Raw genomic sequence first — 69920 nt, forward strand, 5'->3', positions numbered from 1 at the left:
AAATGGGAACTGAGTTTTTAAAGCAGTACTATTTATTTTGACTAGTACAGTAACTCAATATTCTGAGCAGAGAGAAGGTTTAATAATTTTAAAAATTCTAATTCTGCTGGGATGTTGAGTGGCAAGAAGCAGCCACTAGTATAGATTTTGGCATTGCAACAAGATGGACCTGGCTTCTCAAGTAGGCCATGGAGTTATAACATAAACTATTTTACAGTACATATTAGTTAACAAGATGCAATTCCAGGACTGAGGAAAGGGTCCAAGAACTGAAACAGAATTATAACACATACTGGAGTACAATCTCATTTCTAAGTCTCTCGGTATGGCACAGACCATATGCTGGCTTCAAATTGGGAGATCCTTCTGCATCCATTTCTGGAGTGCCGGGATGAGATGACAGCTGTTGGCCAGTGTAGTCAAACTTCATTTTAGATGCAAACTATAGGTTGTTTCTCCTTCCAAAACTGCCCAGGCTGCCTCTTCACTCACTCTACGGATGTTACATTACATTGTTTTTTTTTTTTTAATGCCATTAATCTCATTTAGTTTCACTACTTAGGCTACTGTCAAAATTCATGGGGAATAGGATTAAAGACCCCTACCACTATATGAACATGTTGAAGCCCTGAACATGGTGGCATAGCGGTATATACAAATATACCTATATGTATACACCCTTACATTTTAAATTATCTCTGCATTATCTGTAATAACTAATACAGTGTAAATTTTATGTCAATATTTGTTTTAATGAATTGTTTGGGAGGGCTGATCAAGAAAACATGTCAGTACTTTTCTAATTAATTTCCATCCTCGGCTTGTCAAATCCACTGATTTGTAACACACACACACACACACACACAGAGTGTATGCTGATGGGGTTCAACAGGCCAGTTTCTTCAGTAAACTTTCACCTGGATGAGTTTTAAGTTTTCTAACTTTAGGTTCAATTTGCAGACGGTGGTAGTAAGCGGCTCTCGGCCCAGGTTAGGTAGAGGACACCTATGCCAACCCTGACACAGGCCTTTCAGAGCATGTCTGTCCTGTTTTCCTTAAAATTTTGCTTAGTAAATAGTATGCCGTTCTTAATACACGGGTGAGGCTTTCCTGTCTGGAACCTTGGGATCTAAGTCTGAGAGTCTGAGGAAAACTGAGAAACAAATGCACAGCTTTTTACGGAGTAAGTGGGTGGCCCTGAAAAGGGCCTTTATGCAGCAAAAAACAAAGTGCAAAGGCTTAACCGCCGAAGCCGTAGAGGGTGCGGCCCTGGCGCTTGAGCGCGTAGACCACGTCCATGGCGGTGACGGTCTTGCGCTTGGCGTGCTCCGTGTAGGTGACGGCGTCGCGGATCACGTTCTCCAGGAACACCTTCAGCACGCCGCGGGTCTCCTCGTAGATGAGGCCGGAGATGCGCTTCACTCCCCCGCGCCGGGCCAGGCGGCGGATGGCGGGCTTGGTGATGCCCTGGATGTTATCGCGCAGGACTTTGCGGTGGCGCTTGGCGCCGCCTTTGCCCAGACCCTTACCGCCTTTACCGCGACCAGACATAGCTGACTATTGGAGGAGCTTCCAGTGACAAGCTGGTAGTCTCACAGTATGCGGCACAATTATAGGCTCATCGCGGACCTGGTTGAGAACTTCAAGTGGGCGGGTCTCAAAGGGCTCTCTGTGACTTTTTTGCTCCGCCCGTTTCAGGGCGGTGACTAAGCAGTATAAGCAGCACGTACAGATATCATGGAGTCTTGGTTTCCCAGATTTGAATATACTGCTTTTAGTATATTTTATATTGTTCTGTAAGGATTTTAGCAAGTAGTTTCGTTTTTATAGCCCAGTTCCTGGAGGATTAAAACAAATACCACTCTCAAATATTTAGGTTTAAAGTATATTCTTAAAGAAGTCATCAGGTGCCAAAAGAGCATGATTCTTGTTTCTTAAAAAGTAAAAATTCTGCTTCTAAGTACTACCCTACCTTGCTCAAAAGGGTTAAGGTCAGTTGATTTTCTTGCCTTGTCAGTGGTCAGCTGTAATGTTGAGTCCCACTGAAATGTAAAGATTAAGAGTTCATGTCTTAAGTCAGCTCCAAAGGCTAAGCAATTAGCACAAAATACTATATTGATTTTTAGTAGTTTTGTGCTCCAAATAAAATGAGCCCATTCTGATTTTTATTTCTTTATTGATTATATTTTTGTGTGTTTGCTTAGAGGGGATTTTATACATAAGTTATTGGCTACCTTTATGTTTTATTTTATCATGCTGTGAATGAATTTTTCTTTTTATCCTTTTAGACATTAAATGAGAAGACAGAGAGGGAGTCCACTTATAAAATGTAATATGTGGACATAATTTCTTACAAAGTACCAAAAGCTTACAAAGTTTCTGTCTTCCAAAGGAAATTGGCTTTAAATGTGAAGCATCTTGGATGACCAACATGAAAAAATATATTCTCTCAACTCTGCAGTTTATAGGTTAATCATTTGTAAAATGGACTTAGTGCATTCTATAATATTATTAAGAGGATTAAATAACTAAGAATTGAGACCAGTGTTGCATACATATAATAAACCTTGTTTGGATGGCCATGACCATTTCAGTAATCCTGAATAAATCTGATTCTTGTCTTAAAAAAAAAAAGTAAAAATTCAAATGTGGAAGATACCTTAAAAAATAAAAGTAAATGAGTTTTGTTAATAGTAATTGCAGCAGAGAGAGTCGGCACAAATAGATTTTGTTAAAATAGCCCTACATAGCTCAAGCCCCTTTGCCTTATCATATAGCTGCACTTGGCTATTTCCGGCGTGTAATCCCTTCATTGCTGCTTTGGATCGCCATACTTTTAATTAGAGCAGTAAAACTGCTTGATGCTTGTATTCTATTTTGCCACACCTACACAGTGTATGCTCTCATTCGAAGGAATGAATTCATAGATATGTGAACTGGTAATTTTCTTGTTTCCCCTTTACACCTATTAAACTCTTCTGATAATGCTGCCCATATTTTGTGAGAGCCGGACTGGGTGATACATTAAAAGAGATTGTTTCAGAGAAGTACTACATATGCCAACATGACACAAGCTAGAGCCATCATTAGAAGAGGGAGCACATTTGAGAAAATGCCTCCATAAGGTCAACCTGTAGACAAATCTGTAGGGGATTTCTTAATTGATGCTTGATGAGGGAAGAGCCCAGCCCATTGTGGGTGGCACCATTCCTGGCTGGTGGGCCTGTGTTCTACAGGAAAACAGGCTGGGCAGGCCAAGGTAGAGCAAGCCTGGAAGCAGCGCCCCTCCGCGGCCTTTGCATCAGCTCCAGCCTCCAGCTTCCTCTGATTGAGTTCCTGTCCTTACTTCCTTCAGTGAGGAACATTGATGCAGAACTGTAAGCCAAATAAACCCTTTCCTACCTGAGTTGCTTGCGATAGTGGTGTTTTATCACAGCAATAGAAACCCCAAATACTATTTTAATACTCTAACTAGAAGTATTTCACTATCAGGCTATTATTTCCAACATCAGCATCAACAAATGTGTGTTAGGATCACTCTTAGTTACAGCATGTAAGAAAGTATAACAAGAGATCTTGTTTTGTATTTCATGGGTGAAGACTTCTTAAGAATGCTTGGTCCTTTTCCCAAGGTAAACTAACAATCACAATGCTGCTGTTTCCAATCATGCTGCAGTGTAGCTGTTTATGAATTTCCATTCACTTTTTTTGCATGTTTAATTTTACTAAGACACCGAATACTCAGGAAGTTGCCTCTCCTCGTCAACACTGCAAGGCCCACCGCTAACTTCTGTCTATCCCCCTTTTTTTTCATTTTCTATTTCTATTCCTCCTCCTCGGGGACTTCTTCTTCCTCTTCCTCCTCCCCCTCTTCCTCTTCTTTCTTTTTTTCAGAAAGACTCTTGCTATGTAACCCTAGATGGAAATTGCAATTCTCTGGCCCCATCTCCTCAGAGCTAAGGGGCAGGCTTATGCCACTGTGTATGATTTTACTGTTAAAACTTTTAATCTAAAGTGTGGATCTTAAACCTGACTTCTACATTTGCCTTTAAGAGCTTTAAACCTTCATATAAATCTCCATAACAAAACTGTTGTCAAGAGTACTAGCTGTAAATATTATCCTGAGCCTAATATCACTCTCTTTGTGGTACCTGGAGGGTAGAAACCACATTTACTGTAGTTCTTAAAACAACCAATATCTAATGTATACTCATGTATTGTATATATCTCAAGGTATAATTTCACAGTTAGAACCTCCATCTGAGCTGGAGGATGTATTTGGCAAAAATATTTTTTATATAACATACAACTTATATATTACAGGGCTACAAGTTACCATAAAAAAATAAAGACCAAATAAATGACAAAAAAAGTGTTTTTATTCCAAGTTTAGTGCAGAGAGACAATTGTGGAAGAGTAAGTTGTAGGAGAACACTAAAGAAAGATAAACATTACTTTAGCAAAACTTGAAATTCACTTTGTTTTTGTTTTTTCCTGTTCTAGGGAGAGAATAGACCATACTATTAGACCATACTACATTCTATATTATATTAGACCATACTACATTCCCTTACTAACAACAACAAAACCTTAAAAGATTTTTAAGGACATGGTGATAATTTATAAACTGAGCAGAGTCTATGCAATTAAGTGATGGATGCCAAGTTAAGATATAATTTTAGAAGGTAGTTTGGGTTACTTAAAAACTTTATTTAAAAAAAAAACCATAATAGCTCAGAAAAATCGAAACCAAGCATTGGAATATATTCAAAGGATAATCGTAACAGACAGATGGTGTTGATTCCAATGTCAAATGGAGAAAATGATTTGTCTCAGATGTATAGTATGCACTAGTGACAGAATCTGAACCTAAGGGAGCTTCCCACACGAGTGGCTGCTGTAGGCTAGATCACCACTGAGGACTCGTAATGAAGTTTCATGACTTTATTATTTACCTACTTATTTATTTGGTATTGCTTTATTTGTTTATTTACTCCTTTATTAATTAGGTATTATGAAATTCTAATTAAATCCTCAAATAAATGAAGACTGAATGTAAAATCCATTTTTTTAAATGCATGGTGGTAGTAAGGGCAATGAGGCAAGAACCAGGCAGGCTACTTGAAGGCTGCTCATCTGATTCTTCCAGAAAAATGGCAGTTTGCTGCCCTTCAGCAAACTGTACCTAAAACACTACTTTCTTACAGAGGGGAATAATATATTAAAACAGTTAAGTGGGGGACATGAAAGCCAGCACAGCAAAATCCAAACTTTTAAATAATGGGCATTCAAGGGCCACCGTCACCATAAAACACTGTATGTGGATGCCGTAGCCGCCAGGAAGAGCTACCGCAGCCTCTAGGAGATGTAATACCTGGATGTACACCTTCTCGTTTTGTTTGGTATGGTTAGTTTCATAGGTAAGCTAAGCAAGTGCAGTGCCCTTTGACCTCCACCCCAGTCTCTTCTAAACTCGAGACAAGGTCTTACTAAACTAGCCAGGCTCATCTTGTAACCAAAGGAAGCTTCAAAATGGAGGTGTATCAGGGAGTGCAAATGCGATTTCAAAGACTATTTTGTAAACCAGGTTTTTATATAACTGTTGTCTTTGCTGTTATCCCTGGAAAATATATCCACACAAATCACCCATTCAAATCAAATCTAGGTAATTTCCTGTCTACTCACATACCCAACTATAGGCAGTGTTACATGTAGAAAAGCGATGTAGAAGTGAGAAGTTGTCATCTGCAGTTTAAATATCAGATACAAAGCCCCAAAATTTCTATTGCTAGAAAAAATGTTCTTTTACTCAACACATTACTCCAAATTGCCTACTTTACAGCATTTATTAAAAAGTAGAAAACAGAAGACCTAAGTTAGAGAAAATAAAGACAGGAGATCTGTATGACACAAAGACTGACAGCAGTATTCAGCCATTTATTACAAACAATACCTCTATTTTTCTTCAGCTTAAAGGCAGTTGGGTAGAGGGATAAAACATGTCAAAGCTAGTAAAAAAACACTAGAGGTAGCACCGCTTAGCAGGGTGTTAGTAAACTGGCATTTTCTTGCACTTAGAATTTTCCAAGATAGAAATAGAACAGCAGCTTTTACAGAAATTGTAGGTGGCTCTGAAAAGAGCCTTTGGGTTCAAGCCTGCACTTCCTAGCCTTTACGCCCTCTCCCCGCGGATGCGGCGGGCCAGCTGGATGTCCTTGGGCATGATGGTGACACGCTTGGCGTGGATGGCGCACAGGTTGGTGTCCTCAAACAGACCCACCAGGTAGGCCTCGCTCGCCTCCTGCAGGGCCATGACGGCCGAGCTCTGGAAGCGCAGGTCGGTCTTGAAGTCCTGCGCGATCTCGCGCACCAAGCGCTGGAACGGCAGCTTGCGGATCAGCAGCTCGGTTGACTTCTGGTAGCGCCGGATCTCGCGCAGCGCCACGGTGCCGGGCCGGTAGCGGTGGGGCTTCTTCACGCCGCCCGTGGCCGGGGCGCTCTTGCGGGCGGCCTTGGTGGCCAGCTGCTTGCGCGGGGCCTTGCCGCCGGTGGACTTGCGGGCTGTCTGCTTGGTGCGAGCCATGCCGCTAACAAAGGGACAAAGACTGAGACACTACCGTGCACTGCAAAGCACCGTCCATCTTTTATACAATCAGACTATCCGCTATTGGACCAGAGAACATTCAAAGGGCCCGCGCTTTGTTGGGATTGGTCCGCTTCTGCCTCTAATCCTGGTTAAAATGCAGCCAGACCATGCAACCTCTGCCTCTCCACCTTCCACTTTTATTTTAAACCATAGTCTGTATAACTCCTATGGACAGAAATTTTACGTAAGAATCTATACATCAGATTGTCTCAGGCTTAAGAAAACTGTTCAGGTAATCAAACAAATTTTCATCTAAGCAGCTTTCGTGGGGTTGTTAAGAATCAGTATAAATCAGTTTCACACTTCGCAAAACAAATTTTTGAAACAGGATATTGACTCACAGCTCATGTTAATGAAAATAGACGGAACCACGGAATTGGTCTGACTTAACAATTAGTATTGTGCTTTAGACAATTGAGACAGTTGGAGGACAAACATGGGATATCACTCTTACAACCTAATCATGTATATATATATAGATGGGAATACATTTCAAATTAGATCTTAAACCTTTATGGGGGGGGCACCAACATATAATATCTATTCAGATGGAAAAATTCTTTGTAACGATTCTATGGTAGAGTAAAATACTGACTACAGTGAAAGAAACTAAAAGGTGTCAGCTCATTTTTTGGAAAAATGTGGGTGGCTCTGAAAAGAGCCTTTGTTTTGGATAACTTCCCAGGGGACAGAAAGAAAACCGAGCTTATTTTCCCTTGGCCTTGTGGTGGCTCTCGGTCTTCTTGGGCAGCAGCACGGCCTGGATGTTGGGCAGGACACCGCCCTGCGCGATGGTGACGCGGCCCAGCAGCTTGTTGAGCTCCTCGTCGTTGCGGATGGCCAGCTGCAGGTGGCGCGGGATGATGCGCGTCTTCTTGTTGTCGCGGGCCGCGTTGCCCGCCAGCTCCAGGATCTCGGCCGTCAGGTACTCCAGCACGGCCGCCAGGTACACCGGGGCGCCGGCGCCCACGCGCTCCGAGTAGTTGCCCTTGCGGAGCAGCCGGTGCACGCGGCCCACGGGGAACTGCAGGCCGGCGCGGGACGAGCGGGTCTTGGCCTTGGCGCGAGCCTTGCCGCCTTGCTTGCCGCGTCCAGACATTACTACTGCTATCACTAAGGATAACAAGCAAAACAGAAGGACTAGAGTAGGACCTGAAACAGAACAGCAAAAATTTATACTAACGTGAGGTATTCTATTTGCCTGTCTCCCATTGGCTGCTATATTTTACCCAATAGGAAGCAAGTATTTTAGTTCCTCATTTGCATAACTTGCTCCATTTCCCCCCCCCCCCATCCCTTTTCGTTTTTAAATTGTACTTTAAAAAGCAAAAAAAAGTATGGGTTCTCGGATTTAAGCTTTGATTTCCATGACTATTAGTAACTTTTTTGACTATCCCTTTCAGCTTTTACTTAAATACGAGTAACTAAGTTACCGATTATTTTTTTCATCAAGGTCTTGGTAATCTTAAAAACTCTGAAATGCAGAGTAGGAGTGTTTCTGAGTTCTTGGGCCAATGTCCTCTTTTTAGGGATGAGAATTGTGATTTTTTTTTTTTGTGACAGGGAAAGACTGTGCAGTGCTCCCAACATTTTGTATTCCTGCTAAAACCATTTCAGGTTTAACTAGTACTTGATCTTGATGGAGAATCTCATAGAATATTACCAAACACTGTTTTACGAACTAGAGGTCAAGGTTCCCCTGCTAACTTAGCTTCTGTTAAACTGCTTGTTATAAACAATGCAAACAGTCCTCCCTCTAGCAGCAGAGTGAGATACAGAGTGTGGTCCTCAATACCAACAATAAATACATTCAGTTGTCTATACTGTGTCTAAATGGCCATCTTTTTTGGGCTTCTCGTAGGTACATATTTTGTGGATCTATGCCAGGCATTCTTTTACCTCAACAATCTCAAAGAAAGTAAAAGCATGCAAATTAATCTTTATCATGTATCTTTATCTTTATTATTCTTTATCCTTAAACTGCATGGAAATTGGAAACTGTGAAAAGGAGAGCACGTCCTGTCACTGACCCAGGAGAACCTGCAGTACATGAAACCAACGAGATCCAGAAGCGTGTGCACTGAAAGGCATTGCTGTCTTGATGACTGTATACAACATAGATGAAACATCTATGTTCAAGGAGAAAATATCATCTTTTTGGTCCGGGACCAGCCTGAGAGAATGAGAACAAGGACTCGCCTGCTCCTGGAAACCTAGCCCATCTCCTATCCAGCCGTTTCGATCATGATCTTGGTATTTTTTTCCCCACTTGATATAACAAAGCATTTTAACCATTTCCTAAATCCCCTGCTACCTTCCCTTCTACTCCTTGTGCCTAGCCAGATAATAAGTTTAAGGCCAGCCACAGGTCTCACCACTCAGTCTGATTATGTCCGAGTACGCCGTAGAGGTATAGAAGAATGCAAAGAACCACACTGATACATGAGCAGTGTGGAGTGTAAACCATTCTTTTTGTTGTTGTTGTTGTTTTGTTTTGTTTTGTTTTGTTTTCTTGAGACGCGCTTCTCTGTGTAGCCCTGGCTGTCCTGGAATTCACTCTGTAGACTAGGCTGGCCTCTAACTCAGAAATCTGCCTGCCTCTGCCTCCCAAATGCTGGGATTAAAGGCATGTGCCACCACCCACCGCCTGGCTACTGTAAACCATTCTTAATCTACACCAAAATCCGGTTTAACCATGGTGGCTCTGTGGTGCTTTCTATCATAGAACTTAGTGATATAAGTCAAAGAAAAGATTATTACATAGGTGCTCAGGTGTATCAAACAAATAACAGATAATAATGTTTAGTGTTAACATCAGTCTTCTCTGTCATAAACAGCCCCTGATTCAGTTTATAGAAGGAATCTGTCAAAATTGGACTCTTTTAGGAGGCTGTGTCTTTAGGCGACCAAGGGGAATTTAAAAAAAAAAAAAAAATCCCTTGTCTTGCACTGCTATTTTCGGAATGATTTAAAAAGCCTGGATTATTTTGATCAGTAGAGGGGAAAAAGAGAAGATATGAGTCAAGAAATCATGATGGAAGACATGTCATAAAATTACCTTGTTTTCAAATATCAGTGAGTACACTGTGTAGCCATTTATAGTTTCCCAGTGGAAAAGATTTAGAAGATTAAGAGTATACGCCTTCTGGAAAGCAGGATGGTACTGTTGGTGAATGAATATGGTCATTCTGGAAGGACCTAGGGAACAAATATGGAAAATATTCTATGCTTATCACTCAGTCTATAAATCCCACCTCTTAATAATCCCCTTAAGATGTTATCATAACTGATGAGAAGTATCACACTATTTTCATGATCTAAAAGATTGTCAGGAATTGAAATTACTTGTAAGTCTCAATACTTTAAATTAATGGTCCGGTGGAAGTTCCAATTTGAAGGAAGTTACAATAAAAATCCTGACAACAGGATTCACCCCCATATAATTTAAGTCAAGAACAATGCAAAGCAAAACAAAAACCAAGACAAAAAAACAAACATAAAAGAAACAAGGAAGAACCCAAAAGAGGAGCAAAAGTAACAACAAAGGAGCCACCCCTGCTGGGGATGTAAAAGTGTGGGAAGCAAGGCTTGACAAACATGTTGCAATCCGAGGTTCCACACTACTGCAAGTTCAGGGAGGCCTGGGAGACTCCTATAATCTCAGCACTTGAAATGTAAAAGCAAAAAGATCTAAAACTTCATGTCCATCTCAACCACATAGAGACTTCAATGTCTTTATTTATTTAAAAATGTGTTGAAAGATGCTAAGGCAGACTTGAAACGCCTCCATCTTCCTCCTTACAATTAAGCCAGAACACGGCAGTCTTGTCTCTTCCATGTTTTTGGCCCCTCAGATCGTAGACAGTCTGGACTTTCTGCCACCTGTTTCTTTGAAGACCCTCCTTGTTTTTCCAATATTTGTCATTGTTTTGTCCTATATGGCATGATGAAGTAAAACATCAAGCACTCATGTCTTTGTGTGTGAAAGAAACAGAAAATAAAAAGGAAAAGTACGTGTGCAGCAGAGAAGAAAAAATCACTAACTTGGGAGATTCAGTTCAAAAACAGTAAGAATCTTCCTCTAAAGGGACATCCCCAAGGTAAGTAAGCTTTCATAACTGCATCCTGAGTTCTTGCTGTTAAGGTGGGGGTGTGCATTCTCTCCCCCCCCACACACACACACACAAATACACACAAATGTTTTGAAGACAAGAATTTCAACCATGGTATTTTTGTGTGTACTGACTTCTCTGTCTGTCTACCTTCTCTGTCTCTGTGTTATCTGTCTCTCTACCCCCTAATCTGTGTGTGTGTGTGTCTGTGTGTCTGTGTGTTGTGTGTTTTCTAGTTCAAGTTTCTCTGTGTAGCCCTAAGCATTCCTGGAATTCTCTCTGAAGGACTGGCTGGCCTCAAATTCGAAACCTCCTGCCTCTGTTTCCCAAAATTAAAGGAAGGTCTCACCACTGCCAGCGTTCTTAACAGTCCTTGATGCCTTTCCCTAGTCTTTTCAAAAGTCTGGCTTTCATATCCAATGAATTGACACGCCAATAAAAAAGCAGGGGTGAAGTCCCACACCACGGATAAAATATTTTAAAAGAATTACTCGTTCTGAGAAACTTTCTATTCTCCTGTCGCCACATATTCTCAGTTTAACAATGTAAAAAAGAAAAAGGAAAATTAAACTTTACATCCCGTGAGTCTTCTGCCCCATTTGTTCGTACTCTTCCTGTCCTAGCCCAACTGCTCCGACACTGACTCTTTCCCAAAGTCTTTACCAGTTTTATAACATTTTTGCTAAGTCTTGAGGAGCCAGTTGTCAACATGGGAGATTTTAAAAAGTTGGGTGGCTACAGGTATTTTAACCAAGTTCTACCTACTGTCAATGTTCTACAGTGATTGTAAAAGGCCCAAGACTTCTGCGCATAAAAATCCTAATTAGAAAGCTGTGGTTTGCTTTCCACTGAAGGGTTCTGTTGGCTGTAATGTCTTTACAAACCTAAATTAAGGAATAAACCCTGCAGAAGCCAACTCCTACAGCTAGCATTGATGCCATGCACTGTGTACTAACCCATTAGACTCAAAAGCTGCCAAGCCTTTGTACATCAAAACTAAGAATGACTATCTCATGGACAAAATTGTCTTTAACACCAAACTTAAGTGATCTCAGGCTTTAAAATGGGGGTTAAAAATGTCAACGCACATTTGCTTTTTCATGAACCCAATTTGTCTGCAAAATAATGTCATGAATTACAACTCTCTTCTGAAAAGTGTGGGTGGCTCTGAAAAGAGCCTTTGGGTCAGGAGTGAGTTAGATGAACTCACTTGGAGCTGGTGTACTTGGTGACGGCCTTGGTGCCCTCGGACACAGCGTGCTTGGCCAGCTCCCCGGGCAGCAGCAGGCGCACGGCCGTCTGGATCTCCCGGGACGTGATGGTCGAGCGCTTGTTGTAATGCGCCAGGCGCGACGCCTCGCCCGCGATGCGCTCGAAGATGTCGTTCACGAACGAGTTCATGATGCCCATGGCCTTGGAGGAGATGCCCGTGTCGGGGTGCACTTGCTTCAGCACCTTGTACACATACACCGAGTAGCTCTCCTTGCGGCTGCGCTTGCGCTTCTTTCCATCCTTTTTCTGAGCTTTAGAGATAGCTTTCTTAGACCCTTTCTTAGGGGCTGGTGCAGATTTAGATGGCTCAGGCATGGCTCCTCAAGAGTAGAGATAGACAGCAATGGTAGAGGAAGAAGGGGGCTTATTTTATTTATACTCCTGAAATTCAAATGAAGGCGCAAGTGCATTTACTCTTGATTGGCTAAGAATAATGTGTGCTACGTAATAAGTTATTATGCAAATACGAGACCCAAAATGCCATCTACTATTGGACAGCAGAAGAAAGCGATTTTGACCAATAGGACGGTGACATTTCGTGGCTCCACAAAATCTGTAAGAACTTCAACAGTAGTTGAATATCTTATTTCTAAACCTTTAAGTATGTCTGGACGCGGCAAGCAGGGCGGCAAGGCTCGCGCCAAGGCCAAGACCCGCTCCTCCCGCGCCGGCCTGCAGTTCCCCGTGGGCCGCGTGCACCGGCTGCTCCGCAAGGGCAACTACTCGGAGCGCGTGGGCGCCGGCGCCCCGGTGTACCTGGCGGCCGTGCTGGAGTACCTGACGGCCGAGATCCTGGAGCTGGCGGGCAACGCGGCCCGCGACAACAAGAAGACGCGCATCATCCCGCGCCACCTGCAGCTGGCCATCCGCAACGACGAGGAGCTCAACAAGCTGCTGGGCCGCGTCACCATCGCGCAGGGCGGCGTCCTGCCCAACATCCAGGCCGTGCTGCTGCCCAAGAAGACCGAGAGCCACCACAAGGCCAAGGGGAAGTGAGACCCTTTGTACAAAACGTCCTACAAGTCACCAAAGGCTCTTTTCAGAGCCATCCACCTTTTCACAAGATCAGCTGGTGATGCATTATTTATAGTGTCCTCCATTTCTTTGTAGAAAATACACAAATACTGCCCTCGCATTTACTACGAAGCTCTAATGTTTCTAAATCATTGTATAGATAGGAAATTGATATCCTTTTAAATAACTCACCCAAAGACCATGGCATACTTGTTGACCCCTTTAAGACTAAGAATGTTGGTTGAATCATGGTTTTTACCCAATTCCAAAGAGACAAGGCATTACACTGTGTTCGGCGTAACAAAACTACAAAAGGATGGAGCAGCTTCAAGTCACTCAGACTTGCGATCACCGAACTTCAGAAACTTGATTGTGTTTACATAGGGAAATAAAACTCCATTATAAACAAAAATTGAAAAAAAATCCTTTGTAAATACAAAACGTAACTTGAGACAGTCAGAGTAATTTAGCCAATCAGGTACTCTTAAAGCCACCAATCACAGGCTATTAACCAGCCAATGAATTTGTGGCGCGCGACTTTCGAAAAGTTGCAAGACCAATCAAAATGTTTCTAAGTATATTTAAGGGCGAGATTTCTTTCACTCTACACTTGTGTCTTTCTTCTCTCAAGTATGGCTCGTACCAAGCAGACCGCCCGCAAGTCCACCGGCGGCAAGGCCCCGCGCAAGCAGCTGGCCACCAAGGCCGCCCGCAAGAGCGCCCCGGCCACGGGCGGCGTGAAGAAGCCCCACCGCTACCGGCCCGGCACCGTGGCGCTGCGCGAGATCCGGCGCTACCAGAAGTCGACCGAGCTGCTGATCCGCAAGCTGCCGTTCCAGCGCCTGGTGCGCGAGATCGCGCAGGACTTCAAGACCGACTTGCGCTTCCAGAGCTCGGCCGTCATGGCCCTGCAGGAGGCGAGCGAGGCCTACCTGGTGGGTCTGTTTGAGGACACCAACCTGTGCGCCATCCACGCCAAGCGTGTCACCATCATGCCCAAGGACATCCAGCTGGCCCGCCGCATCCGTGGCGAGAGGGCATAAGGCTTTTATGCTTTCTCTCTCAAAAAGGCTCTTTTAAGAGCCACCTAAAATGTCATGTAAAGCTGCTGTATCCTGTGTCGTTCCGTTTTAGTAAGTAGAGCTATATTTTCTATTTAGTAGTATTGCAGTTTGTTGCACCATGAGGTTGTACTTATAAATAGTCCTATGACTCTTAAAGTTCCAAGCATCTTAAAGGTCACTTTAATCTCGGCGCCTATTGTAAAGTTCCTCTAGGCAGGTATTTTTAGAGCTTTGCATACTTAATACCTTTTCCCTTATGAATGAAAGGCCTCAGTTTAGATTCTGGCGAAGGATTTTTCTTCTGCACTATATCCCATCCTGCAGTTAATATTTAAAAATGTTGCATATTATTACGTAGTATCTAACATAAGGGTCAGCAGTCAATGAGCCTGTGGCCTTGAGCACTAGGGGTATTACTTGAAGTATCTCCCAAGATAAATGGCAACAGTTTTACTATCATGCTAACAATATAGTTATGCCTGTAGATGACTTCACTAAACCTAAAACACATAGAACTAGACATTTTGCCAACCAAAATCCCAATATTCCCATCACCATTCAAACATGATCACGGAAGGGTTGTTTGTTGTTCTTTGCTGTTTGTTTGCTTCCTTGTTCGTTTCCTTTTTGTTTTTCCAGACAGAGTTTCTCTGTATGGCCCTAGCTGACCTCGAACTAGATCTGTAGCCCAAGCTGGTCTCAAACTAAACAATCTGCCTGCCTGAGTCTTTCTTGATTGTTGGGACTAAAAGCGTGGGTCACCATATCTGGCAGAAGGTGACATGAAATGAAGGTGTTCACCAAGACGCACATATTGAAACTATAAACCAAAGGAATGGAACAAAACCCCAGCCAAAATGACAATGCATAATAAGGTTACATTCACAGCTTAAAACAAGGATGACAACAGAGACTACAAGCCTGGAGCCCCACCCAGGGCCTTAGACATTGGAGATCAGGCTTTCATGAACTGCCAAGTAAACCATTCCTGGCCTCTCCACCCCTACTCCCCTACACCCAACTATACCCTTTATGTTTGCTTTCACAGAAGCTAATCTCCATTAAGACTCTGGCCCAGGGGCAGAGCTGCTTGCTGTGATGCTTTGACTGGCGATGCCATTATAGGAAAAGGAGAAGGAAAGAGAGAAAGCATATGGTGGTCAATATAGAGTCCGTTGTGAGCAATTTGAACACTTGATCCTCAGGTGAAAGGCCTGGTATAACTTGAGAACACTATAGATTCAGAATTGCATTGCATCTTCCTAGAAACAAAGAGGTCCTCAGGGAAGAAGGTAAAAAAAAAATAAAATAAAATAAAAAAATAAAATAAAATAAAATAAAATAAAACCCGAGATTCATTAGAGAGACACCCACCCAACAGACAAGTCTGGTATGAATCACATGACCCAAGTATTATTACTTGGTTGAAGCAAGATAAAGAATCGGAGGTCTGGCTGTCCTAATATAGTGAGTTACAGGTCAGCTTGGGCAACAAAGTAACATCTTGTTTCAAGAAAGAAAAAGAGAGGGTGGGGGGAGGGATAGAGGAAAGAAAGAAAGAAAGAAAGAAAGAAAGAAAGAAAGAAAGAAAGAAAGAAAGAAAGAAAGAAAGAAAGAAAGAAAGAAAGAAAGAAAGAAAGAAAGAAAGAAAGAAAGAAAGAAAGAAAGAGGAGGAAGGAAGGAAGGAAGGAAGGAAGAAAGAAAGAAAGAAAGAAAGAAAGAAAGAAAGAAAGAAAGAAAGAAAGAAAGAAAGAAAGAAAGAAAGGAGGAAAGAAGGAAGGAAGGAAGGAAGGAAGGAAGGAAGAAAGAAAGAAAGAAAGAAAGAAAGAAAGAAAGAAAGAAAGAAAGAATGCTTAGATTGAATTATTACTTATAATTTTTACTAGATTTCAAGACAATTTTACCCATTAGGGTTTTTGAGAAGTTAACTACTAGCAAATATTTCCAGCCAGTGTCACAACAAATAAACACAATTAGTCTTCTGCTAAATAGGTTTGTATCAAAATGGATAATCAAACATAATTTTGCCTTCATCTTCTTCAGGTATAAGGCTGTGCCAAGGTAGGCAGGAGAAGCTGTGGGGACTGACTGTCCTTCCTAGACCCTAAACTCTGTCAGCACTGGTATGAGGTGGGTGGAGGCAGTGAGGGGTCAGACATTGAGGATTCTCTTGAAACAGCAGGACCACATCAGAATTAGTGTTTCCTTAGAAACAGCTAAATAAGACCCCAGAGCGTGGGTTTGTTTTTCCTACACTGTTAATATGAGAGCTGTATGGCTTCTGTTCAGCAATTGCGAGGAAGGATACAGTTTTATAAAGAAAAGAGAATGTCGTCACCTCAGTGTTTCTTGTTGGCATGAGGTTCTCTGACCTAAAATCAGAATAAATTTTCCTTATGGAAGATTCTCCCTTCCTATACCCAAGCGATCTCGACCACGCCAGAAGTCAAGACAGCAATGGCCTGAGGACTTATTTGGAGAACAAGGCAGTCGACATGGTTTGAACTTCTGTCTTGGACTAGTTTTCACCAACGGTGTCATCTTTTGAAGCTTGAACCCCACTTTCCTGGGTTGCCATAATTCAATCTAAGTCCCCCAGTCTAACTTTATCTTTGAGTTTTATTCTGTTCTGGGAACTCTGAACTTATAAGAATCTTTTTTGTTAACCTTTCTCCGTTCATCTCACCTTTATCAGATTTCATTGGGTCATGAGTTACTTAAGAGTGGGAGAGAGAGGCCTTGCTGAAAATCCCATACACATAATCAAACTGACAAAAGACTTTGTCTTCAGCAGATCAATTTTTAGGCTCAAGCTTAAATGGCTGCTCAGGACCTACCTAATTCAGTCACCTTGTTTGAGGATTTGTGTGTGACGGGGAAGGGGAAAAGGTAAAGAACTGTAATAATAATAATAATAAATAATAATAATAATAATAATAATGAAATGTAATGTTGAATCTAAAGACTGTGGGTGGGTTATAATTTTTAACGCAGGCTACCACTGAACTACATACATGCCCATATCGTCAGTCTTACTTTAAACACTATTTGTGGTTTTATTGGAAGTAACACGTCTGTTTTGCTGGGGTGACTGCTTATTTTGTTCTTGGTGGTTGTCTGTATGTGTTGGTTTGTTTCTGTTTTGTTTGGATCATATCTCTACATAGCCCCGGCTACCTTGAAACTTAACAAGTACACCAGGCTGCCCTGGAGCTCTCAGAGATGCCCTGGCGTCCTTCTGCAGAGTGCTAGGATTAAAGGCCACCACACTCAACAGCAGGCTTTGTTTTGGTATTTCTTTTTCGGACAAGATCTTGCTCCATCTTTCAGTAGTGGTCCTCAACCCTTAGGAAAAACCCTGTTTGACCTTCCTAAGTGTTGGCTTTAGAAACAAGCCACCACACCCTGAGCTATATTTAGCATCATAATTAGATCTGGTTGAGGTCAGTTCTGGTCAGGGAGGTATTTCCAGTGACAAGAGTTCATTTCACCTGGCTCCAGGAGGAAATGAGAAACTCAGAAGGGAGGCCTGAGACTATGAAATTCTGCCCCTCTTTTATCTACGCCCTTCCCGCCCTTCCCTGCAGCTTGGCTCAGTTCTACTCTCCTCCTCCTTCTCCTCCTCCTCTTTCCTCCTCTCCTCCTCCTTCCTTCCTCCTCCTCCTCCTCCTCCTCCTCCTCCTCCTCCTCCTCCTCCTCCTCCTCCTCCTCTTTTCTTCTCCACCTTTCTGGTGGCTTAGAAGACAAGCTCCAGTCACCCGACATCAGGTGACCACTGCTCCTAGAATTCACTTCCATCCATCTTGTAATTTTTAATTAATTTATTTTTTCATTCAGGGTCTCAACTATGTAGCCCTACCTAATTTAGTACTCATTAGACCAGGCTCACCAAGAACTCACAGAGGTTTCAACAATCAGACATTCTGTCTTCATAATTTCAGTATGTGACTTATTAATAAAACACATTTCAAACACTCTCATCATAAGCAAAGATGTAGAGGAAAGGTCATTCTAAAGTTGTATTTATATCGTTTCCACAGCCACAGGTAGCTAATTGAACATTAGAAATAGCATATATTCTGGACTGAGAGGCACTACAAGTACAAAATGCATATACCACAAAGATGTAATATAGGGTACAAAAAATATAGACTATTACTGTCATTTTACATTGAAAGACAATATTTTGGATGTAATGGATTTAAAATGGATGTCACCTGTTTCTTTTGTTCCTTATGAATACTGCTTTTAGATTTTAAAGTTACATATGTGCCTGTATCTGTTCTCACTTTATGTATCAATGGACAGATCTGTTTTAAATTTTTTATTTTTATTTATTTATTTGATTTTTCAAGATAGGGTTTCTCTAAGTAGCCCTGGCTGTCCTGGAACTGACTCTGTAGACTAGGCTGGCCTCAAACTCAGAAATCTGCATGCCTGTGACTCCCAAGTGGTGGGATTAAAGACATGTGCTACCATGGCCCTGCTGCTCTAAAATTCTTAATTCATTTGTGGAGAGATTGCTTCAATAAGTAAGTGGCTTTAATGTCCACTTTGTGGAATGTTCATAAAGGAATCAAATTTCATAAACTATTATTGCCAACAACAATAAAGCTGTTTCTAGGGTTAAAAATATTGGGACATATTTGGAGAAAATTTAAAGATCAATATGTAGATAACACAAATGCCTAACTGGAAAGAAAAATAAGCTTTTAAAAAAAAAATAAAAAAGCTGCTAGCTTCACAAATTTGCTTTAGCACAATCTCAATAAACATACAAAGAAACGTTTCTCTGACTGTTGGGACACTAACAATATCTTCCAATACATATGTAAATGCCAAAGGAAATGTCGGTAGCTGGGTGTGGTGGCAAAGACATGAATCCTAGCAACTGGAGGCTGAGGCCTGGAGGTCACAAGTTTCACACCATACTGGTAGAGAGGATGAGACCTATTCACAGAATAAAAATTAAAAACAAGTGTGTCAGGGACACATTTCAGTGGTAGAATAACTGCTAACACGTTCAGTCCCCTTAACAACGAATTAAATATTAAAATATAGAAGGAATGCCTCGAAAGATTTTGAGAAGAGGCCCGAAAGATTTTGAGAAGAGGCCTGTAGGTAATGAGGGTTTAATGTCACCCAAGTCTTCCAAGACAGTCACAACCATACGTTGGGGTGGTGTGGAGATGGGGTGGGTGAAGGATGGGGGTGGTCTGACAGCAACAAAAGTAACAAAAAGGTTGTGAGAATTAGTTATCTCCTATTTAAGTTATTATAAGTTATCAGCTTACCAAACAATATTTGAAACCTTGCCATGTATCAAGTACCCTCCACATTGAAGATAGTACTGAGAAGTTTATTTAATTCTACCTTAGAAACTACCAGAAAGACCCAGACAGAAACTTGAGGTTCAGGTTATTCAAGGAATTTAGCCTATGGCAAACAAGAAATAAGAACTGGGAAGAATCAAGACAGAGTTCACAGGTGGTCCCTCGGAGGAGGGGTTGGAGTTGGGAAGATGGGTCTATGAATAAAATAGGTGTTTGTTCATTTAAACTGAGAAGTCAAAACACTGGGGGAAAACAGGAAATTTTCCTTTCTGATCTCCTGCCTTTCCCAGGTTAAACACTTAAGACACTGAAATAAACACTGGATCCACTAAGCAAATTTCTGTTTTAGGTCTCCAAAACACCTTCATATCACTATAGGAAACACCAGAAATAGGATCCAGGCTGCAACAAGTCAGCAATCTCAATCTCCCTATGAGAAAGACTGCAGTTATGAAAGAATCCAACAGTGAATGAAATCTAAAGGTTTTTTATTAGAAGTACACACCTTTTGACAGTTTATTAACATTTTTAACTGTACAAAGCATTACCAAGAAATTTATGCAAGATCAATATTTAGTGACGACACACACGTATAAAGTAAGCGCTTCGGGAAGCTGAGGCAATGTTAATCTACAACTACCCTGTATTAAAATAAGGCAAAGCAAGTAAAATAACCGGCAATGGTAATGATCTTTAAAAATTAAAAATGGCTGACCAAGGTTGTGACGCAGTTCAACTCACAACTCCACTGGTGTAGCAAACAAACCGAAAGTACCAGAAACGATCGTCTCAGTCCTGGGTCCCGGCAGCTATCCCTTACGTCTTTATATATTGGCGACAGCACCCGACCTCCTTCTAAACTTGAAGGCTAACACGCACCAGAGAGGCTGAGCACAAAAGTCACCTACAAGTTCCGGATGCGTTTATCCAAGCAAGAAGCTCCAACTTCGGGATGGCGCCCAATCAAACTAAGGACCAAAGTCCTGGGCGGGAGTGAGCCAACCCACAAGCAGGGCGGAACTTTCAAACCACCTTGCAGTCCAATACGGACTGGCGCCAAGGGTTGCTTTCTGCAGCTGACAGCCATGGGAGGGTGCGCCGGTACATAGCACTTCCCGAGCCACCCGGCACAAAGGGGATGAAAACCCCACCTATCCCGCCGAGCAGCCTGCATTGAGTCCCACGCACCCTTGCTTCATTACACAAATGTCACAGCTCTTTGGTGGAAAGTGGTGGCTCTGAAAAGAGCCTTTTGGATTGTTAAGAGAAGTCAGCCTACTTTTTCTTGGCTGCAACCTTCTTGGCCTTAGCAACCTTGGGCTTGGCAGCCTTCGGCTTTACAGCCTTAGAGGCGCTCTTGACCTTCTTGGCCTTGGTGACCTTCGCTTTCTTGGGGCTCTTGGCCACTTTCTTGGTCACAGCAGCAGCCGCGGGCTTCTTCGCCTTCTTCGGGGTCTTCTTGGCCGCCTTTTTGGGTGTGGCGGCTCCGGTCGCCTTCTTGGGCTTCTTGGCTGCACCCGCAGGCTTCTTCGCCTTAGCCGCGCCTGCCTTCTTCGTCTTGGGCTTGGCCTCGCCGGAAGCCGCCTTCTTGTTGAGTTTGAAGGAGCCGGAGGCGCCGGTGCCCTTGGTCTGCACCAGGGTACCCTTGCTCACCAGGCTCTTCAGCCCCAGCTTGATGCGGCTGTTGTTCTTCTCCACATCGTATCCCGCGGCCGCCAGCGCCTTCTTGAGCGCGGCCAGGGAGACCCCGCTGCGCTCCTTGGAGGCGGACACAGCCTTGGTGATGAGCTCGGACACCGGGGGTCCAGACGCCTTGCGGCGCACCCCAGCGGGCTTCTTGGCCGCCTTCTTCTTTGTAGGCGTCTTCTCCGCAGGGGGCGCGGCGGCGGGGGCGGCAGGAGCAGTCTCCGACATGATGAGTCTCTGGAAGTTAGGAACTGAAGGCAATACGCAGATGGAGTAGCGTGGGCCCCGCCGCTGTATATATAGAGCGCAGGCGCGCGCTGATTGGTGCTCCGGTGGCCTGCCTGGCTGGCAAGCTCTGAGCAGCCGCGCTGCGCCCAACTTGTGTTTGTTACACTTCACAAAAAGGAGAAAATATTAAAATGTCTTGCACCAAATCACTCGAGTTTGGTCGGTAAAGGATCCGAGAAGCCTCAGGCTTCAAAATATATGTTTATTTTTTCCTCATCCCTAAAGACAACGCGCCTAGGAGTCCCTAATTCCCCCAACTCCAAAGGAAGTCAGGGGTAGATAGAGACCACTTTCTGTTTTTCTTCTAAATTACCTGGTCGCTCCTTCGCCCTTGAAAGTTCTTTTTCTCAGGGATTATAGAACACAGGCTTCCCTTAATTTAGGGACAAAAATGAAACGATTTCCGCCTAAATTTTTACGATTATTCTGTTTCTTCGCAAGGGAAGTAACACAAGTCCTTAGTTACTTCTGAGTACAGACCCACCACAACCATGGACTAGAACTGGGATTTGCAGAATAAAACACTTGGGGCAAGTTGAGAGGGGGTTCATAGGCCTTGGGGGGGTGTCATGTGGTGGGGGGCTTAGGACTTAAATATCTGATTTAAAGACACTGACTTTAAAATGCTTTTCATTGGTGGGGGCGGGGCACCCTTTTCACTTCTATGAAGGGAAACATTGGGCTGTGTTTTTAAAGCACCTGGTTCCCCTCTGAGTTTTGCAAGGTAGGGGTCTAGCTCTGAAGAATAAAGATAATAAGGAAAAGGAACCCCAAAAGTCTGTATGAGCCCTCCTCGCCCCCAAATGGCAAGTAAAGTGAACGAGCTGTTTTTAAAGCAACAAGCAAAAATTTTGCAGCAATACAGATATAAATTTCAACGCACGGAAATTCTAATCTTGAAAAGAGTTTGTCTTAGTACAGGAGGACCTTCTAGACTTGGAGACTATAAAATGCAGATGTCAGTAAAGTAACGGGCTTTATTAAAGGTTACGTTTGACATACATTTGACCAAACTTAAGTATTTGACATAGAAAATGTAGCAAATTTTAACAATAAGAGACAAGACAAATACAAATTATCATGTCATCTATAGTGGACAGCTATATGTCACCTCTTCTCAGTTTCTCTGAATATGGCAATCTGTATTCAAGTCAACTTAGCTTTGTTTACTTAAGATTTTCAGCCTTTGGCTCCAGTAACTGCAACGTTCTTTTGTTGTTAGAGAAAATGCAAGGTAAATTCTCTGATAGTATAATTAATACATGGGCAAAGGAAGTTCCCCTAGTTTTATCTGAAATCTCTGTTCAAGTATATGTCTACATAAAAACAAGTGGTCAGGTTGTCGGCACTAAAGTGTTGCAACGACACAGGGTTATTCGAATTGAGTTCAGGGATGTTTGTGAAGCAAAGCATATTTTCTGAGACTGAGAATGGCCCTGCGCTTTCACGCAAGTAATAACAGTTGTTTAGCAGTTGCAACCAGCATCTCTCCTAGGCTTGTGTTCTCTGGGAATTAACAACCTAATGGGATTAGGGATGGATGAATTGCTAGCAGTAGACTCACTTTAAGAGTTGCCTTCCTATGTGGACATTGAAAGGGAATTGCAAGGCATTATTGAAAGTACACAACTGAAGCACCTTCAACATACCAATATACTTTAGCAAAAGAAATGAGAACTTGTCACCTTGCTCTGATTATGTGGGAAATGAATGAATGTCTTCCTCTTCTGATAGCTGTCTGTCTCCCCCAGGAAAATATCTAGCTCTCCCGTTTGCTCACCTTCCCATCACTGTAAATTGTTGAATTATTTTGAAATCTTAGATTTGTTTTTTTTTTTTTGAGTCTTGTGATTCATTAATTTATTACAGCCCTTCACACAGAGTCAATGAGATCATAGCTCTTTAAATGCAATTAATTAATAAAGTTTGCCTGTTGTAGATGCAAATTAATTGCTTGCAATAGAAAAGATAGCCCTGAAACTTATATTTGTTTTGTACAATAATAAATTTTATCTCTACTTTTTCAGTATTCATTCAGCACTCATTCTTTCTCCGAGTAAGTACACACTTTATCTTGCTGTATTCCCCTTTGAACTAAATTGTCATCCAGCTTGCTTACTCACTGAGTCCCATCATTCTTCATCATATATATGAGCTTACCACATATAGTATTTACATATGAGTCATACTTTTAATAGTTCAAAAATTATATGCTGATACTTGACTAATCAGACTGTCCTAAGGGCATCCAATCAGAATCTTCAGATGTCACCCTCTAAAATGGAAACTATAAAATCTGGAACTTTAAAGCAACCTGAGACTTAATAAGTGCCTGGTGGAGTCTGAGATTTGAAAGTAAGTTAAATAAGATCACGAGCAAGAAAACTTCTATTCCCATGTGTTCCAAGCAAAAGATTAAATTAAGGATATGACCTTCAGATTCAATATCACAGGATAGCCGCCAATGACATGAGGACAATGATGAAACGTTGTGATGATGTCATGTGATCTTGTATATTTGTTTGTATGATGGAGACCGTAGGAAGGTTTTGTCATGTCATGTCTTCAGGCTGCGTTGCCATGGTAGGCAGATTTCAATATGTAGAGATTGTGCAGAAGAAGCTGGAGACTGAAAAGTTTAACAGCAAGATACACTCATAGGAGGGTGAGAGTGTTTAGGACAAGTTTAAGGGACTGTGATTCCACATTTTCTTTTCCATTTCCTCCCTCTAACATGCCAGAGTGGGGTCAGCTGGAGAAGCTTTTCAAAGTTGTTAGTATAGATTCCAACTTGGAGTGATTGAAATCTGTGTTTTCCTAACTCATCAAGGGATGATGGTAAAAGCCACAGCCATATTATTAGCAATGCCTTCCTCAAAATGATAAATGAAAACTCGTCCATTTATAATAATGATAAATGATACTGATCCACAATGTTGACAGCACAAGTTAAAAACTATACAAGTGGTATCAGGAGGTTTATAGCCTTCTAGTCTGTTGTCTCACCTCGGTCTCACAAAGAATTTCTACAAATAACCTTGAGCAGTGGTTCTTTTATTTTCTCAGTCTCTCCAGCAGATGTCCACCGGTTACAAGATCAAACCTTTGCTACAATGTTTTCCCCATTGATACCTGAGATTGTGAAGGGTCAAGACCTACCTCTTGCATTTTTATGACCAGGCACACCCTCAAATGCAATGGCAAAACCGACATACACCATAGCAGTAAAGCATAAAGAGGGGACATAATGCAAGTAGAGAATTACAAAAAGAAACACAGTGCAAAAAACGGTCCCCAGACACTTTGGAGTTGCCAACAGAGCCCTGGGATACACCTTTCCCACCCACCCCAACACCCAACTTATTTTCAAAAGACTTGAAAACACTTTGAAAATTCTAAGCTCTCCTTCCAAAGATTCAAATTTGATAGTCATGACAATATATCTCCCCAATCTAAACTGACAATGAAGGTGCAAAAGGAAGACATAAGTTAGATAATCATGTTGATGCCAAGGCATCATGTCACACATGGTTGTCTTGTGGGAAATATATAGCTAAATGTACTAAGATATTATTTTGTCATCCCGGACTGCAAGCTTGCTGAGGACACACTGCAGCAGACACCCTCCAAGCATTTATTTAAGCAAAGAACACCTGCAGTGAACATAAACAATCATCCTAGGACAGAATCTCCTCTCAAGGCCAGGTGCCTGCTCGGACACAGACAAGCTTTACAGGGTAAGAACTCCTGATGGGAAAACAAGTTTGAAAGACAAAGATGGGGGAAGAGGCTAAGGTATGGCTAAACCTTTTCCTTAGGTAATTGGTGATGCAGCAGTGTAACTGTAAGATGAGAGACTGCTTAAGCCCAGGGGATAGGGAGGCAGGAGGATTAGAAATTCAAAGCAGAGTTCAAGGCCAACCTGAGCAGTGTGAAACCGGTCTCAAAAATAAGCAAGGAGAATAGTTTAGGACATGGGTCCTCGAGCTCTTAAATGTCAATCCTTTTTCTAACCCAATAATCTAGTAAGTCCTCTGAAAATCTTTTAAGATACTAAATCTGTTGTATGGACCACTTTAAGTATTGAAGCTAGGTATTAAATTAAGTAATCTGATAATTAATAACCATGATTTGTTTAATAATCTTTTAAGATATAAATCTTATTAAATGCATTTATAATTATATGCTATTCTTATGTAGGCTATATATGCTGCACTACAGATTTCTATCTCATATGAAAAGAAGCCATATAGCATCACACAGGAAGTTCTTATGCTTCATCCCATTCAGAAGACCATATCACACTGACCCAAACCATGGAAGGTCATGTGAGGGTGGAGATCACAACTTACTCGCGATGACAGTGATCGAGAGACATAGCTTTGAAGCACACAGGCTTGGTTTTAATTCCACCTCCTCCAGTCATATCCTAGGGACGATGCCCAGTTCCTGAGCGACAACTTACACTTTGAGCATAGTGAGGACTAAGTTACGAGTGTTCCGCTTCGCGCTTTGGGGTACGCTCACTCAGTCACTGCTCATTTAACAGTTAGTCCCATCAGACCCTTAAGATGTGAGAACCCTCTGCTGTGGGCATGACTCTGAGAAAGCTTGTCCCTTCCTGACTTTGAAGAGACTGATGAGAATAGATCAAGTCTGTCAGATGGGTGAAGGGGAGACCAAGTCCAACCAGATGTTTTCTTCTTACTGATTACTTGTATTTCTCAGATGCATCCCAAAGGCCCAACCCAGGTGATACCCTAATAAGAAGAGATAGTGCTAGACTGTCCCAGATGGAAAGGAGAGTGTGTATGTCTGTGTGTGTGTGTGTGTGTGTGTGTGCACAAGTACAAACAAATGTGGTTGTGTATGGGAGAACCAGTAGATAAGTAAATGATGCAAGTCTATGACTCTGCACATAGGGTCTGCCACAAAAGTCATTCGGAGCCCCCATTGCATGTCTACTTTGCAAGCTTTTGAAGATCCTCACACCATCCCTCTGTCCCTGCTTCCTCCATTCCAGGCTGGTCTTACTTTTGATGGCAAGAGGGTATGGCTGGTTAATTTATAAGAAAGACCATGATGTTTTACATCTAGCATGCACTCCCACATTATCTCAATCTTCTTACATTAAACAGATCTTCTGATGTGGCCAGATTCTTATCAAAGTAACTCACCTAAGATTTGTAGCAGTCAAATATATGAAAAATACTTTTCATGTCTAATAGGAGTAGTTGTGTTTTCTTTATAATTTTACAAAACAAAGCAGGGTTGTATGTGACTCAAGGGCCTGTCAACCCTGGCTCACAGATGCATTATCTGAGTTAAATTCAGTTTTGCTGTTTTCCAGCTGCTTAACCATGGATGACTTACTTAGCCTGCTCATGCTTCAGTTTTGTCATTTGAAAGATGCCAATAATAGTAAAGTACATGCTTTATAGGTTGTTATGGGATTTATGAATCAATGCCTATTTATGATGTATAACATTTTAGATGAACATACAAAGAATCAAAATTATTTAGAATATTGTACATAAACACCTGTGTACAAACTAGTGCCCATCCCTGACTGTGCTGATGTGTCATTAAGGCTCATAAACAGCTAAGAGAATACTAGTCAAAAGAGGCTTCCAGCACCCGTGGTCATCCCAGTGAACAGCATCCTACCTAGTGTTATCACTACCATCCCAGCCTTAACATTTCAACAAAGGAAAACCCAAAACTCAGATTTCTTCAACACAGAGCAGCAGTCTTAGCATTTCATGCCTCCAGTACCATATACACTTCCAATAGGTATAAACTTTTCAAGTAAAGCCATGAGAGGCCCCACATCCCTTTAACTCAGGAAACAGAGGCAGCCAGATCTCTGGAGTTCTAGGCCAACATGTTTGACATAGAGAATCCAGGCCAGCCAATACTTACATGGAGATTTCTCAAAACACAGATATATATAGATAGATAGATAGATATAAGATATAGATATAGATAGATATAGATATAGATATAGATATATAGATATAGATATAGATAGATAGTTGTAAGTGTGATGGCTCATGTCTGTAATCCCAGGACTCTGGAGACTAAAGCAAGGGGATTCTCCAAAGTTGGAGAACAATGTGGACTACATATGAAATAGATTAATTGAATCAAGATTGAATAGCATAAGAGTTTCAAACTTCTATATAAAAGCAAAATCACATCCTTACTAATTAACTACTTACCGCTCTATTCAGTTTTAGATAGGTTTTCGCCCCTATGAATCAAGTAAGTGTGAAGTTTTTATCTTCTAGGAATCACAGCCATTACAACATGTGGTGCTGTTTGCCTTAGTAGACACTAGATGGCAGTCCAAGACAAGAATGCTACCTTAGATGCCATTCAAATTTCTCTTGACCTAGATAAGCATTATCTTCTCCTATGTTCATATTTTCTATCGCTTTCAGAAGTTAACACCATTGGCCATATAATCATTATAACAAACTGGAACTTTCATGATTTGAAGTCTCTCCACTGGCAGGAAACATGGGAAGAAGAAATTGTGTGAACTGGACTCATATCTAAGTGACTGAAGAATCCATGTTGGCTCACTCCCTCTAAATGAGTTCAGCAGCAACTACACTAAGCCTAGCAACCACCAGTCTTAGGGAGTGACAGAACAAGGCAGACAGTCCTTCTCCTGTAGGAACTGGAGAATGAGCTTTCTTCAGAAAGACAAGTGATGCTGACTGAGACAAGCTCACTGCAAAATGAACAGGAGCAATGGTCACTTTATATGACGGTAAAGTTTAATAATAGAGCCGTGATTTAAGTTATATTTTTAGTTGTTTTTTGGTGGGTGTTTGTTTGTTTGTTTGGCCACAGTGAATAGGCCCTGCAAAACAGGGGAAACAGAAAGACAGGCAGTTGAAGGGATACACAAGGCAAAGGAGTCTCTCACTGGGTGTATAATTGAAGTCTGAGAGTTAAAAGTCAACAATTGTAGCTCAATTAGTAATATTTGCTGTGATGGTTACCTACTTAGAGACAATGTTCCTTTTGTAACGAGTTGTTTCAAGTAAGCAATGAACCATGCTTACTTGAATACATATGACCTTCCAATAGGCCTTCCCTGTTTATGAACATGCAACTGTCTTAGAAGCAAACAAAGAAGAATATAAAATTTATTTATAGTTTATAAAAAAAGACTCACTTGTGTAATCTTTGTGCCCCAAGGTTTTACCTTATCAGCTATAATCCCACCCAATGTGTTGAATTATGTACACAAATTAGGAGCGGCCCTATGATCTCACATCCTGAAAACCCAATTTAGCTAGTCAGTAAAATCATACATGTGACCACTTAAGCCCTACTCTGTTGAGAATACCATATATGCAGTTGGTGTTACTACCTTCCTACATGTCTCTGTCTCCTGACAGTGTGTAAATATCAGTGTTTAAATATCTTTTGGTTAAACGCTAACTCTGCTTCCAACGTCTGCTGAAATTCCTGTTGGTAATACATCTTGACCCCATCTCAGTATTATCTCTAAGAACTTAGAACTAGGCCTCAGCCCTTGACCCCCTGCTGGTGATCATAGAGCAAGAGCAGCTTTTGTCTTAGAGTGAAAATTTTATGAAATTCATAATTAAGGTCTATCAATAATCATGATAATAAATGTAGATACAAGGGGATTCTGTCATGAAGATACAAAGGGTTCCTAACTGTACAGTAGGCTTAAGATCAGCCCAGCACTTGATTGCAACACATGTCCCCTGAGTCATACTCCCAACAAAGTCAAGGAAACACAGGCTGCACTAAAGCATGATCATATGAAAGTCCAACTGCATGGGGTACGCCATGACTATTTAGTCATTTCTGAAAGCAACACCAGCATATATATATATATATATATATATATATATATATATATATATATATATATATATATATATATGTAAAACATTAGTGGAGGCGAGAGGAAAATAAAAGCATTCAAGCCAGGCATGATCCCTATAAACCCCAGAACTCAGGAGGCCAGCTAAGAGAACACAGCACACGCTAATAAGAAACAATTTTTAAAACATACGCAAAAATAAAAACAAAAACCGACCCATCTCACATTACTGACTAATAATTTTAAATAGTTTCAGACCCTGAGTTGAACAAGAAGGGTTATGGTTGACATTGTCCAGGGGGAGGAGAGCTGCTGAGGACCAGAGAGAGAACAGGACCCTGCAGCTTGCTGCTTTCCTCACACTGGGCTTTTGCAATTGCGGGTGTTTGTACTGGCAGACCCTACGTGGACTTCCAGGTTACAGCGTCAGCTGGCTAATCATTCACTTGAACACTGTTACTCAGCAGATTTTAAACCCTTCCGCATACAGAGTGTGTGGATGACAGGACTGATGGCTTGTAACTGTGCGGGGGAGAAGCTGAGGCTGAATCCAGAATTCCACTCTGACTATTTCTTTTGTTTTTTATTGTTTGTCTGTCTTTGAAACTGAGCTTTCTATCAGAGAGAAAACCACAGCAGCCAATTCTTTCTTTCTTTTTTCTTTCCTTCTTTCTTTTTCTTTTTCTTTCTTCCTTTGTGACATTCATTTTGTAGCCAAAGCTGGCCTAGAATTATTTATTTCATTCAGGATGGCATCACATTCTTTTTTGTGTTTTTCTGGGTTTTTTTGGTTTGTTTGTTTGTTTGTTTGTTTTTGTCTTTGATGCTTTTATTGATATCAGCAATGGACAAGAACATCCCAGCCCAACATCTAGGTTATCAAACAGACACTCTAGGGCCACTGGCATCTCTAACCCCAATCTAAGATTTGCCTACCCAGGACAAATAGGCATGTCCCTGTCTGTCCTGTTTATAGGTGTGGATCAGTCTCTCTAGATGTCTGAGTCGATGCCTGATCCTTGGTACATGGTAAGGGATGTTCAGAACACAACATGGCTAGCCTCAGTGGACCACTGGACCCCCGTGTTGACGATGAGAGACGGGGCCAGAAACTGGTGATGGCAGGGGGCCAGGCACAAAGTTCATTCCAGGGCCACATCCTGGCATTGGGAAGTCCTCCATTGCATTGCATTTGAATTCATAGGGTGGAAAGAGCTGGCCTTGTAAAAAGGCATTGCCAAGTTCCAAACCAGCAGACAAGAGTCTGGCAAAATCTGGTTCATTTGTACTCATTTCAATTTCTCTCTGTAGTTCTTCATTGAGCGGTGATCATATCTGGAGAGATCCCAGAGTCAGGAGTTGATCACTAGGTCGGGGGCAGGTCCATAATACAGCTCCTGCAGGATGTCCTCAAGGTGCCAGGAGGAAACACCGGGTGAGGAAGTAGAAGCACACAGGGTGGCGGCCAGAAGCAGAGCAGAACTGGCAGACCTCCCGGTACAGGGTCCTGGTGTGCTGCTCGCCCAGCTGGCCCCAGGCACCAGCCGATCCTGCCCACTCACCGTGACCCTGACAGTCAGATCCGTGCCAGGCAGGTGCTTCTTTTCAGGTCTGCACCCACCCAACACTGGCACGGCTGCCAAGCTTCCTTGACCTTGGCTTTTAACTGGGAAGCTGTTTCTTTCCGGAGCAGAAGCACCAGGTCCTTGTATGCGGCTCTCTGGATGGAGCTCCCCAAAATGACCACGAACTTGTGTAGCAGCTGCTGGACTTCGAGGCTTGGAAGTGGACCGTGGCTCTTCCCAGCAGGCAGTGCGGCAGTTCGTTTTGTTGCCAAAGCTGACCTAGAATTATTTCATTCAGAATGGCTTCAAACTTCAAACTCATCACAATCCTGCCTCAGCTTCTCAAATGTTGGGACTGCAGGTGTTAGCCACCACATATAATGCAAATGTTTGTTTTGTTTTTGTGTTTTGTTTTTTGTTATTTCGAGACAGGGTTTCTCTGTGGAGTCCTGGCTGTCCTGACTCATTCTGTAGACCAGGCTAGCCTCGAACTCAGAAATCCGAGTGCCTCTGCCTCCCAAGTGCTGGGATTAAAGGTATGCGCCACCACCGCCCAGCGATTCAAATGTCTTAAGAGGGACAAGTTAACGCATGAAAGAAGAACTTCACTTCAGTGGAGTCATTTTGCTTCTTCAAACAGCTGTATAGCACCTTGCATTCCAGTAGAAGACTGGTTATACTTTAAGCCTGCTAGTATAGGGTAGACACCAAAAAAGGAATTGGGTGTTCCGTGGAAAGGTCACCTTAACTGTGTCATACGGGAGAGCATAGAATTAAGCTAGAAACACACGCACCTTCTAGAGCTACATATGTTTATAATTTTTTGTTATTTATTTTGTCAAGATAACCATAGTCTAGGCCATTTAAAAGAGAATACTGGATTATTTCCTAATAGAAAGTGGATAACCTCTTATAAACCATCAGTCAGGACTGGGCACACAGGCCTATCATCCCTGCTCTTCAAGACACTAAGGAAGTAGAGTTGCGATTTCAAAGGCTGTCTGGGCTACAGTATAAGTCCCAGGTCACTTGGACAATGTAGCAAGACCCTTGTCAAAATAAAAACCAAGAAATGGTCTGGGGGAGGGAACAGCTCAGTTGTGGAGTACTTGCTTCGCACATTCATAGTCACTGGGTTTAATCTCCAATTCTGGAAGAAATAAGGATAAGTACTTGATTGAATCAGCAGCAGTATGTCAGTATATCAGTATAGTTGTAATGAGCTAACATTATCCTGAGGAAAGTACCAGGCACTATGCTGACAGCTTCAGATATTATTTTAGAGATTAGGAGTTAGACATATCCCTTGATAGGCAGACAGATAGGGAGAGTGGTCATAGCTAGGTAATGAGCTAGGCAGCAAATTTCCAAGATGACAGCTTCTTCCTCACCCTCCTGACCTGAAACAAATGCATGGTAGCTTAAAACAACAGCCTAGCAGGCTGTTTTCTCTCTCTGGTAACCATTTGCTGATGGGCTGGCTCAACCATGCTAAGGCCTGATCAGGATACACTAGTTGTGGGCAAACCAACCAGCCTACCTTTCTTCAAGCTAGCTCGCCCTAAATTAGAGAAAACCTCTTCAGAGACTGAAGAGAAGGGAAGTGGGGAAGGGGAGAGAGAGGGGGGAGGGAAGGAGGGAAGGAAAGAGAGAGAGAGAGAAGAGAAGGGGGAGGGGAGGGGAGGGGGGAGGAGCGGAGGGGAGGGGAGAGGGAGAGAGAGAGGAAGAGGAGGAGGGAGAGGGGAGGGAGGAGGGGAAGGGGAAGGGAAGGGGGGAGGGAGGAGGGGAGGGGGCGGATGGACTATTTGGCTTGAGTCCCCTTCTGCTTTGTAGAGGATCTTTTGCCCTGTGTCAGCTCCACATGTGTTTCCTTGCCCTCAGTGAATGTTTTTCTTCAATGGCTGACTGCTTCTGTCTGCAGTGTTTGAGAAGTCTCTGCTCTTACACTCAAGACTTTTGCTTGCTTTTTAATTCTATATATAACTGTAAGAAAAAAAAGGACCCAATCAAGATCCCTATGCCATGCCATGTTAAAACAGATTTTCTAGTTTTAAATATCTATGAATAGTTAAATATTATTAAATTGTATTCATATTATTAAATTTGACATGGTGAAGTCTACCTTTAAATATCCTATGAAATAAGTACAGTTTATTTTCTTGCCTTACAAAGGAGCCTTAGTGAGCTTCATAGCTTTCAATTGGTTTATAATACAAGTGACTGCTCGCAAACTGATTTTACTTCAGAGATCCCAGAAAGTTGGGATGTGGAAGAGGGAGGGGTCTCCCGATGCATATCGGTAACAAGGACTTAGTGGTCCTTCAACGTCTCTGACTTTTCCCTTGGCCTTCAGGTACCCAAGGAGTAAGGAAGACAGGTCATGGGGTCTCTTCACACCAATAGAATAGTGACTAAGGCGCCGATGCTAAAAGCTAAAGCTGACCTCTGAAACACAAGCAGTCATTTTATTGTGGGCACAATAACTTCTGAGACCCTGTAGAACCAGACAAGATAGTGATCTGCTAGACCTCAGTGTGACAACGATTTATCTCCTGCACAATTCTTCCCCTACTTAAAATTTAAGTTCATGTCTAGCTCTCAGGACAGGGCTGGGAGTTCTGCCCCATATGGCTGGACTAGATAATGAAATTGCCATTTTTCCGCATCATAATGTTTTCTCATGTTTTTCTATGGGGAAAGTACTATGCCTGATTTACCAGATCTCTCCACGATGGAGCTGCTGCCTGGACTCGATCCCAGCAATATATATGCATTGGAAGTGGCAGGAATGAGTGTACATGATGAGTATTCAGAATCCCAGAACTGCTACATTGCTTCAAAGACACCCAGGCTCGAGGCTGATAAACTCCTAGGCAGCCTAGTTTTCACAGTAGCTATTATTTGCTCTTCTATAAGGTGCTTTCCCTACCTTGTAAACTATATAATACATAGCAAAGTAATGATAAACAAAAGTCCTGAACTCTTTACCCTCTTTTTTTTCATGTTCGTGTGCACAGAATGAAGTACACTATGGACTAAGCCTGTAACCAGGATGGGGCCTTGGTCTCTGAAGGGAAAATGAAAAAGATGAGGAGAGAGGCAGAATCAGGGGCAATGGGCTTTGCCTTGAGTAAGTGGGTTAGAGGGAAGGGGTTGGAGTGCAAGAATTTTCCAGATCACAAGTAATGTCTGCTTTGGGGAGGAGGGAGAATTGTATTTGAGCTCTGAAAGAAATCAGAAAGTGTGTATGAGAAAGACTTTCTGACCATGATCCCAGCTTCATTTTTCTATTGTCAATAAGCAGAGGAAAAACATTTTGAAACAGCAGTGCCTTATATTTTTACCAAGGTTCTGGGGCGTGACTTTGTTGTGTCCATTTCATGAACCCCCAAAAGACCACCAAGGAGCTGATTCTGGTGCAATCGCCTTAAGGTCTTTATTAGGAGCTCAAGCTTGGGCCATATCAAGCTCTCTGTCTCTGACACAGCAGAATGGGAGAGTGAAGTCCTGAGGTCTCAGCCGGAAGTTTTACAGAAAGCAAGAGAGGAGGGGGTGTTAGCCTGGCACACATCTGATGGATGGGGTTACTGAATTGTGTTGCCCTTTAACATGATTGGCTGGTGCTGAGAGCCAAACCAAAACTTAACTTCTGCTTCCCTCCTGATTGGTTGTTGTTAGGAAGTGAAAGGCCAGGGGAAGGCTTGTAACCTAGAAACTAATGCCAGGCAAGGACTTGTTGGAGAGTAACCTGGAAACTGGTGCTAGGTGCCGGCTTGTTGGTTAACTGGGTTCAGCCTTAGGTCAGGTTCTCTAAGTGGAGTCAGAACCCAAGATCTGGTCTCAACTTCAAAGAGGATGACAATGGCAAGAGTCTTTGGAAGTCCTGTTATAAGGAACAGGACTAAGTCCTGTTGTAATTTTGGTCATTCTGCTGCTAACATCCCTAAAGTCAAAATGGTGTTGCAGAATTTAAAAAGACTGGGCACAACACCATGCCTTCGTCAATGATGACTAAGTACTATCTTCCAAAGTACAAGCTATGTGGGGAGAAGCCTCTGGTGTAACGAAGTAGCTTACTCTTGACTCACCAGAACCAATTCCACCCCCCTGCCCTCACGTCTGCCACAGTCTCACATCCATTAGAACCTCACTAGGACTCATAGACACACAGTCCATTGGTGGCTGGAACCTCATTCTGTCAGCGCAAGAATCATCCTAGAATCATGGGGCAAAGAAAGGACCACTAACCCCTTATGATCTTAATGGAGGAATGAAGACTCCAGAGACACTGAGGTCCACTGTTGCCTCAAGGAATTAGATTCTCCCCAGAGTCTTATCCTGGGAAAGGTGAAGGCAGAAGCCTTGTGCCAGCCACAGGAGGAACTTGTCTCCCAGGAAGAAATGTCATGCAAGCTGCCAAGTTGTTAGGTTACCTTGTTAGGGAGACTGAAGCCAAAGAAGGCAGGACCACACCCTGGACACAAATGCCTAGTTATGTGTGTGCCTTCCTCTCTGCTATAAAACTCAGCATGTAGGCAGCATCCCCAGCAAACGCAAAAACAAAGACCTAATCCATCAAAGCTCATAGTTCTGGGAAAGTTCATAAATTAAATGTTCTATAACCTTTTTTTTTTTTTTTGGCTTCTGTTTCTGGTGAACTGTTCTTGTTAACTGAAGCATGTCAACCCAGAACATGTTTTTTCTTTCTGCGTGTTTTAAAGCTCACTGAAAAGTAGCTCAGTGCTAAACTGGGATCCCAAGCACCTGATGTAGCCATCAGCCAGCTGTAAAAAAGACTTTCTATCGGCTTGAAAGTATGTCCAAGCAGTCTTCTCTGGTGACTACCCCTCAACACATTATTCTTGGGTCAGGGCTATGGAAGAGTACATACTTTAAGACTGCAGCTATGTGTTAGCTTAGGTTGGAAAAGTTGACTATATGGGAAATCCAAGGCAAGTAAGGATGTTTGTTACATTGTTCTCTTAAAGGCAAGTTAAACAAACACTATAGGCTACCAACCTCAAGATATATTATTACGTCTGACTGTGAGGTCCAGCAACAGGTCCCGTCTCTTGGGATGTAAGCGACCCTTTCATAACTGTGCATCTCCATAATAGAAAAGAGCATGGCTTTCTCTCTCTCTTTGCAGACTATTTCTGGTTTCCTTCCCAAGACAGAAAACAGTTTCCAGGCACATAGTTCCAATCTCCTCTAAGGAGTAAAAGCTCACAGCAGGCATTTACTGTGATCAGCAAGTGGATTGTAAATGTTTTTGATCTTCCAGACCAACCTATCAATTCCAGCCAGGAACACCATCAGTAATGGCTGTGTGTGTTCAGTCTATCAGCACGTTCCACATTGTCTCCCTCTGTCAGTCCTCATCCACCCTTCCAGGAAAAGGTTCAGTGAATTTCATAGATTGGTCTTTGTTGTTGTTGTTGTTTGTTTGTTTTGTTTTTCAGTTTGTTTTTCATAAAAGCACATGATATTTTGCTTGAATACATCTTCCATTTACTGAAGTCATGTCTTACTGGTTTTCAAGGTGACTATGGTCATTTAATATATTGCTGTAGTGACACACTTTTGTGAAAATTCCTTTTATCTTCAAAGACGATGAACTTGACCTGCTGCTTTATGATATTTATTTTATTTAAACTGCCTTTAAGAGAACAACAGGACTAACCTTAATATACCTTCATTTCCGTGTAATTAACTATTGCAACCTAAGCTAAATAATAGATTTAATCTTAAAGTATATACTTATCTCCAGAATTGTGTGATTGTGTGTGTGTGTGTGTGTGTGATTTACTGAAAGCAACTAACAGTTTGACATTAAACCAAACATTTCATAGGAGTTGAAGGCAACATATGAATATAAGTTTATAACAGCTCTGTGGTTTTCAGTGCTAGCCGGAGTCATTGTCAGGTAACTACTTTTGGAAACTTGTTTTAAAGATCTCAGAAAAGAATCCCTAGTTTATTTCAGGTACCATTTTCTGTACACTCCAGTAAATGCAGAGGAAAGTTGCTCCTTGATAGTCACAGGCACAGATCTCTTTCTCTCTCTCTCTCTCTCTCTCTCTCTCTCTCTCTCTCTCTCTCTCTCTCTCTCTCTCTCTCTCTCTCTCTCTTTCTCTCTCTCAAGAGAAAGGTTCCCGGGACAGATCAGACACACACAAGTAACCACAGATGGTCCAATAACCATTGACTACAGACATCTGGAAGAGAAAGGGAAAGAAGAGGAAAATTCACAATTCGGCCCAATCTTGGCCAAAATAACTCAACAGAAAAAAATCTGTGTTTTTATTCCTTGAAGTAGTAATGGTACATTCTGTCTCCCTCATGGAGGATTCTTTAATGCATTAACTAAATTGCATTGCTTCTAATTGCATATAATACAGCATTCTATTATCTCAGTGAAGTAAGGCAATCTACTCATACCTTCTATTGAGTTTTATGGTTGTATAAAAGAAATGGGATGGAATCTGCCACCTGTACCTCCTTCATTAGTGCATAAGGATCCCTAGGTCTTTATCTTCACCAATGCTGGGCATTACTCAACTTTCCAACTCCCTAATGGAAAATGAAATATTGCTTTACATATCTTTGATTACCATGTGCCTTGGGCTCTCTAGATTACACATTTTATGTTCACTTCTTTCATCCAGTTCTGCTGTGCCATTTCTGCCTGAATCTTATTAGTCTACAGATATTCTTTTTATATTCTAGTTACTAGTCATTTAGTATGTTTCAATTTATTACATTTATGATTTTTTGTTAGCTATGAAACTTTATCTATGATAGCTTTCACTGAACAGAAACACTATATTTTTTTAGTATCCGTGGCTGGTGAAATCACTCAGCAAATAAAGGTACTTACTGGCAAGCCTTTCAACCTGAGTTTGATCACATGGACAGACCTACTGGAAAAAAAGAACCACGTTCTGCAAGTTATCCTTTGATTTCCACAAGTGTGCCTACATATAAAACTCCTATACAATAAATAAACATATATGTGTGTATGTATTATTTACAAATCTTTTATCCATCTCCATTTCATAATGCAGTGTGTGTTTTTGACATTTCAGATTATGCAACAGGTTGGTTTTTGCAACTTTGGCTCACTTTCCTATTTCCCTCCAGTGGGTGTGAGATACAGGTACATGTTTGTTGGGTGGGTCGTTACAGCATTTAGTACATATATACAAGTGCAGAGAGGGAGGTTAGGTAGCTGTACAGCCATGGAGGGAGGACATGTAAATACATCTATGTGTGAGAGAGGTTAGGGCCATACTCATACGCTGAGGAGTAGTCAAATACGTGTGAATACCTATTATCTGGCTTTGTTCTTCATGCCGTCATAGGAGGAAGATGGATGGGCATATTAACAGGACCTCTGGTGGTTTTCCCCGTGGGGTATGTGTCTGTTGCAGACACAATGTTCCCAGTATTTGTTCGTGTTTTTGAGATACTAAGCTTGAGTGGCAGATGAAAACAAGAAGGCACAAACATTTACAGCAGCCAGATGAATGTCCATCATAGCCTCACACGGATGGAAATCTAGACAAACTAGAAAGTGATTTTACAGGACACAGTGACACATCCTGATGACTAGTAGTCTCTCCAAAATCATTGTTACAAATAATATTGAGAAACACCTTTTGATGACACAGGTGTCAACCCAACCCCCAATGCCCCTCCACCAAATGGACAAAAACCTGAAAGGACATTTCTCCAAAGGTTTTCAGAGTAGCAATAATTAAAATGATGTTCTGCACTGCTGGTCATGAAGGAAATGAAATCAAGCCTTGTGGTGCCATTTCAGGTGCAGTGGGTTAGCTAAAGTTTAAAGATGGACAGTGAAGGACGTAGAACAATCAGAACTCTCATACTCCCCTGATGGGAAAGTGAAATGACATCTACAGCTACAGCTAGAAACAATCTAGCAGTTGATTAAAAGGTTTAATGGTTACTATCTCTACTCATGGATGCATATGTAGGAGCAATAAGGTAAAACAATACTAACATATACTACAATATTCCTGAAAATGTTACTCGTCAAAGTGAAAAGTTGAAATAATGGAAACATTTTACAAGTGCACAAGCTGAGGCGTGAAGACAAAGTGTGTTGGTTTTTCTATGCAGGTTGTCTGCCTACACCGCAGCACAGGTCACCTGTCTGCCCGCCTCGTGGGCCGCAGGGATGCAGTGGAGACTTGGGCCACAATGAGATACACCAGGCCAAACAGTTCCACGTGGGACTTTATTTAAGATGGGGAAAGGGGTAGCGGGCGGGAAAAAGGAAGGAAAGAAAGAGTGAGAGGGGGAGAAATGCTACCCAGTTATATACGGGTGATGACATAAATTACAGGTAAAGGTGGGCCATTGAATTCTGGGTATATGGCAGCTGTTGCCTTGGCAACAGGCCTATAGTTCTAATTGTCGCCTATAGGACGTCACAGGCCTTGCAGGTCTCAGTACCAACAATGTGGCGTCAAGAATATGATCAATCCACTGGGCAGTGGTAGCACACACCTTTAATCCCAGCACTTGGGAGGAAGAGGCAGGCAGACTTCGGAGTTCGAGGCCAGCCTGGTCTACAGAGTGAGTTCCAGGACAGCCAGGGCTACACAGAGAAACCCTGTCTTGGGGGAAAAAAAATAAATACCATCAATCAGGAGAAAAATATATGACATTATGCTAAACCATAGCAGTCTCTCTCTCTCTCTCACAGACACACACACACACACACACACACACACACGCATACAAATAACAACCACAGGAAGTGTGTATTCTATTTTTAGGGCATATCAGAATCAAAGAAAAATGGATTAGTGATTGTTTAGCCTGGGGATGGGGCAGAAAGGATGTAATATTTTGAGAGGTGATGGCTAAAATACAGTGAGGTAAGAAAAAGGTAAATATTCTAAAATTGCCTGTAATGGCTACTAACTTCATTGAATATATGAAATCCCGCTGAGTTTTACATACTCAGTTCATGAATCATATTGAAGAGAGAAAGAATAAAAAATAAACCATAACCAGACCTGAAGTGCACATTTTCTCAGTCTTCCTTGAACTACTCACATGCAGTTAAGAGCCCTTCATTTCCTAATTTGCTTTTCTTCTTGAATTGCCTGGTGACATTTCTAAAAAGATACCACTTGCTAAATTTGTTATGTATTTAAAAGACTTTAAATACATATGTATCAAATATGTTAACATGATTGAAATGCCTAAGTTAGAATTTGAATAAGTGTGGAAATGTTGAATATTTAGATCTCAAATTTGTGATAAGTTTTCACAATTAACAACATCCATAGAGATTTAAGAGATGGGGACTGGGGCATTAGGGGTGCTGGGTCACTGACTATTGCACAAGCAAGCACTATTGGCTTCATTATACAGAGTTCAAGTTCTGGATACTCTCTTGTTCTTTTCCATTTTAGAGTTTGTTTGTTTGTTTGTTTGTTTGTTTTTATCAGTCTCACTCTGTGGCCCAAGCTGTCCTGTAATTCACTATGTACCCTATGATGGACTTGAACTCACAGGAATTCCTCTGCCTCAGCCTCCCAAGTGCTGGGGTTACAGATTCGAGAGTTACTTATTTCCTTCCACCAATAGCCCGGAAAGGGATCTAGCTTGCCAGGAAGTTTTGTCTGAGAGGTTTGAAACCTCAGCAATGGCTACAGGGTGACTTCTTGGGTTCTCCACGTTTCCGGGTCCTAGTGAAGACCGGTGGACCCAGCTGGGGACATGAGCTTATCATCTGGGCTCCCACTGAGGCTGCTGCTGCTGCTGCTGCTGCTACTGCTGTGGTCTGTGGCCCCGCAGGCGCGGCCGCCGCGTGAGTGCGGGAGGAAAATGTGGGGGTGTGGGACGCAAAACCGAAAGTGGTTCTTGGTGCCTGGAGTTTTTCCCTTCGGAATGCAAACTCCTCCCTCTATGATCCCCTTCAGCGCTTGCATGCAGACCCCAGAGGGAAGACCTGCCACACAGCTAGCAGTCTAGGGTGCTTCTGCCCTGCTCTGTAAGGGTGTCACTAGTGAGGAGCCACGTTGGCTGAGCTGAGCCTGAGATGCAGGTCTCCAGTCTCTGTTTTAGTGTTTCTCTTGTGGACTGTGTTATTCTACCTCCCTAACTAACCTGGGGTCTGAAATTTCTCACCAAGAGTAAACAATGTCGTCCTTTGGCATTTTCTCTTCAGGGTGCTGGGAAAGAATTTCAGATGTTTTCCTTGTGAGTGCTAGGGGTGCTGTGACACACCCCACTGTGGTGTGTGTGTGTGTGTGTGTGTGTGTGTGTGTGTGTGTGTGGTGTGTGATAAAGCGAAAGTCACTTTCAGCCTCGAGGGTGGGTGGGGGTCGGGGGTTGGATCTTTCCACACTCGACAATTGTTCTTTCATCTAGAAATGTCATTTTTATTTCAAATGGATGTAGTATTATAACCAAAGGTTTTTAAGGCAGAAGGCCAGGGCTCTGGCAGCCGTTGTGGTTGGTAACAGTGTTCCAATTAGGTCTAGAAATAAAGAAACAGTTCTATGCAGTGTAGCCATAGTGAAAGATCAATGACCCAGCACAAGAGTCCATCTTCAAGGTCCTGTCATAACAATTAAAGAGAAAAGAAAGCATTTCTCTGGACAGACAGCCCTGGATCCTGCATCAGAGTCCATACGTGGTTCATCTGTTTGTTGTTAAGGCACAATGTAACAATTTCGGCTGCCTAGACCTCATAGATAATTGTTTTGGTGTGATGGGGTATTGGGGGGAAACGGGGTGATTTCTATCCTGAGGCTTTGATGGTATTCCTATAATCCAAGAGAATTTAGGGTTTGGGACAATTATCTTTGTGTCTTCAGCCTTGGAAGAGGATAAGATAGGTTAAGAAAGGTGAGTCCAGCAGGAAGGAGTCTGATGAGAAGGCAGGTGGAGCACCAGGCTTCCAACCCTTTCACTCACTGGGTGAGTGCCCTCTGACAGAGTCACAGAGTCACCTTCTGAGCACCAGAAGTGCTCTTACCCTGGTGGTCGTCAACCTTTCTAATGCTGTGACTGTTTAATACAGTTTCTAATGTTGTAGTGATCCCAATCATAAAATTATTTTTGTTGCTATTCTATGTGTAATTTTGCTCTTATGAATCATAATGTAAATATTTGATTTTCAGGGTATCTGGTATATGTGACCCCAAGGGTAGACCACTGCTCCTCCACAGGATCCTGTTCAGCATGGCTTTGCTGATTTGCAAATTTAAAAGGATTAACATGCCTTTTCTAAAGGATGCCAAAGTGCTGCTTAATGCACTGTAATAACACTAGGATCTGGGATCCTTTTTGATTAATTATGCACTGGGAAGCAGCAGTTGTTGCCAGTTAACTAGCTTAGATCTTTCTTCAGGTTGCAAAGAACATAAATTTAAATCTGATCTTTTGGGTTTTTTTTTTCCTTCTAGAAACCCTGAGCTGGGGGGTCTCCTTATGTAGTTCAGTCTGGCCTACAACTCAACCTATGCATATCAGGATGGACTCAAAGCTGAGACAATCCTCCTGCCTCACCCTCCAGAAGTGTGAGTCAGTACTCCAAGGCAACAGACATTCGCGAAGCACTGGCCCCTATGCCAGGTGCCATTCTGAGCACTCAGGTTGTACCCTTGAGCAACCTTGTTTGAGAATTGAGGGACAGTGATGGGGAAAGCCCTTGCTGAGAGTTGCTGTCAGTTCCGGTTCCTGGAAGCCCTCTGTTTGCTGACAGGTCATTCTCAGTTATGCGTCAGGACATTCCCCAGCATCTTTTAGCCAACCCCTGCACTTGAAAATGTTCAGAGATGGGAGTGGAGAAAACCCAGTACCTCCAACTCTTTAGGACTTTCATCTTAATAGATTCATCGCCAACTCCTAGCTCAGCCTTCATAGCTAGAGAAACTCAAAGACTTTCCAGAGTCAGGGTCTGGAGGAAAGGGCATAACCTATCCACCCAAGTAGAGAGCATCAAGAAGATAAGCAAGAGTAAGAGGAAAGGCCGGAACAGCAGGGCTGGGCAGGGAAGCAGAGAACTGTGTTACTCCACAGGGAGGACTCACTCTCTGCTAACCTGAAGTAACCTGGGGCTGTGGAACATCTGCTTCCGGATCCGGCCTGCTGCCCATTCTGAATGGCTGCCTGCTGACTTCCCCAGGTTCGCATTCTCTACGATACCTCTTCATGGGTGCCTCAGAGCCAGACCTCGGGCTGCCTTTGTTCGAGGCCATGGGCTATGTCGATGACCAGCTCTTTGTGTCCTACAATCATGAGAGTCGCCGTGCTGAGCCCAGGGCCCCGTGGATCTCCGGGCAGACCTCGAGCCAGCTGTGGTTGCAGCTAAGTCAGAGCCTGAAAGGATGGGATTACATGTTCATTGTGGACTTCTGGACCATCATGGGCAACTATAACCACAGTAAGGGTATGTGGAGAGGGGAGTCCCTTCCCGGAGGTTCTCAGAGCATAGCACTAGTTTCCTATCTTGGGGATATAGCTTTGTAAACGTAACTTTTATTCTCCTGATGTAATTGATGTCTAGGAGGCTTTCTGCCTGTGTCTGCTAACCTAGGCCTACTCAGGGAAGCTTTTAGCCTCCGTACAATCAAATCCAGGCCTAGAATGTCCTCAGCCTCTGAGGCTTGCTGCTCAATTTTTCTAGCTCTTTCTGAACTCTAGCTGGCTGGTTCCACACAGCTGTTATGGCTCAAACGCCTCTCAGTTGAGATATTCAATCTGGTTTTTCTCTCAGGCTCTTCAGAGGCTCTGCTTGGCCTCACACTAACTCTGGCCATGGTTTCTAATCTTCTGGATCCTTCTCATCCCCTTACTTGTTCTGTCTTCACCTGTGTCTAGCTTGTTCTCTCTTAAATCTTTCTCAGAAAAACTCTTCTATTAAAGCTGCCTCCTTCTCCCGTTCTTAGCCGCTCTATTCTCCCTCTCAACTCTCCTGCGCGCCTCTCCATGAACTCTGCTGTATTCCTGGACTGTGCCCTCTCCCTGTACCGCCCATCTCTCCCTTTTTCTCTCTTGGGAGAGTTGGGCATGCCCTATTCTGTCAATTCCCTGATTTGTCACTTTGTCTGCATCTCAATTAGACATCACTTTCAAACACCGGTGCTTCCTTCTACAAACTAACTTTACCTTCCTTGTTTGGGATTAAAGGTGAATAATAGGGTGTGTCTGTATTCCAGACAGAGGGCTTAAAAGGTATGTGCAAAAGGCTCAGCCACTCAAGCTAGAAACAGGTTCAAATATCCTGTAACAAGTCTTGAAGTGAGATCCTAGGGTTGGGGTGAGGGGAAACCAAGAGGGAGATAGCTCTGTGCTCCAGATCATTCGATACTTGGGGGTGGTGAAGACAAAACCAACTTTTTCATTTCCAGTCACGAAGCTGGGAGTGATGCCGGAGTCCCACATCCTGCAGGTGATCCTAGGCTGTGAGGTGCATGAAGACAACAGTACCAGTGGCTTCTGGAGATATGGCTATGACGGGCACGACCACCTTGAATTCTGCCCCAAGACGCTGAACTGGAGCGCAGCCGAGCCAGGGGCCTGGGCCACCAAGGTGGAGTGGGAAGAGCACAAGATCCGAGCCAGGCAGAACAGGGACTACGTGGAGAAGGACTGCCCGCAACAGCTGAGACAGTTCCTGGAGCTGCGGAGAGGAATTCTGGGACAGCAAGGTAGGAGGAACCATGCTCCGGCCCCAAACTCCAGAGTGGGGAGTGGATCTCAAGTACCAGCTCAAGGGTTCAGGCTCTCCCAAGTGTAGGGAAAGTACATTCTGGAGACTAGGATTTCCATTTTAACCATTCTATTTCTTTCTGTCTCTCTCTCTCTTCCTTCCTTCCTTCTTTCCTTCCTTCCTTCCTTCCTTCCTTCCTTCCTTCCTTCCTTCCTTCCTTCCTTCATCTCTCTCTCTCTCTCTCTCTCTCTCTCTCTCTCTCTCTCTCTCTTCTTTTTCTTTAGATAAGATCTCAGTCTGTAGCCCAGACTGACTAACTTAGTATGTAACCCAGCCTGGGTTCAAACTGCCAGAATGCCCTGTTTTCTAGGATTACAGTCATAAACCACCACATCTAGCCAATGCCATTCATTTTGCTGTTTATCTGCCTGCTGTTTTCTTCCTTAGATAGTCTCTCACACTGTAGCTGCGGCTGGTCTAGGTCTCACTATATAGACCCGACTAGCCACAAAATATAGCCTCAGCTTCCCAAATCTTGGATTTCAAAGTGTGAACCCGCTATTGGGGGTGGACTTTCCACTTCGTATTGAAGTATATAGCACAGCTATGAACTACAACATTAGAAAGGGAAATGCCAGCGGCCTGGCCAGAGGACCTGGGTAGACCATGCTGACGAGAACAGACTGAAGTGACAGTTCTCCAGTGTGGCACTTCATTAGTGTGTGACTTCATCTTGAAGCCACTGTCAGGATACCAAATGGCAGCTCTGGCAGCCAGGTTTTCTGGGGAGGGTGTGCTCTTTTTCCTTCCCAAAAAGGAAGTGAAAATTCTAGTCTCCTGCTCGGGCTAAACCAGTCCTCCTCATGTACTTCCTCTTTCCCTTCAAGTGCCTACTTTGGTGAAAGTGAGTCGTCACTGGGCCTCTACGGGGACCTCTCTAAGGTGTCAGGCTCTGAACTTCTTCCCCCAGAACATCACTATGAGGTGGCTGAGGGACAATCAGCCACTGGATGCCAAGGACGTGAACCCTGAGATTGTGCTGCCTAACGGGGATGAGACCTATCAGGCCTGGCTGACCTTGGCCGTGGCCCCTGGAGATGAGACAAGGTTCACCTGTCAAGTGGAGCACCCAGGCCTGGATCAGCCTCTAACTGCCACCTGGGGTGAGGATGGGCATGCGGGGCAGATGTCATCTGCTAGAGAGGTGGTCACCTTTGCAGTGAGAGAGAGGGTGGTCTGCTCTGGACTGGGATGTGGGGGTCATGGGCTTGAATTCTCATGTGTTGTTTTTAGAGCCCTCGCCATCTCGGGCCATGATTATTGGAATCATCAGTGGGATCACCGTCTGTGCCATTGTCTTTGTTGGAATTCTGTTCCTAATCTTAAAGAAAAGGAAGGCTTCCGGTGAGTGAGAGCATGCATGAAGTATCATACTGTGTCTTCCTCCAGGACACACTATTCCTGCAGAAAATGTGACTTCTATAGGAAGCCCTCACTGTGCCTTTTGGTTTGAAAGTGCCAGCCCATCTCTGACAATATTTCATTTAGTTTTGTTTTTCCCAGACAAGAAGTTCCTAATTGAGGAAACACCTTCTAGGCCCCTCCTGTTGTGCAGGTGTTAAAGTAAAGTAGGGGGGTTTCAGTTTGAGAAAGCCACTGGGTAGGACCCAGAACCTAAATCTGCTTTGGAATAGAATTCACAACAAGGAAGTGTGGCTATAGAAGACCCCTGAGAATGTGGGGTGTCACTGGATGAAATGCTCTAATTACATCCAGGAAAGGATACAGAAAACTGGTATGGTGGTTTGTGACCCTAACGTCAGCAAAAGGATCTCCTTGAGTTGAAGTCCAGCCTGGGCTGGTTACATTGTGAGACCCTCTCTTAGAATACAGACAGACAGACAGACAGACAGACGGACAGACGGACAGACAGACACACACACCAGTGCTAAGTGAGAGAGTGTATTATTGGACCTTGTCCCTGACTTTGTGTGTCCCTTATTCACAATGTGTTGTTGTTTTTGTTTTTTTCACCTCTCTGGTAGCTTTAGCACTGAGACAGAAGCAAGCCTGCGTAGGACTGTGGAACATTATGTTCTGATAACTGGGGAGCTGGTAAAGTCACAAAAGCAAAAGGGAACAATGTCTGTGTTTACTGAGTGGGTTGTGGGGAAGTGAGTGACAAGGAAAGTCATTAGATAGGTACTAAAACAGTTCCATACAGATTTTTCGCCGGACTGTCTTGATCCCCCCAGCAGCTCAGGTAATAAGTAACACAGAGACTTTGTAGTGATTATGAAAGTTTGGCCTTAGTTTGGCAAACTCTTAACTCACTTAAGAAAACCTGGCCACCTGGCTCTGTCTGGCCAATGCAAGAGGCTCCTTACTGGGCCCTGTTTCTTCCTCTGGGTCAGCTTGGCAAATCCCCTACCTCTGACTCTTTCCCAGAATTCCTCTCTCTCCCTGGAAGCTCTTGCTTTGCTATAGACTGGTCACCTTTCATTAAGCCAATCAGAAGGTGATGGAGATGTTTACAAAACACTGAGACAGGTGTTTTGGTGATTGTTGTTTCATAAAAACAACAACACCAAAGACCTGCCTATACTCAAGTCCTTATACAGAAATTAGCATTCGAATGATACAAGGACAGCCTTTAGACAACACCCAAGAGATTACCCCAACACAGAGTAACCATTTCTGAAGTCCAAGGGAGTCCTTGAATAGCGTGGTCAGGGAGGGAGGAGGTTGGAAGGACAGGACAGAATGTTGCCTGACCAGTGATGCCCCTTTCTGGGTCTCTTGCCTTCCCAGGAGGAGGTTGGAAGGACAGGACAGGATGTTGCCTGACCAGTGATGCCCCTTTCTGGGTCTCTTGCCTTCCCAGGAGGAACCATGGGTGACTATGTCCTAACGGAGTGTGAGTGACCTACAGCCTGCAGAACCACGGGAGGAAGACTCAGCCAAAGACTTGGAGGAAGCACACGTGCTCCATTCTAGGACAGAGTTGGACCTAACACACAGGAACTGCCTGACAACTGTGCTCTTAGCTTTCCCTGTTCACTTTCTTAAGGTGTTTTCTCCAGTTAAGTTCAGTTCCTGAAGGATAGTGACTGCTCCAGTGGCAACCTCTCCCTCCAGAAGTGGTCTTATGATTCCTAAGCTGCTTCTTGGAGGCATCCTTCATTTCCTGCGTCCATCTAGACTGTGTAGGTCTACCTTAAAAGCCCCTCTAAATTTGGGGGATACATGATCTGAAGAAATTATGAATCTTTATCCTAGGATGCACACACATACTTGTGCCAGAAATTTTCATTCATATCTTAGAATCCAGGACCCACTCAACTGTCCTTTGAGCCTTTCCATCTGATATCTAGTGACTCCTCTGTCACCAAGCCCTGACTTCTCTGCCATTGGAGGGTTATAAGAGTCTTCAATAACACCATGAAGGCCACACACTGTGCAACTTGAGGAGCCACCCTCTGAGAAAATACAGATGTTTGTGTACAGAATGATGCCTATGTGTTCATATCTTCCAAAGGTGATGTGAGGTTTTCAAACGTTAATATCATAGAAATTTGTGACACGATGCCTGTGAAGTAACCTCTCTCCTTGTCCTGAAAATGGCAATCATGAGCAATTATCATAATGAAGAGAGGCTCGCACTTGTTCTGAGAAGGTGCTCAATAATACACTGTGCTCTGACCACCTGCTAAACATAAAGCATGTAGACGTCCTGATGAGTCTATGAAGTGGAATTATTATCTGCACCCATGTCCCTGTGTTTGCAATAAGTGAAAGCTGGCTCACAGCTCCCCAGCGATGCAGACCGTCAGCTGCCATCCTGGCTCTCAGATGAGCGTCTATACCTCCCAACTGAGAGACTAGGGCAAAGTGAGTGGGGAAAGGAGAAGATGGCCCTTTGATGGTCTCCTGGGGTTTCTTTTCTGTGAGCTTGACCCATAGGATGGGAAATAGTTGCCAAACACGTGCCAGTCCTCAGCTATCAGGACGCCCTTCAAAGTCAGAGGAGAGGGCAGGGTCTAAGCAGTGCCTCCGTTCCCCACCCGTCTCCTGCTTCCTCCAGCATCTGGTTTGTTGCTGTTCGTTTGTTTGTTTGTTTGTTTGTTTTTTTATTAAGTTTCATTAAAAAGCTTAGCCTATCTGTCTGTACCCTTGAAGCTGATTCCACTGGAATCAGACCCTTAAAGTGAAAGCCCAGCAGCAATAATCTGTCAACTGTCAGTCTTAAGGAACTAGACTGGGAGCTGTCACTAGGCTTGGAGAATTCTCAGAGTTGCTGGTGTCCTGCTGCTGACTGCTAATTGGGTACATTTTAAAATTCAATCTAGACACTAGATTTCAGAAAAGACATTCATCTAATGTTAAAAAGTCATGCCCTGTTTGCATGTCTATGTGTGCATACACATCTGTCCGCATGAGGAAGTGTGTTCCTATATGTGTACATGTGTATTCACGTGTGTGGGGACTCATGTCTCCACCCAGACAGCACATGCTCACTTCCTCCTAAGCACACATTTGCCTGCATGACTGTGGTATGACTTCCATCTTGAAACCCCAGTGCCTCAGGTCAATAGCTCCAGTGTCTTTAATGAGCACGGAGTTCAAGCTGAGACCTCAACTTTTTTTTTTTTTTTTTGACCTTTGCATTATTTACTGTTTGTGAAAGGTAGGTAGATAAACAACATCAAAATTTTAATTCATTGTTGAAAATAGATGAACAGAACACCATGGATTCCTCAGTGAGTGACACGCTCCGCTAGCAGCTTGTATACAGCCTCCATGATCGCTCCCCTCAAAGTGCGTGCAACTCATAAACACGAGATTTGGTTGTATTTTGTTCTACACAGGTTAGTTGGCATTATAGCACATCTTATGAATGCAGTTAACTCATATAATTGTACAGACACTTATATCACCTCTAATTTGGGCTTTTTTGGTTTGGTTTTCTTGAAAGTTTTTTAAGTTGGACACCATATAGTCCAAGATAGCATCAAGCACACTACGGAACTCAGGCCTACCTTAAAGGACACGTCCTGAGCAATGGGATTGTAGATTTGTGCTTTATTCTTTGTGTCTTGTAGACTATTTCCATCGTGCTGTGATAGCTAGATTGACAGTCTTCCTTTGCCATTAGGGCATCGTCATCTGAGCTGTAGGCAGTGTTAATCTACCAGCCAAGCTGAAGGCTCACTGTGATTTACTGTCCCTAAATAGCCCCCTGTACAAAGCACAATTCCACAGGCTTTCCTCCCCTTCATATCACAGCTGACTAAGTAATGGTATAATAATTATGCAGGACAGATGATCCACTTGCATTTTGTGTCTTTTGTATCACTTTTGACTTTTTCATATCATTTTATGGGCTCAGTAGAAGGAATTAAGGCTTACATTTCAAATCTTCCATCTTCACTTCTACTCAAACAGTAAGATCATGTTGGAGGTAGGAGAAGGGTGACACCTGGTGGCTTATTTCTGTACATCACGGTGGGTTGTGGAGAAGAGAAGTGTGGGGTAGGGGCTGGTGGAGGGGGTAACTCTTGTCCAAAGAAGCACCTAATGTGCTAGGCATGCCCATCATGTGCTGGGAGGTCCTCACACAGCTCCAACCCAGCACCCCCTGGACACATTTCAAAGAAGAATGTTGCAGGGTGTGCCACATTTTCACATAATGTTACTTTTAAAACAATATCTTAAAAAAAAAACAACTTTGATTTAATAATGGCTATCAAGCCATTCTGAAGAGCTTTCAGCATGAAAGATGTGGGCTGACTGACACCTGAAATTCAAATCTTCCTCAACATTTTGGAGCATAACTTGTTTGTTCTATAGTGACTAATCCCTGCTCTTTGAAATGCAGTTCACCAATGCAATGTTTCAGTGCTTGGGGTGTCTTTTTTTTTTTTTTTTTGTAAAAAGCAGGGGTGCTCTCACATATGCATCTATTTGCATATTAGGGACATCACCTGGCCATTCTCAGCCCAGCAAACATTCTGATGTTTCAGATCTGCTGTTTTGTATCAACTGTCCAAAGGGGAGAAAAAGAAAAGCAGTATTAGGAGGAAAAGCTCCTCCCCTCCCCTCCCCATTGGCTTGAATGAGAATCTGCAGTCCCAGGAACATTTTTTTGTTTGATGACTGTTTTCTAAAGTGGAATAATTTTCCGTGTTGAGAATCAACCCAGAGTTTAGCACTTGCCGAGTAAAACACTTGACCACTCTTCCATCTCTTTGTAACATTACAGTTTAGGAAGGTTTATTTAAATACTTACGAGATGCTAGACCGTTCTCAATGCTAATTCCTCCAGCAAATTCTATGAAGAACAAATTTTATTATTGTCAGCTTTTACTTCAGGTATGAAAATCTCAGCAATTACTCAACTGGTTGTTTGAAATTACTCATTAGTAGTTAGAAAATGGCTATGCTGGGATTTTAATTCAACTCACAAACACTACAATACCTATCTCTAAGCCAAGAAAGTCTGTGGTGGAACACTGGTTATTTCTTGCCAAACCTCAGAAGGAATTACCACAGCTACCTGAGAGCAGGCCTCTGCTGACTTCTACAGTAAGGAGTAAATATGGTTAATTTTCCAAGATTAACCATAGTCTTAGAAGTTTATCAGAAATATTTTGAAATATTTTTTTGGATGTGGTCTTTGTAATTCATACTTAACTGGGGCTCCCGATATAAAGTGTTTGTGCTAAGCATATATAACAAAAGACAGGAATAAAAAGTCTTCATTTTGGTCAACAGGCTTTATTTTAAAATTGTTACTAGCCATAATATTAATTTTGTATTTTATTTTCTCTGTGTGAGTAGTTTGCCTGCATTCATGGGACCCATGGAGATCAGAAAAGAGCATCAGATTCCTGAAATTAGAGTTATGCATGGTTGTGAGCTGTGTAGGTGCTGGCAACCAAATCTGCTCCTTCTGGGGGAGTATCAAATGGTCTCAACTTCCAAGCCACCTCTCCTACAGCATTGTTAAATTAAAATTCGGAAATCCAAAATCAACAATAAGCCAATATTGAGACCTAATGCTACCTGCTCTTCTGCCCTTTTTTTAAGGGGTGGGGGGATTAGCCTTGTTTTGACATCACTAATCTTGTCACAAGCTTCAACAGGACCTTGTAGACTCTGTAATGACCTTAATCACTTATTAGCCCTGTACTGTAATTGCCAGCTCTACAAAACACGTCTTTTCTTAATCTGACCAAGCCAAGCTGTGGTTAATAAGGGTAGAAAGGGAAACAAACGTGGAATCACAGCAGGTAGAGGGTAACCAATAACCTAACGTTATCCTTCTGTCGACTTTCTCACAGTTTCTATAAAAAAGAAGGTAGACAGAGCCATTAGGTCCCTGACTCGAGATAGGGAAGATGAAGTTTGCAGTTAGGATGCTCAATTTGAGATGCCTTTTCAATGTTTATGCCTTCCCAAACAAAACTGCCAGGAAATTGCTTAAACTTTACTGCCAAGGGACATCCTTGGTATATTTAACTCGGTTTTGGGCATCTTACCTGAGTCCTCACAAAGAAACTAATCAACTAATTTAATAACAAGACAGAAATGAAAGCAAACGAGAAGTGAGGATGTCTGCTTTACATAATGGCCCCATAAGCCTTTCTTTCGCAGGGAAAAAAAGGGAGAGAGTGAGAAAAAAAAAATTTAAATCTGGTCTTTTAGGGGATGCAACACGCAAATAGCTGGAATTTGCTAGCCAATGAAAACATTCAGCTCGCAATGACTCATCCTGTTTGCTCCGCCCCCTTTCAAGGTCCTGGTTCGAAAACCCCGCCTAACGCCTCTAGTTCTCAATCAGGTCCGCAGTAAGCCTATTTAAAGGGAAGCTTGCCTCCTTCCCTCCATCTTTTGTTCTAACGATGTCTGGTCGTGGCAAAGGGGGGAAAGGCCTAGGCAAAGGCGGCGCTAAGCGCCACCGCAAAGTCCTGCGCGATAACATCCAGGGCATCACCAAGCCCGCCATCCGCCGCCTGGCCCGGCGCGGGGGAGTGAAGCGCATCTCCGGCCTCATCTACGAGGAGACCCGCGGCGTGCTGAAGGTGTTCCTGGAGAACGTGATCCGCGACGCCGTCACCTACACGGAGCACGCCAAGCGCAAGACCGTCACCGCCATGGACGTGGTCTACGCGCTCAAGCGCCAGGGCCGCACCCTCTACGGCTTCGGCGGTTAAGCCTTTGCGCTTTGTTTTTTTGCTGCATAAAGGCCCTTTTCAGGGCCACCCACAAGTTCATTCAAGGAGTTGTTCGCTATTGCCAGATTCTTTGACTACATGTATACTGTGTGCGGGTTACAGCTGTAGCTAGACAGCTTGTAATTGTTGCGGTACCTGCGGAGCAGCTTTTGCTTTAGTACTGGAGTTTAGAGTTGGAAGCCAGAAATATCTTTAAGATTTATTATATGTAAGTATATTGTAGTTGTCTAAAGACAGACCACAAGAGGGCATCAGCTCTCATTACGGAAGATTATGAACCACTATGTAGTTGCTGGGAATTAACTCAGAACCTTTGGAAGAGCAGTCAGTGCTCTTAGCTGCTGAGCCATCTCTCCATCCCCAGAAATATCTGTCTGAAATGGTGAGGTGCTTATGCTGAATGAACTACCTTAGAATCCTTCCTTTGAAAGATTCCCGTCTATTAAATGAGGCCAATTTCCCACTGTTACCGGGTGAGTGACAAGTCAGTCCACTAAATTGTACTGGTCACTTAGGAGCTTATTCCCTTCCAGAGCCTTCAAAATTGCAAGTTCAGGAGAGAGCAGGAACCATTGTATCTAAGCAAAGCAAAGGCTGATATTACAGAAACTGAAGACGTTTAGCTGTTACTCATTGTATGCAATTAATAAGGCCCAAGTTCACAAATAGTCTATAATAGGGACCACCTGTTAAGTTTGTTTATATACAAACTGCTTAGTCGTGCGATGGCTTGAAAATTTAAATTCGTGTGAGTGTGCCATGTTTGCCAGAAGAGGGCGGCGTTATTTCCAGGAAGCTGGAATTAGAAGCCATTGGGAGCCAGCGGTTGTGTGTTCTGACATACTAAGAGCATAAAGTGTTCTTGACTGAACAGTATCTCAAGCCACCCTGCCGTGATCTTTTGTCAGCCGGCTATGATCTTTAGGCATCATACCAATGCCTAAAATAGATTAATGTGAATTTCATATTTTTGGCACTCCATAAAACTGGTAATTCACGACTTTAAAAGCTGAGTTCTTTTTATGTTCAGCCAAGACTTCTTCAGTACTGTTTTTGTTATGTTGGGACATTGAACTCAAGCCCCAAGATTTTCACAAAAGAGGTCTTTAATTTTTAATATAGCTCTTGTCACTTTCATTAAGCCTACATGCTATTTTCATAAAATACACAAACCATTTCAACAATAACTTAGATCAATAGTATTAAACTACTTTCTAAAAGTGGGATGAAAATGGATCGTTGTTGACACAATGCACGAAGTTTTTGTTTCTTGCGAACTGCTTGCTGTCTATTTTAATCCATCACTCAAGAAATCCTAAAAATTCAACTCAAGAAAAATACATAAAACCTCTAGTTTGAGCACTAAATATCTGGGTTTATTTATAGTGGTGCTTTGAAAGCCTGGGCGCCAGTTACTGGGGTTTTAAAGAGTAAATTTAAGTTCAGTGTCTGATGGGACTGGCAGCTGCTACTGAGGTCATCGTTACCTCCTTGATATGGTGGCGTTTCTAGAATGAAATGCATCCATTGTGTATTTCAGTGGTGACCTTTATCCTAGAATGAAAGACATTGTGTTTCAATGGTGACCTTTATTCTGGTGTAAAGCCACTAATACACAGCTAAATTTGGAAATATTACAGGTAGGGACCCTAGGTTCCCACTCTAGGGTTTAGACGACAGGTCGACCTGGAGTAACGACCCACTTTTAATTTCGGTTCAAAGTGTTTGGCCATTTTAAGAAGTATGTAAGTGGCTCTTAAAAGAGCCTTTGGGTTTTTGAAAACTAGTTTTGAAACTCACTTCTTCCCTGCTGCCTTCCTCAGATCGGTCTTCTGCATGACCATCTTTGCCTTCCCGGAGTTGGGGTTGGCCGCCCTCGCTTTGGCAGGGCTTTTGCGCTGCTGCACGCCCTTGGCCCCTTTGGTCTTCCTTCTGCTCCCAGCAGCTTTGGTGGGCGTGGCCTTTGGCTTCTTGACAACCTTGGTCTTACTACTCTTGGGAGACCTCGAGGCCCTGGACAAGCCCAGCTTCTTAGCTTTGGCAGCAGCAGACTTCTTGCCCTTGCCCTTGTCGTTCCCAGAAGCCGCCTTCTTGCTGAGCTTGAAGGAGCCTGAGGCGCCGGTGCCCTTGGTCTGCACCAGGACTCCCTTATTCACAAGTCTCTTGAGGGCCAGCTTGATGCGGCTGTTGTTCTTCTCCACGTCATAGCCAGCCGCAGCCAGGGCTTTCTTCAGGGCAGCGAGGGACATTCCTGCCCGTTCCTGAGACGTGGAAAGGGCCTCAGGAATCAACTTGGAGACCGAGAAACCCCGAGGTTTGCGAGCAGTGGCCAGGCCAGGCTTTTTCCCTCGCCTTTTAGATGAAGGTTTCTCCACAGGAGCTGGAACAAGGGTACTTGAGGCCGCAGGAGCCGTTTCCGACATAGTCAAGAGCTGGTCAAGAACTACACCCAATGAGGAAAACTAAAGGAGAGCCAACAGCGCTGGGGTAGCAGGGGGCGTGCAGGGGGGAGGGGGACCTTATATAGAGCAGGGTGCGCTGTGATTGGTGCATCCCCAGGCGCCTCCCCCGCCCCCGGAGGAGGGACATTTGTGTTTCTTTTCCCCCCAAAAGTAGAATCTTGCATATGTGCTCACTGCAGAATCACTCAAGTTATGACACCAGGTGACCCACAGGAACTTGGATTCTACCCAACTTTTTACCCTTTATTGACAAATGTTCCTCCATGCCAGAACTAGTGGAAAAAGCCCTTGATTTTCAATCAAATTCAAGAAGAAGAAGAAAACTTTCTCTTTTCCTTGCTAATTCAAAAGTAACTTTTGGTAGAAAATGTATTCAACATCTTGGGAGGGGTCTTCTACATATGTGGCTTCTAACTAGTGAAGAAAATCAGTTTTGCAGGCTTTAATTCTCACTGAAATTATTTATATATGTGACGGAAGTAACACAGATGTCTTGACTATCTCTCTATGGAATTAGACGGTATTCCAAGAATTATTCCAAAACTCCAAGGTGAGACCTTCTTGAAGGGAGTACAGCCTGATGAGCACTCCACAGAGCTTGTGAGAGACACGCTATTCATCCCTGAATCTTAAGGGAAGGGCTTCGGATGCAGTTATAAACATCTTACCAGTGGCACCTATGTAGTCAAATCAGCCAGCCTCAAGGCTATTATCAAAGGACTTCACTGCTCCTTTCCAACTGAACACCACCAATAGCCCGCTTCCTATGTCTTATCTATTCTAGATGAGCAGACATAGTGCCTAACCCTTAATTATAAAAATATAAAGCTGAAATCCCAGTTTCCAATCTCTTAACGTGGCTAGGCTGGAAGAGGTGTCTGCAGATTTGTTAGAGAAATATTCTTTCCGGAGCTTCATCCGTGGAACATGTCTGGAAATAAGAGTGCTCACTGCAGGGCATTGGAGGAACCTGCTGGTGATTCCCTCCTTGGGGGGAGGGGGGGGAGGATTACTGTGAGTTTTGAGGTCACCTTGGGCTAGAAAATGAAAACATGTCAAAAGAAGAGAAAGAGGAGGGAACATGAGACTCAAGAAGAAGGGAGGCATAAAAGCCGGTCCATTATGGGAAATGCTAAGACAGGGAGTATGTGATTATATCAGCTGAAGTACATGTGCCCAATGCAGCAGCCACACAGCCTGAGATACCTACCTTTGTGAGGATACCTACCTCCTCTCTGGAGATACCTACTCTTGTGAGGCAGGGATCTCAATCTATGCTACAAAGACGTTCAAGACAATATGAGGAAAAGTTGTTTATTAAGAAAAAAACAAGGGTGGGTAGGTGCCCCTGTCTCAGTAAAAGGTGTGTGCTTCTGTCTGAAGAGTTAATTGTCTGGCTGGACTGGTGTGCCAGACTGTCACCCTAGCTACTTGTGAAGTGATCCAAGTTCAAAGCAAGCCTGGGCTGTAGAGTAAGTAAACTTCATAAGAACCTGTCCCCACATAAACACGGTACAGAAACACTGAGGATGAGTCTTGATAGTAAAGCATCTGTCTAGCATGAGTGAAGCCTATGTTCAAATCTAGCACTGCAGGTGTGTGTGTGTGTGTGTGTGTGTGTGTATTTTGTGAGTTTTGAACTTACACTTAAACTTCAACCATGTTTAAGTTTTAATAAAGCATTTCAAAAACTAATTAAAATTTTTTGAGGTGTTATTTGTTTCTCTTCAAGAATTTCCTTTTGGGAATGGACCCCCAGGGTGGTTTATGAGAGACACGTGTTTAGGAATGAGGGGGGAGGGCTGGCAGTTGTGCTCAAAGTCACATGTTTGTCCTTAATGCGTTTCTGAGTTGTCTTTTTACTCTTGTCTGAGATGTTTATATCAACACTTGACTGTTAGACAGTCAAAAACATAAACTAGACCTTGGAGCTGAGATTGACTGGAAGGTTCCATACTTGTGCCCGTCTACCGAATTTCCTGTCTTTCTGTCCTCTATCACCAGGGCTCTGAATCTTAGTCCAAGGAAATCCCATTAGGACTGTGAATGACAGTCTTTAAATATTTGTGCAAAGAGATGTGCTGATTATTCTCTGGCCCAAGAATATTAACTATTATATTATTGTAATATTTATCTAGGCTTTGTGTGCTTTGCATAAATATCAACATCACTGCATATGAAGGTAGAATGTATAAGATCGGGGCTCAGTTGCCGGAACCTCAGAATTTCAAAGGCAGTTTCTAAGGAGACAGTGTGGGGAAAAGTCTACATTTGAAGTATTTCTGAAATAAAAACTGAAGGCTGAGAAGTCAAATTTCTGGTTGCAAGATGACAGAAAGTCTTTCTCTTTCTGTTTCTCTCTCTCAGACATGCACAGGCACATGCACACGCGCACATGCACACGCGCACATGCACACGCGCGCGCGCGCGCGCGCGCACACACACACACACACACTCCAGAAAAAAAGGTATCTTAAAATATCTGGATTCATATATGGTATCCTAGTTTGTTTCATTTGGAAAACCAAAACAAAAAACAAACAAACAAAAATAACAACAACAAAAACTACTAGTTGAGAATCACTGATTTCCCCCTGCCATTGTATGTAATCTTCCCCAGGAAAACAGCATCCTATGTACTTGACATTTAATTAGTTTCTCTGGCATTTGATCACACGCAAAATGTCTAGGTCATTAACTATCAGTGTCATATAAGCATCAGGTAGAGCTTTACAGATTGGGAAAATATAATCTATTGCCATAAAAGTAACATGGAATGAATTTAGTGAATACATAGGTCCTATAGTTAAAAATCCAGAAAAAAATCTTGGATTCATATTTTGCTCCAGGCAGCTGAAAATAAAAATTAATTAATTAATTAATTAATTAATTAAAAAAAAAGCACATCCAAAAAACTCTCTGGGCTTTTTTCCCCCCAGTGTAGCCAAGGCTACCCCTTCAGCTCCCATTCTTCTTGCCCCAGCCTCCCCCCCTCTCCCTTTTTCTCCTTTTCTTTTTGAACAGTAGTGCTAGGGACTGAGCGCAGGGCCTTCCACACAACACACATGCAGTCTAGTTCTGAGTCCTTTTCAGCTGCTTGATCTAAGGTTTGTTAAAAAAAAATGTTAAAAAAAAAAAAGAGTGAAGACTTATAAATAAAGATTCGTGATTTGTACATTCTATATTCCACAAAAATAGGGACTCTAACTAAAAACACAATTACAAAGGTATTAATGCATAAATCATGATTTCTAAACATACCTAGTAACTTAAAATTACATTCTAATAACATGATATAACATGATGCATTTCTGCTTTACATAACATATTTATTATATATACATCATATATAGCCACACATCACAAACACTTAAAAGCTTTCTTTTGCTAGGAGCATTTTAATTTTTGCTAAGAGTATTTCAATTTTATACTTATGTGTGTCTTATCACAAATTTCTACAGTGAACATTTTTATAGAATTTCTAGTCAGATGCTTATCAGTAGTTCCTTGAGTTTTGAAAATATGGCGGTTAATCTGCTCGTGTCACCCATTTCCACTGTCTCGAGGCTACAGCATCCAGCACTGAGGAGTGGTAGAAACAATATCCGGTCTACTCCTCCTGTAGAGAGAGAGAGAGAAAGGTTAATTCACTCAGCTACCCTGCAGGAGCCTTCTGGTCTACCTAGGACAGAACAAGAGCGACTAGCATGGAGAGGTTTTTCTCAGAGAGAGGTGGTGTTCTGGGAAGGTAATGAATACCAATCAGTGCTTTAGTCATCATAACCACAACATGCCGTAACTACTGCTCTCCCCTCCTGATTATAGGAAATGAAATTCAGCAACAGAGAGACTGATGTATGCAGTTGTCATTAGATGCTGGGTCTATGCAGTAAAACAACCTCTGGACTCCTTGAGCCTGGTTTGGGTAAAAGATTAATGGGCAGGCTCTGCCTAATTAGTGTTTCCTGGAAGTTCCCTTTGATGGAAACCTAGGAATCTGTGAGGTGAAAAAAGAGAGTGCAGGTTGTCCCTAAACAAGGAAGTGGTGCTGCCCAGGTGCAGGGCCGGTACAGGTCGGGTACTGCCCCCCCCCCCAGAAGCCCTGGGGAGCTGCCTGTGCAGGCCATCAAGTGTTATAAGAGAACAGTTTGATAAAGTAGTGTTTGCTATTCCAACATTAGGCAGACATTGAGTTTCCAGAAACCTCTCCATCCTCTCAAATGCTTATCCCTTCAGGCATCTGCTACCGAGGTCACTTTTCTATCCTCCTTCACAATAAATAAAACTATCTAATCAAAAAGTGCCCCACCTCATGTTTAGTCTATTTGAGGAGCATCATAAAATGTTTTTTCTAGTTGTTCTTAATAAATAAACAAAGGTATATCTAAAATGATGCTTTCTCCATATCCAAGCCTGGTACAAGAAATGTATGCAGGGCTTGCATGATAGACAATTCCATCTACTAGCTGTGGGATGGCATATGAGAGTGGCAGGGTGTGTGCCAGAGGGTAAGCTCATCAAAGGTAGTTGTGACTCGCACTGGACCCATGTAATCCTCGAGCTGTTACTTCAGTTTAGAAAGTCTTCCTTTCATGATACATTTTGCAGACTCTTACAAAAATGTAGCCAAAGCAGTTCTTTGGTGGTCTCTGTCAAACTTCCACCAGAAGGAGCCTGGAAACAGTAGACCTCTAAAGGGAGGCACTTCCTGATGTTGTCACCTACATCTGCACACGTGTGGGCTTGTAACGTGCAGAATGCATCTTTACAATTTACTTTAAAACGGGATTCATTCAATTGTAGCCAACTGAGCAATCTGCCCTAGGAATGCTGCGATAAGTAAAGCAAAGGACTGTTGGGGTAACAGACACGTGATCACCAGCCCTAATCGCAGTGCTGTCCAGAGCAGTTGGGAAGAGATGGTTTAGATGCTGGCCAGGTAGGAAGTGGCCGTGCAGAAGCCTTCAGGGTGGGGAAGGTTTGCCACAAAGAGAGACTGTAAGAGCCCGCCCTTAAAGCCACTGGCGTTGCAAGTGATTGTAGAGGGTCCCAAAGGAGAAACAAGAGTCCTTTTAGGCCACTCCAGAAATACCCACAATGCCACTGTGCGATGAAGTCCATTGCTCATTCATTTAATAGTTAGCCGATCAAAGCTCCTCTTTATATTTACAACTGACTGAGGCAAAAGACTGGCCTTCAATTCATAAGAGTCTAGAACCATCAATACTATCTTTATCCACAACCTCTCAAAAGTGCATTTCTAATTGACGCTTGCAACTGGTAGTGTTTTGGGGTTTTTGTTTGCTTTTCTATACAATATTTTGAAACCTGAATCATCTATGTAGAATTCCAAAGCAATTTTGTGATATATATTACATGTTTAGAATTTTATATTTATTTCAGTTCATTAAAGTCCAAAAGTATGTATAAAACCTAGAGCCTAGTATCCATAATGTCAACTGTTTAAGAAAAATCTAACAATAGAATTGTATATCTGCTGAAAATCAAAACAACCAGCTTTTCGAAGTTTAGCCAATAAGAGTAGAAAAAAAATGTAAGGAAAATTATACCTAAGAAAATAGAGAGGAGAAAGAAAATACAAAGTGAAAATAATGATTTATTTCTTAATTTCTAGTTACTGTGATAAAACAGCTGAAGGAAGGAGGGCTGACTGTGACTCCAGGTCCTGTCCATCATGGCAGGCTGGGCTGTGAGACCGTGGGCCACACCGCATCCTCTGTCAGGAAGCAGGGGTCACGTTCTCCTCTTTATTCAGCTCATGGGGTGGCACTGCCTCTGTCCAGGCTTAAATCTTTCCAGACCTGGCCTCTCAGACACACTGAGGTTTCCATGGTGATTCTAAATCCCCTCAAATGGTTAATCTGTTTTAATTTGTTGCTCTTGAGTGCAATTATCTTAGTGCCGGGGAGTGGGAGACAGCAGAGGGAGCCCAGGATTGCAGGTCAAGACTGGACTGAGCTGCCTCCTCTTTATAGGTTGGTCTCATCAGAATGAGACAAGCACTGTCATTTCAAAGTCTTCATCGATTCCAAGCCAGCAGCGGGGAGAGCCAACACCAGGCCACGGACTCTACAATCTGCACATTAGGATTTAGGTCCACATCATCCTCTCAGAGAGAGAAAGACGCCACTTTTAATTTTTCTTATTTTATTTTATGATTTTTATTTTTCATTATATTATTTATATATTATTACATTATTTATTATATTGTTATATATAATTTATTATATTAATTATATTTTATAATTAAATTTTAGTTTTGCCTGCATGGATTACTTGCAGGACTGGTCCCTGTAGAGCCTAGAAAGGGGCATCAACTCCACTGGAATTAGTGTTATACTTGGTTGTGCACTGTCACGTGGTTACTGGAATTCAAACCCAGGTCCTCCACAAAAGCAGGCGCTTAAACACTGAGCCTCACCTCCACCCTGGGCCACTTCTTTTTTTCCCTCTCAGACCTAAGGAGTCTTAAGATTCACGCCCCTTTTCCTAATTTATAACCAACCACAGAACCTAAATGCTTGGCAAGATGACTTTTTTTTAGCATCTAAATGATTGAGTTTATCACATCTTGAAGAGAAGGTCCAAAGCAACTGTGTACTTGGCTCAAGCAACCGTGAGCTTAGCCACCCAGGGTGCATAGGGTGAAGGTTCACATAAAGGAATTTTTAATGTCACGAATTCAGGATTAGTGGGGGTTTCTTTAAAAAGTGCTGAATCTAAACTTCCCTGGGAGATAATTGTTTTAAATCTCCTTAGAAATGTTCCTAAAGAGATTACATGTCAACCTAACCTTTTTATCTGAACTCTATAATTTGTAAAATTCTATCTCTCAATATGATAGATGAACTATTCCAAGATTTTGATATTAAGCTGAAAGCCCTTTTAATACAAGAATGAGAATGTATAAACTTATTCAGACAATGGCAGCAGACAGCATACAGATGGATTAAAGACCTTTAACCTTGACCTGGCAAGACGGCGTGAGAGAGTAAAGGTGCTCGCTCCCAAGCCTAAGGACCTGAATTCAACCCCTGGAGCCACAGGTAGGAGGAGGAAGTAGACTTTCACACACACACAAAAATAGGTAAAATGTAACTTTTAAAGGAAAAAAAACATATTTTTGAACTTTCTCTGACAACTTTCATGTTTACCTATCTTAAATTGAAATTCTAAGTTCATAATATTAAAACTGGCAATATGCTTTTGACATGAAAGCAAAACAAAACAAAAAACAATGGTCTTTAGGATCTTCTCCATTGCCACTTAGTGACAATTTTTCCCCATACTCCAAAGAAGACACTAAGTAGTTGTAGTACTTCCAAAAGGCCAGTTCTAGTACCACTATCCTCAAGGTACAGGTGAAACCAGTGAGGCACAGAAGCTGTGAGTGACTGGCCTTAATTTCAACCCCCGAAGCATCATCTTTTCCTTGCAGAACAATGGGTCACGGCATCCTGTGTGAACCAGTTCTCAGTTCAGAGCTCTCCATTTAACATTTCCTTCAGTTCTCAAGCCTTCTCTCCGATTATTGCGCTGTGCAAGGTCAGGACAGTGCTATTTGCCAAAACCTCAAGGTCATTCAGTTAATTATTAGGACACATTTCCTTCTGTGCTGACTACAGGTACACACCACCACCACCACCACCACCACCACCACCACAACCTCTGGCAATTTTTACACAAATACTGATAAGTAAACTTTGGTCTTCATATAGCACAGCGAGCACTTTACTGACTAAATTATCTCCTCAGTGCTCTTTTCAAAACAATTTTTAAAGAATCAATTACAAATAGAAAGTCCCTGGGAACTCTGAACTGATTATTTTAGAATCCTAACCCTTCTTTGCAGTGTAAAGGAAAATTGTTACCAAGAGAGATAAATGAGGAAAAACCTCAAAATATGTTTTTTTGGTGTAAAACTCATCCTGTCAAATTTATTATTATAAACTTTAAGATTGGTAACCAGCTGACCATTATATTAAAATATGAGGACAAATGACAGCTACATAAAAAGAAAACAGAGACAGTCTGTTACACCCCTGAGTATTATGTACTAAAGTGAATTACTATATTACTTAACAGTGCCAACTCTCTTAAAACATTGAGTAAACATAATCATTACACTGTGTACTTATTTGTTTCCTCTGTAGCTAGGGAACATGATAGCAATTAAAGACAATCCTTAAACAAAGCAAGCAATTGTGTTTCCATATAATACAATTCCCAGTCCCAACCTGCCTGGCCCCTCTAGGCCCAAGGTATATCTCTAGTATCTTTCACTCCTACAAATCTAAAGTGGCAAAAGCAAGGATGATCTCACCATTTTAAATCGAAAGAACAGTGTTTTCTAATTTGCTAAGCACTACTTATTATAACCTGTGTAACAATAGGAGATTTGCACAGAGCGAACATTCCAATGTCTGTGTTTTGTAACCTCTAAGTTAGAAATTACATAGCATCCAATGAGGAGGCATTAATTAATTCCACTTATGATTCATCTAAGTTCTTAAAGTAACTATTTGCCAGTGAATTCAGTTTTTGACCTGACATGTTGAGTTCTTACCACTTGCTATTTAAGTTTTTATTTCATTTTTAAAATTACTTTATGATTTGATTTAGTTCAATGTATGGTTTTTATGTTAAAAAGATATTTTATTCAACTAAATAAATTAAGTGAAAAAAATTGGTAAACTTAAGGTAGTCTTTTTTAAACAACAAACCCTAGCTTTTGTAAACTAGATTATTATGCTAACACTTTTATATTGTAATAAAAGATCCATCCTAACACAACTAAGCCAAAGTCAAACTATTAAGTAACCCCTTATAATAGACTCATTAGTATTTAACTAATACTGTAGAAGCATGCTATTTTTTGAACAAACTGACAAGCATCTGAACTCATATAAACACTAAATCTCTCTCTCTCTCTCTCTCTCTCACACACACACACACACACACACACCACAGTGGCAGAGGGGAACAAGAGACAGAGACATAGAATTTAGAAGGATATAAAAATGAAACAAAGAAACACGAATCTCACCAGAGGCACATGGTGAGATTCACCATTTGTGAAATCACCAACACGGGAGTTGTTGTCAAGTGGAAAGTATCGATCTACTTCAACCCTGGAAGCCTGACTGGTGGGTTTTGGCAACAATTCATCCAAATGGGAACCAGGAGAGTTGTGCCAGAACAAAGCTGCGGCACAGAGGAGGCAGAAGGCACCAGAAGCCTAAAAGGTTCTCCACACTGCTAGCTCATAATGTAGTCCTAAGCCGTATCTAGGCATAGCGTCTAGAAATAAATGATGAAATGATCAAGTGCTGTTGGCATCTGTGCTGTCTTAAGAGAGCAAGCTACAGTACTGTTTCTTCGAACAGGCAAGACGAGACCTTAAAACAAAACAAAAAAATAAAATAAAATAATAAAACAAACAATGGGGCCGGAGGAAGTGAACTTGGGTACTGCCAGTATTTACGGCCAAATTTGTTCACTGGGCAATTAGGGCGATGGAAATATTAGGCCTTCATCTGGACAAGCAGAGGAATAAATTCCGCTAATGACTGTGAAATTGTTTTATTTTTGCATTGTAAAGTCAACGGCCACAGCAATGGCGTTCGTTTACGGCTTTCTTGCATTAAGTCCTTCTAGTTCAACCTCTCCCCTATGCTTGCTTCGGATCTTCTCACTTCTCTAAGCTTTCAATTCACTGAAACTGAAAATACAGCTTGGCCAAAGTACTCTAGCGACAAACGTAATAAATCGTTACACTTGCATTTGAACAATTCAGTTTCATTTCTCACAAGAATTTCAGTGCCAGAGAGGCGTTTGGTAATGCCAGATCATTTTATTATACTCTACCAAGATATCAAAAACTGACATAAGACCTCAGGTCTTAGGGTAGGTAGCTCTGTAGTGCGAAGTTAAATACACATATATGAAAAGCCTGTACTTTTTGTCAGGCTTCTCCAGTTTACTGCTTTTAAAATGCAAAATTGGAGGCACTTATCCCCAAAATAAAACCTGGAACTATTGTTTAGAGGCAAACTTCCAAACGGCAACAATTATCCTTATCAGAAAGTCTTATCACCCATATCCTACAACTTTGTTCTAGTGGACTTACCGGAAGTGACGTTACAAAGACATTTTTCCAGCAAAACATTTAACACAAAATGATTGTACCTAAATGTTAAACTAAAGATGAAACTAAGTTAAAATTCCCCATTGCCTTCACAATCTAAACTGCACAAGATTTATGGGCGCCCCTTATATGGTTTTGAAAAAAACTGAACAGTGTTAAATTACAGCTCTGTCTTTGAAAAAGTGGGTGGCTCTGAAAAGAGCCTTTGGAATTCGCTACGGATGCTTACTTGGCATTACTTGGAGCTGGTGTACTTGGTGACGGCCTTGGTGCCCTCGGACACGGCGTGCTTGGCCAGCTCCCCGGGCAGCAGCAGGCGCACGGCCGTCTGGATCTCCCGGGACGTGATGGTCGAGCGCTTGTTGTAATGCGCCAGGCGCGACGCCTCGCCCGCGATGCGCTCGAAGATGTCGTTCACGAACGAGTTCATGATGCCCATGGCCTTGGAGGAGATGCCCGTGTCGGGGTGCACTTGCTTCAGCACCTTGTACACGTACACCGAGTAGCTCTCCTTGCGGCTGCGCTTGCGCTTCTTGCCATCCTTCTTCTGCGCCTTGGTCACGGCCTTCTTGGAGCCCTTCTTCGGGGCGGGTGCGGACTTTGCAGGCTCAGGCATCTTCAGATCTCCAAACACCGGAAACTCAGTGTAGGTTGGAAACCGACTTCTCCTACTTATAGGGCGTTTATGCTAATGAAGGATTTTGAAGGAGTCTTAGCTAATTGGAAGAAGAAAAGCCGTGGGCTCATGGGTGGGACTATGCAAATGAGGTTTTCAGATACAGATTTTCTATTGGCTACCTCAAATAGCTCACTTGGAACCAATCAAGTAGTAGCGTTTACTACCCAGGAACCTACTATAAAAACAGCCACCTTCGGGCCTTTCTCTACGTTTTTGGGCATTTTGGTCCTTGTACATTAGTACTACCATGTCTGGACGCGGCAAGCAGGGCGGCAAGGCTCGCGCCAAGGCCAAGACTCGCTCCTCCCGCGCCGGCCTGCAGTTCCCCGTGGGCCGCGTGCACCGGCTGCTCCGCAAGGGCAACTACTCGGAGCGCGTGGGCGCCGGCGCCCCGGTGTATCTGGCGGCCGTGCTGGAGTACCTGACGGCCGAGATCCTGGAGCTGGCGGGCAACGCGGCCCGCGACAACAAGAAGACGCGCATCATCCCGCGCCACCTGCAGCTGGCCATCCGCAACGACGAGGAGCTCAACAAGCTGCTGGGCCGCGTCACCATCGCGCAGGGGGGCGTCCTGCCCAACATCCAGGCCGTCCTGCTGCCCAAGAAGACCGAGAGCCACCACAAGGCCAAGGGAAAGTAATTAGAATTTTCGTAAACTTCAAACCCAAAGGCTCTTTTCAGAGCCATCCACTTATTTCAGTAAAGTGCTGGAACACTATAAGCCTAAAGGAGATTTTTCCAGAATCCCCTCCGCTGTCCCAAAAGGATAGTTGAACGGCATATTTAACTGAAGGCCTTTACCAAAACTTGGTGGGCTTTGGATAGTAAAGGTTAGTTTTGATTTTTAAAAACAGACTGCTTGTAATTGTAGTGTAAACCCTTAAGTTTGGTAGGACCCCTTAGAAAGCTTAAAGCCACTCTTGCAGTGCCGGCCAATCTAAGAGTGCTGATGTCTGCCATGTAAAGTGGGTGAACGTTGTAAAACCCACCACCCAAAGCCTTCAAGGAGTAGGAATGAATATTATCTGAGGTTCAGTATTTTACAGTTTATTAAAAGCCAGTAAAAGCTGGGGCCTCCAACCTTCACAAAACAATGGAAGACTGCATTATCTGGGAACCTTAGGAAAGCTCTCAACTGCGTTTTTCTATGTGCTTGGCTTCACTGTTTTTTTGTTGTTTTTGTTTTCAATCAGGACAGCATTGCTTGGATTTTGAATAAGAAATGATGGTCAAGGAATCTCAGTGGTAAAGGATGCCGCTAGAAAAATTGGCCAAGCACAGGAACCACATAAAAATCTCATGGCACTCCACTGAAGCACTGAGGTTGAGACCATTTTGTTCCCAGAATTCCTATCCACATAATGTAGTACAAATGTTCTAGGCTGCCTGGCTGCCTGGCTTTTAGAGACAAGGTTTCTTTGTATAGCTAGCCCTGGCAGTCCTGTAACTCACTTTTTAGACCAGGCTGGCCTTGAACTCAGATATCTGCCTGCCTCTGCCTATGGAGGGTTGGCAAAAAAGGCAATGCACAACCAAGCCGCATGCTTGCATGTGTGTATGTGCGCGCGCACACTCACGTGCCTCTTCCTCCTTCCCCAGCCGCCATTCTAAACGAAAAATAATCTGATGCCCAGACACTGTGAAGATACCAGGCTGAGGAAAAAGATTCACATTGAATCTTCCTATGAGAAAAAAATATCTATGATCATACCACCTACTGGTTAATTGTAGAGATAAGCAGTGTCAGGCCTAGTTGGTACTTGGATGGAAGGCCACCTAGGAATACTGGGTGCTGTGGGCTTTAAAAAAAAGAAAAGAAAATGAAAAAAGAATTTTCTGAGTTGTGTTTCAGAGAAACAGATCTCATGAGACCCAAGCTGTCTGAGTACTTACTACATAACTAAGACTGGCCTTGAACTCCAGAGTTTTCTGCCACCATTTCTCACATGTTAGGGGTATGGCGTGTGTCAACATGCCATGCTGAGGAAGAACGGCAGTTTGTTTATGCAGTATCTCTTGTAACCCAGGCTGCCTTCAAACTTGCTAGGTAGTTGAGAATGACCTTGGACTACTGTTTTGGTTTGTTGTTGTTGTTGTTGTTGTTGTTGTTGTTGCTGTTGTTTTGTTTTTTATTTTGTTTTGTTTAGCCTCAACCTCCTAAGTGCTGGAAATATGGTTGTGATCCTGCAAGCTGGGCTTGCAATGTCTGATATCACTGTTCATAGATAACGACCTCTGAGAGGTCAGGATTCCTTCAAGTTTGAGAACCCAGATCCTTGGATCTCACTCACTTTGTATGAGCTGTGGAATCAGTTTCATTTCCTTGTCAATTTCTTTGAACCCAAATTTCTCAGGCATGAGACCTTCGGGTAATGTGTTTGAAGCTCCCCTACCTCAATATCTTTCTGTGTCTGTATTCTCTTTGCTATGAAAACACCCTGACTCTGTAGTGTGTGTCCTGAAATTAGAAGATCACAGGTTGATTATGACAGATGGCTGCTGGCTAAGCACACTGCATGCGGGTTCTACGTGTGCACCTCACTAATCCCTGGTAGCCAATGGTCAGAAAACAAGTGCTAGTGCCATTGCAGATGTTTTGATGAATTGTACAGAACCATTTTGGGGAGTCATACCACAGTAGGAACTTGACCTTGGCCAAGGACAATGCCTGGCTTCAGGCAGGAATCTGCCATTAGGACATAATAGGGAAGTAGGTTAAGGCAGGAATTTTTATCCTAAGGTGGAGAAGCTCAGTGAAGCTCATTGTTCCTCCAGGTCTAGGAATTCCTGAATTAAGCAGGTGACCCACCCAGCTGCCTGAGCAGTCAAGACAAGGACCTCCAGGAGAAGCTAGACAACTTTCACCGGAACTCAGCCCGGAGTCTGGGGGGAAGGGTTTGCCCAAACTGTTAAAGTTTCGGCCTCGATCAGTGAAATGTTGTCCTGGCCCTTCTTTCTTTTCTTCCCTTCCCCATCTATCCCTCGGCTTCTGTTCCAGCAACCCAGTTTGTAATAGCTGCAGGCAGCTATGGAATACAACAATGAAAAACCGTGTAGAGTCTAAAGACGTTAACTAAGGTCCCCCAGGATTAGAAAACAAAGGATTAGAAAGCAAGCACTTCAAATGCTTGTATTTTATAAGAATCCTTGTCTAAGAGATTATTGGAAAAAAAAATGAAATAGTACAAAATTACTACATAATGAGTAGCCTTTATTACATAGAGTTACTTAATTGCATCCTAAACTCTGTAAAGAACGTAAAGGAAAAAAATTTCCCAGACTCTGTATAAAGAAGGCAGGTGTTAAAATTGACAGTGTGTGAACATGTTGAACCCTCAGCGGAGGTCAGCATGGCTTTTATTCAGAGTACACAAAGGTGAAACAGACTTGATATGGTGGGAGCGTGGTTTTCAGAATCTATTGGACCATTTTCCTGTGGTAAGGTAGGAGATGAGATAGAGAAGATTTAAGATATTCTAGTAGCTCCAGGTTCCCAAAACAAAACTTTGTATTTGAACATTTGCTAGTGATTATGGATACATTGTGAACATTGTTAACCTTTCTGTTTTCATCTTCATCAAGACCAGGAGGTCAAGACCTCAACTTGCTACATTGTAAATGCTTAGTTTAGGAATACAAATAGATACTTGGGGAAAAAAAAAAAAAGGCACTGACAGTGCTGAATTGAATGCAAGAGAAACTGGGCAAACCAGAAAACATTTTGTTCTAGAGTTATCAGTGTGCTAGCAGGGAGACATCAAGTACACACCACCATCTTTTCCAGCAGATCATGCTTTCTAATGATCTGTTGTGGGAGTT

General features: G+C 42.7%; 9 protein-coding genes across 10 annotated transcripts; 3 read left to right on the forward strand and 6 right to left on the reverse strand.

Annotated features, from left to right (window-relative positions):
• Window positions 1–1138: 1138 nt before the first annotated feature.
• On the reverse strand, window positions 1139–1591 carry LOC127664465 (histone H4). Its single transcript, XM_052156443.1, has one exon. It carries the CDS (start codon window positions 1549–1551, stop codon window positions 1240–1242), a length of 312 nt encoding a protein of 103 aa, XP_052012403.1. The 5' UTR covers window positions 1552–1591; the 3' UTR covers window positions 1139–1239.
• Window positions 1592–5905: 4314 nt separating this feature from the next.
• LOC127664450 (histone H3) lies at window positions 5906–7152 on the reverse strand. The gene has a single exon (XM_052156427.1). It carries the CDS (start codon window positions 6581–6583, stop codon window positions 6173–6175), a length of 411 nt encoding a protein of 136 aa, XP_052012387.1. The 5' UTR covers window positions 6584–7152; the 3' UTR covers window positions 5906–6172.
• Window positions 7153–7274: 122 nt separating this feature from the next.
• LOC127664437 (histone H2A.v2-like) lies at window positions 7275–12381 on the reverse strand. Its single transcript, XM_052156415.1, is given in 3 exon segments — window positions 7275–7798; window positions 11969–12065; window positions 12067–12381. Coding segments are annotated over 3 exon segments (822 nt in total). The 5' UTR covers window positions 12346–12381; the 3' UTR covers window positions 7275–7352.
• Window positions 12382–12492: 111 nt separating this feature from the next.
• Window positions 12493–13104, forward strand: LOC127664445 (histone H2A type 1-B-like). The gene has a single exon (XM_052156422.1). The coding sequence runs from the start codon at window positions 12508–12510 to the stop codon at window positions 13024–13026; it is 519 nt and encodes a 172-aa protein (XP_052012382.1). The 5' UTR covers window positions 12493–12507; the 3' UTR covers window positions 13027–13104.
• Window positions 13105–19912: 6808 nt separating this feature from the next.
• H1-2 (H1.2 linker histone, cluster member) lies at window positions 19913–21391 on the reverse strand. The gene has a single exon (XM_052156420.1). It carries the CDS (start codon window positions 21353–21355, stop codon window positions 20717–20719), a length of 639 nt encoding a protein of 212 aa, XP_052012380.1. The 5' UTR covers window positions 21356–21391; the 3' UTR covers window positions 19913–20716.
• Window positions 21392–40490: 19099 nt separating this feature from the next.
• Window positions 40491–48064, forward strand: Hfe (homeostatic iron regulator). 2 transcript variants are annotated; one of them, XM_052156404.1, is made up of 6 exons: window positions 40492–40703; window positions 43029–43292; window positions 44254–44553; window positions 45443–45718; window positions 45849–45959; window positions 47440–48064. In XM_052156404.1, exons 1-6 carry the CDS (start codon window positions 40613–40615, stop codon window positions 47478–47480), a joined length of 1083 nt encoding a protein of 360 aa, XP_052012364.1. In that variant the 5' UTR covers window positions 40492–40612; the 3' UTR covers window positions 47481–48064. The 2 variants fall into 2 exon arrangements, with proteins under 2 accessions (XP_052012365.1, XP_052012364.1); XM_052156405.1 differs by lacking the exon at window positions 45849–45959 and having other exon boundaries at window positions 40491–40703.
• A 6267-nt stretch (window positions 48065–54331) lies between these two features.
• On the reverse strand, window positions 54332–56253 carry H1-6 (H1.6 linker histone, cluster member). The gene has a single exon (XM_052156421.1). The coding sequence runs from the start codon at window positions 55213–55215 to the stop codon at window positions 54589–54591; it is 627 nt and encodes a 208-aa protein (XP_052012381.1). The 5' UTR covers window positions 55216–56253; the 3' UTR covers window positions 54332–54588.
• Window positions 56254–57741: 1488 nt separating this feature from the next.
• LOC127664460 (histone H2B type 1-C/E/F/G/I) lies at window positions 57742–66083 on the reverse strand. Its single transcript, XM_052156440.1, has 2 exons — window positions 65652–66083; window positions 57742–58873 (listed from the first exon to the last, which is right to left on the reverse strand). The coding sequence occupies exon 1, from the start codon at window positions 66036–66038 to the stop codon at window positions 65658–65660; it is 381 nt and encodes a 126-aa protein (XP_052012400.1). The 5' UTR covers window positions 66039–66083; the 3' UTR covers window positions 57742–58873; window positions 65652–65657.
• A 213-nt stretch (window positions 66084–66296) lies between these two features.
• Window positions 66297–68990, forward strand: LOC127664453 (histone H2A type 1-B-like). Its single transcript, XM_052156431.1, has 2 exons — window positions 66297–66737; window positions 68877–68990. The coding sequence occupies exons 1-2, from the start codon at window positions 66349–66351 to the stop codon at window positions 68890–68892; spliced, it is 405 nt and encodes a 134-aa protein (XP_052012391.1). The 5' UTR covers window positions 66297–66348; the 3' UTR covers window positions 68893–68990.
• Window positions 68991–69920: the final 930 nt, after the last annotated feature.

The sequence above is a fragment of the Apodemus sylvaticus genome, chromosome 14, assembly GCF_947179515.1.
Source record: "Apodemus sylvaticus chromosome 14, mApoSyl1.1, whole genome shotgun sequence".
Lineage (NCBI taxonomy): Eukaryota > Metazoa > Chordata > Mammalia > Rodentia > Muridae > Apodemus > Apodemus sylvaticus.

Coding starts and splice junctions, on each gene's coding strand:
- LOC127664465 (XM_052156443.1), bottom strand. CDS start 1,551: ATGTCTGGTCGCGGTAAAGGCGGTAAGGGTCTGGGCAAAGGCGGCGCC.
- H1-2 (XM_052156420.1), bottom strand. CDS start 21,355: ATGTCGGAGACTGCTCCTGCCGCCCCCGCCGCCGCGCCCCCTGCGGAG.
- LOC127664453 (XM_052156431.1), top strand. CDS start 66,349: ATGTCTGGACGCGGCAAGCAGGGCGGCAAGGCTCGCGCCAAGGCCAAG.
- LOC127664445 (XM_052156422.1), top strand. CDS start 12,508: ATGCCATCTACTATTGGACAGCAGAAGAAAGCGATTTTGACCAATAGG.
- LOC127664460 (XM_052156440.1), bottom strand. CDS start 66,038: ATGCCTGAGCCTGCAAAGTCCGCACCCGCCCCGAAGAAGGGCTCCAAG.
- LOC127664450 (XM_052156427.1), bottom strand. CDS start 6,583: ATGGCTCGCACCAAGCAGACAGCCCGCAAGTCCACCGGCGGCAAGGCC.
- Hfe (XM_052156404.1), top strand. CDS start 40,613: ATGAGCTTATCATCTGGGCTCCCACTGAGGCTGCTGCTGCTGCTGCTG. Junction 40,704..43,028: donor CCCGCAGGCGCGGCCGCCGC/GTGAGTGCGGGA, acceptor TGACTTCCCCAG/GTTCGCATTCTCTACGATAC. Junction 45,719..45,848: donor GCCTCTAACTGCCACCTGGG/GTGAGGATGGGC, acceptor TGTTGTTTTTAG/AGCCCTCGCCATCTCGGGCC.
- H1-6 (XM_052156421.1), bottom strand. CDS start 55,215: ATGTCGGAAACGGCTCCTGCGGCCTCAAGTACCCTTGTTCCAGCTCCT.